The sequence below is a fragment of the Telopea speciosissima genome, chromosome 4, assembly GCF_018873765.1.
Source record: "Telopea speciosissima isolate NSW1024214 ecotype Mountain lineage chromosome 4, Tspe_v1, whole genome shotgun sequence".
NCBI classification, from domain to species: domain Eukaryota; kingdom Viridiplantae; phylum Streptophyta; class Magnoliopsida; order Proteales; family Proteaceae; genus Telopea; species Telopea speciosissima.
In genome coordinates, this window is record NC_057919.1 from 64,697,272 (window position 1) to 64,769,360 (window position 72,089).

At 39.9% G+C, this 72,089-nt stretch overlaps 1 protein-coding gene, 1 long non-coding RNA gene and 1 other non-coding gene across 3 annotated transcripts; 1 reads left to right on the top strand and 2 right to left on the bottom strand.

Moving 5' to 3' along the window:
• Positions 1 to 14,752: 14,752 nt before the first annotated feature.
• LOC122659544 lies at positions 14,753 to 15,720 on the bottom strand. The gene is made up of 2 exons (XM_043854647.1): positions 15,067 to 15,720; positions 14,753 to 14,899 (listed from the first exon to the last, which is right to left on the bottom strand). Exons 1-2 carry the CDS (start codon positions 15,718 to 15,720, stop codon positions 14,753 to 14,755), a joined length of 801 nt encoding a protein of 266 aa, XP_043710582.1.
• A 1,438-nt stretch (positions 15,721 to 17,158) lies between these two features.
• LOC122659884 lies at positions 17,159 to 31,413 on the top strand. The gene is made up of 3 exons (XR_006332573.1): positions 17,159 to 17,236; positions 22,294 to 22,296; positions 31,402 to 31,413. It is a non-coding gene; the product is annotated as an uncharacterized LOC122659884 (long non-coding RNA).
• An 11,315-nt stretch (positions 31,414 to 42,728) lies between these two features.
• On the bottom strand, positions 42,729 to 42,835 carry LOC122660650. The gene has a single exon (XR_006332756.1). It is a non-coding gene; the product is annotated as a small nucleolar RNA R71 (small nucleolar RNA).
• Positions 42,836 to 72,089: the final 29,254 nt, after the last annotated feature.

Here is a 72,089-nt window from a genome sequence, read left to right on the forward strand (position 1 = left end):
TGCAATATACAATTCCACGTAATCCGAGGGTTCCGGTGCCAGTACTTCCTAGCACCGTAACCCAACACAAATCCATATCATCCTAATCAATCATCATCATCATCGAATAAGAATAAATGCAAATATACAATCATGCTTGAATGATAATGTCACAATATAATTCATAAATGCATGAATAAGCAATAGTAAACAAGCTCAAACAATCACCCAAACCCACTCACCAATTACTTCAAATAGAATTTGTATAAGCGCAACGATTCCCGCTCAAAATCACTCCATTGCACATATGTTGGCGCCTATAGAAGTGAATAACAGTGTGAGAGAGTGTAGGGGAGGCCTCATAGAGAAACCCCATAGTTTACATAAGTTATAAGCCTTAAAAACTACGTCGGAGGCAACGTCGGACTCAGCAGAGATCTACCTCCGACCTTGAGTCCGACCTTCACTACAGGCTCTGGCCACATCGGAGGCAACGTGGGACTCAGCAGGCTTGCCTCCGACCTTGAGTCCGACCTTCCTGCAGGCTCAGGCCACATCGGAGGCAAACATCGGACTCACGCAGTCTTGCCTTCGACCTTGAGTCCGACCTTCCCTGCAGGCTCAGGCCACATTGGAGGCAACATCGGACTCACGCAGACTCTGCCTTCGATGCAACCCAGGTGTGATTTCAAGGTCTTTAAAAGCCCAGGGTTGTCCCATTTGGTTCTCTAAGCCTCAAGGGACTAGGGAGGGGGTGTCTTGAAGTCTATTTGGGTGTTAGAAACACCCAACATCCAAAGACTTAAGGAGGGTTTAAAGGATCAAAAGCTCAAAAATCCAGATTTGGGGTTTCCTTTGGTGGTTGGAACCTTAGGTCAAGAGACCTAGTTGGAGATCTCAAGGGATGTAAAGAAAATAAGACAGCATCCTACAAGGGAAACTACACATGGCTTGAGCTAACCCTTTGGGTTTCCAAAAAAAGAAATCCCCATCTTGGGGCTGCAACCAAAGAACCACCCAAGCTCAAACGAGCAAGGGGGAAAGAGTGAAAAAGGGGGGAAAAGGGGCACTTGGCTTACCTGGTCGCGAGATACACAAGATGTGCCCTCTTTAAAGCTCCAAACCCAAGCACCGTTTCCTTCTTCTTCTTCCCCTCCTTCTCCTTCTTCTCCTCCTTGCTGCCTCCTCTCTTCAAAGCTCTCCTCTCCTTTCACGATTAGGTTAGGAAAGAAAAAGAGAATAAGGAATAGTACTACCCATCTCTCTCATATAGAAAAATCACCTTTATTGACCTATTTGGATAAGGCCTCATAAGTGTAACCTAGGGTCTATTTGGGTAGGGTCAAACATGGCAGGGCACCAATAGTACCTTAGCCACAGGGTCTCACCCACAAGGGTCCTTGTCAGCAGCATTGGATGCAGGGTCGGAGGCAGCCAGTAACCTTGCCTCCGATGCGAGTAGGAAGGTGGTTCCCACCATAAGAGGTCAGGGCCTTTGGACCACACTTCGAGGGCTTTGAGAGGGCAGTAAGCACACAACAAATTTGGTCAACTACTTACCCCTGACATGTCAAGGTGCAACCTCCGTGATCCCGACTAGTTTCCACCGGCAAACTCGTACTATGGTCAATAATTTTATAGCTGGGTTTGACCACCAGTGAGAACAACTCACCGACATATGTGGCAATGATAACTACACGTCACGGGGAAGAATTAATAATTAATTATACTCCCGGGGTGCGGGTATAACAGAAAGCCTTTCTGAACTCTCTAGCAGGCTCAACTCTAAGGTGGTTAACTCAATTAGGCCAAACTTAGACCCATACGTGGTCCTCTGTGGTAAACGCTTTCACAAAACAGTATTCTTACAATACTGAGATGGACATCATCAGAAGAGAACTAGAAAGCTTGAGGCAAGAGTCGAATGAAGAATTCTCAAACTTTATCATGAGGTTCCAAGAGAAGGCCGCAAAATTGTGGAATCTCCCTAGAGAAGAATAGGTAGAGATTTTACTTGAAAATTTGTATGGGGAGTATCATGACAAGTTGTACTACTAGCACATCAAGACTTTGGATGCTCTCATGACCATCGGGAAGAAGGTCGAGGACAAGATCTTCAAGGAAAGACAGGCACAAGGCGTGACTAAGGAGGCGACTGGGTCTTATTCAGGAAAGAAGGCTTCGAAGGCAAAAGGAGTAATTGCGATAGGAACTAGTCGGCAATCCACTGAAGTACAGATGGTGGCTTCCACAGCTTCGCCACTAGTAATCCAAGTTGAGCAGAGCCTCCCAAAAGAACCTTTAATTTTGGAGGAATGACACCAACAATACTGTTCACAAAGTTAAAGAGGGAAGGAATGATCAACACTGTCCCACCTAGACATGTGGATATGGCAAATTTACCAACATGGTACAAACCCAACTTATATCGCCATTATCATGATCAAAAGGGGAATCAGACGGACAAATGTATACATCTCAAGCATGTTATTCAGGACATGATTGATGCTGGGAAAATTGAACTCCAAACTAAGCAACAACCGAATGTAACTGTGAATCCTTTGCCCGCTCATGGAGTCAATATGTTGCAAGAAGATTTGGACTAGGAAGATCCCACTCTTTTAATTAGACCTATTAGGGGAAAAAGGAAGCTGATGGATGCGCGTGTTAAATAAATCGGCCCGATTCTCCTTTTTTATCACCCAAGGTCTCCAGTCAACAGGCAAGCAGAGTCGCTTCTCCCATTGAAGAAAATGCCACAACCCCTATTGAAGGGATCTTATTCCCCTGAATCATCAACGGGGTCAATAAACATGATGGGAGAAGAAGAATCTTCACTGGACCCCACAACATTGATCCAACCCAAGAGAGGGAAAGAAGATGAACGATCTCAGGATGAAGAATGGTTCTTTTCAAAAAGTAAAAGGTCTCAGAAGAGAAGGGCCAAGAGGATGTGTTTGAGTTTAAAATAATACCGCAAGCATACGGGTCAATCGTAGCTACGGGTTAAACACGAGGAGGTCAACCTTGAATAAATTTCTACTTTTTTAATTAACGCGAAGTGTACAACTTACCAAATATGGAAACAACCTATATATGGAAACTACCAATTATGGAAACTAGCAAATATAGAAGCAACTAAATTACCAAAGATAACAAATTAAAAATAGAAACTAGGGCAACTGCTAAGGAAATGGATGAATTAAAAGCAAGAAAGTCACTTGGGAATGGGTTCCACCATGAGAATTAGGGCAGATCAATGACTAGCATATTAGGGCAAAGCATGCATACGACCTAGGTCTATAAGATATGCGGCACGGCTCATATATGGCTAACATATCCTATGAAAATAGTGCTCCTACAACATACAATGTAAACAAAAAAATACTTGAACATAATGGTGTCACAATGGATACGGCTAACGAACATGTATATAGTTCCCCTTGGAATGACAGACAAGCTGTGGGCGGTCATCCATTGTAAGTCCAATATTGATCATGTTCATTAATCACATAAACAATGCTAGCCATCAATTCTTCCTTCTCTCATATTTTCACCCACTCCCAAGAGGAGAGATTTAGCTAGCCATGAAAGCAATGAAGAGGGAAAGAAGGATTGATGGAGAAAAAGACATAGAAATTATTAAAACTAAAATTTATAAGAAGAAGAACTTAGCTGATTCGAATAACTCCAATGAAGATGATTCCGTCACTTGAATCCCATCACTGGATACTTGAACAAACCTTACATGGCTTCCTCTTCTAAATCTCTAAGTCTTGTCATCAACTTAGGAACTTAGACTAAAAAGCTTGAAACTAAACTAGAATTATTACAGCCATATTGAAGACATAAAATTAAAGCATGAATCGAAAGCATTACAACCATGGAATTGAAAGCATGAAATCAAACTAGAACTTAGAAAGCCAAAAACTAGAAGAGGAGAAGAAGAAATTTCACTAATTAATTGAACTAAAAACTGAATTAAAACTAAACTAAAACTAACTTAAAAACTGAACTAGAACTAACTTGTTACAGCCCAATGGGCAAGGGGTGTTTATAGGGGGAAGGGAGAAGAGAGAAGAGGGAAGTGGTAGGAGAAATATTTCCTATGAAAAAGAGAATATTCTCTTCTCCTTCCTCCTTTGCAATGCCTTGAATCCCAAGAAAAAAGAAAAAAAATAAAAAGAGGGAGAGAAAAGAATCCTAGATACATAAACCTTCTATTTATTAAAAATTGACATTCTAATTCTAACTTGTGCTTTCTTTTCTTTGTAGGTGTCTTCTCCAAGCAATGAGATCAAGACATCTTTGACTTCTCAACCTTCCATAGATGAGAGAATATCTTTCAAAAGAAATTTATCCCAAGTAGAATTTCAAAAGTACCATTGAAAAGTTGGAGGAGAGAGAGAGCAAGGGTGACGGCTAAGATTCCACTCACAATTAACGAAATGTCAAATCTGTCCTTCAAAAAAATGTGGAGCATGGGATGCTTATATGGGCCTCACTGTTGTATTCCTTATGAAAAATCACCCAAAATAGACCCAAATTTCGTCCAATTTGGAGTTTGGGAGCCCAAGATATCTCAAGTTGAAGTTGGACTGCTCCAGAGCCTTCCAAATGGAATCTTTCGGCTGACAAAAAGATAACTTCTGATAATTTTGCTAAGGCCCCTAAAATCCGAACTTTCACTTTACTTTATCCCCGGCCGACTATCAATAATCACAAATAAACCCCTGTCCACGGAAACAGCCGTAACTTCTTCATTTCAACTCGAAAACAAGTGCCGTTTGAACCGTTACGAAGCTGACTCGACGGGCTACGCATCCATACTATTAATACCTCAAAATTATGCTAAGGGACCTACTGTAATCACATTCAAATTTGATTGATTGGCGTGATTCTTTCAGTGCTCAATCCAAACTAGATTTTCTCGACTCCTGGGCGCTTCCGACTATTCTTAGCATCTTTTGCTCCATTTTCACAAGAATTCACCTAAAACCTGAAAAGCACAAGAAAGCACCAAAGTAATTTTGTCCAATGTGGTAAAATGTATGCTTTATGTCCTAAGATTTCACACATAAATGTGTTCATCAGATTCCCCCACACTGGAACGTTACTTGTCCTCAAGTAAAATAAAAGAAAAACTAATCTAGAATGCAAAAAATCCTAACTCACTTTCGTAGGAATCACGGTTGTACTTAGCATGTGCAACAAGCCTTTGAACCCCTAGGTTACCCCTAGTGGACGAGTTTTGTCTCGTGAGTGTTTACAGTGAATATACACACAAAATTCAATTTGTAAATTCATACTATAGCCAAGATAAAGAATGCAGCCCCAAGATAATTTACTTTGAGATTTTTTAGATATTCCCCCACACTTGAACTTTATTATCCCACTCTGAGTTAGAAAATTGTCATACATCTAACTTAGGGAGGTTTGGGGTAAGGTGAGTCACACTGTTTTTCCTTAAGATTAGATCAAATAGGTCATCTAGGCTACAAAAGATTTCAGCTCGGAACCTTGGTAGAGCCTTTAAACACATGCACAATTTCAATTTCACTTTGATTTTACTTGCCATATTTTTTCAAGTATTGAACTCAAATGTCCCTCCACTACAATTGGCTTGAATGACATGCAGGGCTTGCACCAGACACCCAAGTTACTAAGTAGTGTTGGAATAGATTCTCAGTGCATATAGCATTTGATTGCCACATTGTGGCTTTAGACATTGATGCAGTATGAGTTCAAACTTCTTCTTTTTTTTCAGAACACATTACTCCAATCTGTGTAATGTCTTGACTTCTTAAGCTTTCTAGGTAGCTCTTGTAGCGAGCTTTAGGCCAATTACTCTCAGACCAGACGGCTTTAAGGAATTAGGTGTAAAACACCCTCGGGCTTACTTACTCAAACCAAATAGGCTACAAGCCAAGACTGGATCAAAGAGTAAATAATTCTTTTTTCCTGGCAATCAGCTATATCATGCAAGTGTATCATGGTTCAACCTTAGCACCTAACCAAAACTCGTGTAAACAGGATAACTAACAAAATCAGCTCTCTCAGTAGACAGTGTACTTTCAAAGAATTTAAAATCCCTTTGATCGGTATATTCCAATTCCCTCCTCAGTGCAGAATTTTTTATTACTTCAAAGTATAGGGTATTTTGGATGCTCTCAAATCTTTCAGAAAAGAAAACTAAAGAGGCTACACACTCGTTCTTGAACCAAAGTACAGATTACAAATCGATGAAATCCCCCCATACTTAAATGATGCAGTGTCCTCAATGCATGAAAAATAAAAACAAAGATAAAGAAGAGGGGGCATACCGGATATGATCATGGTGGCTCAAAATAAGGAGGTGCATGGAAATCCATGACCTCATAAGAATGTGGTGAAGAAAGTGGCATGAGAGAGGAATTAAGAGATGTGCTAGAGATTATAGAGTTTGTACCCTTACCTGGATCATATATTATAGTGCCTCCATTGTGTTGTTGGGATAACAGCTCTTGTTTCTTTTTAGGCGGTTCCACTGGTGGTAACTTGGGAAGAGAAATAGACAGATTACCATCTGGCTCAACAGGTGGTGGCTTGGTCCACAATTTAGAAGGCTCTCCCCCATACTTGGATTGAAGCAAGTCCTCTAGACATTGATTGATACCTATGTTAAGAGCAGTTGCAACCAAATCAAGTGGTTCAAAAATTAGATGCACGTCATCATCTAAGCATGGTTGTTTTCCCAATCTAAAGACATTAAAATCATGAGATGCATTCCCAAAGAAAAGCCTCATCAGACCATTCCTACAATTGATCAGAGCATTGCTAGTAGCTAACAAAGGTCTACCAAGGATAATTGGGATTTGGCCTTTGATATTGGTCACAGGTTGGGTATCTAGGACTATGAAATCCACGGAAAAAAAAAATTCCCCAACCTTTAATAACACATCCTCAATTACTCCCTTGGGAGTCTTGACTGATCTATCTTCCAATTGTAATGTGACAAATGTTGGCTTAAGGTCTCCTAACCCTAATTGTTGGTACACTGAATATGACGATAAATTGATACTAGCTCCTAGATCAAGAAGGGCATGATCAATTCTAGTGTCACCAATCATACATGAGATAGTTGGGCAACCAGGGTCCTTATACTTAGCCACTATCTGTTATGACAGAATTGAGCTCACATTGGCAGTCAGGAAGGCTTTCTTAGGTACATTGACTTTCCTTTTCTGAGTACACAAGTCCTTGAGGACTTTTGCATAGGTAGGTACCTGAGAAATAACATCTAAAAGAGGGATGTTAACTTGCACATTTTTTAAGACATTTAAAATTTTTTCAGTTATTGCATCCTTCTTATTGCTTTTAAGCCTATTGGAAAATGAAGCCTTAGGGACATAAGGCTTCTCAGGTGGCTCTCATGTTTCTCCTCATTAACCACTATAGGTTCATCAGACGAACCTTGGACAGGGGGCTGGTCATTTACAACTATGGGAGGGTCATGTGGGGCACTTACAATGGGTGGTAGATGAGAAACATTCATAACATCAACAGGAGGCTCAGAAGTTAAAGGAGTTGATTGAATTGGAACCTCTTGTTGGTACTCACGTCCACTCCTCAGAGTATATATGACATTACATTGACTAGAGGGTTCCGAGTGGTGTGGATTCTGATGGATAGAGTTCAGCTGAGTGTGAGGTGGATGAGGTATAGAGGTCCTAGGGTTCAGATCTGGTTGACTCGGCATCTTACCTTTTTCCCTTTCATGGAGAGTATTGGCCAGTTGAGAGATTTGTCTCTCTATGTTATGTTGGCTGGTCATGAATGTGCTCATGAGGAGCTCCATACTCTTCTCAAGGGAATTTATCCTGGTAGACTCATCACTATTTTTCAGAAATTCAGGTGGTTACTGATTCATCATTGGGGTTGGTGGTGTGGATTGAAGATTATTGGGAGGGGGAACAAATCTAGGGTTAGTCTGCTGGGGAGCAAATTGACCTTGGATTGGAGGCTGGAATGTAGATGGACCAACTTGATTGAGGCCTTAGTTCCATGAGAAGTTAGGGTGATTTCTCCACCCAGGGTTATAGGTTTCACTATAAGGATTGTTCATTACTTGCACACTCTCATAGCTTCCATGCCCACTAGACCTATTAGGGCACTCATCCATCACATGTGATGAGGTTTGGTATCCACTACACAAAGGGGTGGTCTAACAAACTTGATTTATCGGGGAAGGTCCCTTGGTCAGCATGGCTTCCAGTCTTCTAATAAGACTATCCAACTGAGCCTCTTTGGCTACAGTTCCCTCTACCAAAAATCCCTTACCAGAGTTTTCATTTTCTTGAGGGATTCCCACTCTTTGGTCTTGTCCGCTAAGTCAAACAAAGACTCCCAAGCTTGATTTTCATCGGTGAATGATGTGAATCTAGTTGGGCACATGGATTCCACCAACTGCTTGGTTTGATAATCTATACCCTCATAGATGATTTGACATAGATGCCAAGTATCTAGCCCATGGTGAGGATACTCTTGAAGAAGGTTGTTGAATCTCTCCATGAATTTGGAGAAGGATTCGTTTGGTTTGTATCTGACCTGCGGAATGTCATTTCTAATCCTATTGGTCTTATGCAAGGGAAAGAACTTCTTTAAGAAGACAACTGTAAATTAATCCCATGTAGTTATTGAGTCTCTAGGCAAACCATAGAACCACTTTTTAGCTTGATCCTTAAGTGCAAAGGGAATGAATATCAACTTAACTGCATCATCAGTCAATTGTTGCATCTTAATGAGCACACATACCTCCTCAAACTCCCTAAGAAACAAATATGCATCTTCATTAGCTACCCCATGAAAGTGGGGTAACATACTAATGAAATTAGATTTAAGCTCATAATTGTTTCCTTGGGCGGCGGGTAAGCGAATGCATGAGGGTTGTGCAGCCCGTGCGGGATAAAAGTGGTCCCTAAGGGTCATAGGTTGCCTCTCTCCTTCCTCACCCATGGTTGGAATCTCAACTCGTTCTATCCGGTTCTTAGAATTCCTCACCTAAACAAGCATACAAAAGCCACAATCTGAAATTAGGGCATTCCTCAAAACTCCTTTTTTTTTTTTTGATTTTTTTTTTTTTGAAACACTACGAATCAATTAAAATTGGAAACTGAACAAGTGTCACCTCCCCGGCAACGACGCCAAAACTTATTTGAGTTTAAAATAATACTGCAAGCATACAGGTCAATCGTAGCTACGGGTCGAACATGAGGAGGTCAACCTTGAATAAATTTCTACTTTTAATTAACGCGAAGTGTACAACTTACCAAATATGGAAACAACCTATATATGAAAACTACCAATTATGGAAACTAGCTAATATAGAAGCAACTAAATTACCAAAGATAACAAATTAAAAATAGAAACTAGGGCAACTGCTAAGGGAATGGATGAATTAAAAGCAAGAAAGTCACTTGGGAATGGGTTCCACCATGAGAATTAGGGCAGATCAATGACTAGCATATTAGGGCAAAGCATGCATAAGGCCTAGGTCTATAAGATATGCGGCACGGCTCATATATGGCTAACATATCCTATGAAAATAGTGCTCCTACAACATACAATGTAAACAAAAAAATACTTGAACATAATGGTGTCACAATGGATACGGCTAACGAACATGTATATAATTCCCCTTGGAATGACATACAAGCTGTGGGCGGTCATCCATTGTAAGTCCAATATTGATCATGTTCATTAATCACATAAACAATGCTAGCCATCAATTCTTCTTCCTCTCATGTTTTCACCCACTCCCAAGAGGAGAGATTTAGCTAGCCATGAAAGCAATGAAGAGGGAAAGAAGGATTGATGGAGAAAAAAACATAGAAATTACTAAAACTAAAATTTATAAGAAGAAGAACTTAGCTGATTCGAATAATTCCAATGAAGATGATTCCGTCACTTGAATCCCATCACTGGATACTTGAACAAACCTTGCATGGCTTCCTCTTCTAAATCTCCAAGTCTTGTCATCAACTTAGGAACTTAGACTAGAAAGCTTGAAACTAAACTAGAATTATTACAGCCATATTGAAGACATAAAATTAAAGCATGAATCAAAAGCATTACAATCATGGAATTGAAAACATGAAATCAAACTAGAACTTAGAAAGCCAAAAACTAGAAGAAGAGAAGAAGAAATTTCACTAATTAATTGAACTAAAAATTGAATTAAAACTAAACTAAAACTAACTTAAAAACTGAACTAGAACTAATTTGTTACAACCTAAAGGGCAAGGGGTATTTAGAGGGGGGAGGAAGAAGAGAGAAGAGGGAAGTGGTAGGAGAAATATTCCCTAAGAAAAGAGAATATTTTCTTCTCCTTCCTCCTTTACAATGCCTTGAATCCCAAGAAAAAAGAAAAAAAATAGAAAGAGGGAGAGAAAAGAATCCTAGATACATAAACCTTCTATTTATTAAAAAATGACTTTCTAATTTTAACTTGTGCTTCCTTTTCTTTGTAGGTGTCTTCTCCAAGCAATGAGATTAAGACATCTTTGACTTCTCAACCTTCTATAGATGAGAGAATATCTTTCAAAAGAAATCTATCCCAGGTAGAATTTCAAAAGTGCCCTTGAAAAGTTGGAGGAGAGAGAGAGCAAGGGTAACGACTAGGATTCCACTCACAATTAATGAAATTTCAAATCTGTCCTTCAAAAAAAATGGAGCATGGGATGCTTATATGGGCCTCACTGTTGTATTCCTTACGAAAAATCACCCAAAATAGACCCAAATTTCGTCCAATTTGGAGATCGGGAGCCCCAGATATCTCAAGTTGAAGTTGGACTGCTCCAGAGCCTTCCAAATGGAATCTTTCGGCTGACAAAAAGATAACTTCTGATAATTTTTCTAAGGCCCCTAGAATCCGAACTTCCGCTTTACTTTGTCCCCGGCCGACTATCAATAATTACAAATAAACCCTATCCATGGAAACGGCCGTAACTTCTTCATTTCAACTCGAAATCAAGTGCCGTTTGAACCGTTGCGAAGCTGACTCAACGGGCTACGCATCCATACTATTAACACCTCAAAATAATGCTAAGGGACCCACTGTATTCACATTCAAATTTGATTCATTGGCGTGATTCTTTTAGTGCTCAATCCAAACTTGATTTTCTCGACTCCTGGGCGCTTCCGGCTATTCTTAGCATCTTTTGCTCCATTTTCACAAGAATTCACCTAAAACCTAAAAAACATAAGAAAGCACCAAAGTAATTCTGTCCAATGTGGTAAAATATATGCTTTATGCCCTAAGATTTCACACATAAATGTGGTCATTAGGATGCAAGTCTGCATTCATTGTGCCAGGATAAATTGCAATGGTAACATTCGAGAAGGCGGACAACCATGCGATCACGGCAGGGGAATGGCATCTAACAAGCGACTTCAGAAGATGGACTTCCTGGAAAATGGTCTGGATGGTCTCGAGCCGGGGGCACCTCTGCTAAAGTATGGATTCATAGCTTACGAAACTGTCGTTTAGTTCCAGAACAGGAATCTTCTAACAGCAAGGAAGAAAAGGTGGAAGCCGTGAAGAATGTGACACCCAAGCTACTTAAAGCCGCGTCAGTACTTGCCAGTGGGAAATCTTTGTCTAAAGAAGTATCCCTCGTTCAAATTGGAGGAGACACGGATGATAGTACGAAAGACGAAGAAGAAACTGATTGCACTAAAGTGTATGATGAGTGGATGAATTATGCTGAAAAAGAGGTTTACCTAAGACCTTTTAAAGATGAGTTCTCCATAGAAGCAACGGGATGAATAAACAGCATCGGGTCCAATGATGACAATACTGATCCAACAGATCTCATCTAACCGATTCCTTTAGGAAGTGATGATGAAAGCAAAGATGATGAAGAAATAGGGTCCTTAGAAGATCCTAGAGGAAATTGATCTGTATTCGGAACGGATTTCGATCGATGGAGCATGAACATTTGCTATCAAATAGTAGATATAATGGATGTTGCCACCAATACTTAAGGTTGCATTAGGTTGCATATGTCCATCGATGCATGTATCGACTCAGGATGACATTCTTGTGACAACATGTCTGATGAATTATAATTTTAACAGAAAAACTATTTGATTACCCTGAGTTTGTCATTTAGAAGCATCCTGTAATATTGTTTTGTTACCCTGATTCTGTCAGGTTGATTCACCCTCAATCATACTGAAAAACTGTTTGGTTACCCTGACTCTGTCAGGTGGATTCATCCTGATTCTATTTGAAAAACTGTTTGGTTTCCATGTTTCTTTCAGTTGCCATGTTACATTTTATAAATAAATTAATACAAATTAAATTATTGGTTTCATAAATATTCAAACTATAATAAATTGAAAATTTTAATAACAAAATTATATTAATTATTTTACTATTATAAGAAAGTTACGTTGTTGTGTCAACCATATCTTTGCAATTGAAAATTGTATTAAAATAAATGGTAAAAAAAAATTAAATAAGGAAATTGATAATACCCTCTATATCATCTTCCTAATATAAGTAGTTTTCAAGGCATTTATGGTTTAAACAGACACTTCTTTCTCTATCACCCAAGTGGCAGAGGCCTTGATCTTGATGGATGGTAATGTTAAAGAAAAAAAAAATTATGATAATTGGGTGAGTGGCCCACACAATACACAAAGCCTGAGTAGCAGAAGTTGCTTGTACAAACTGCCCCTGGAATCAATCCGGATAGATACCCTTCTCCCACAATTCGTATTGACCATTATTAACTTTATTGGATGCACTACAGAGACAAGTGAGACGGAGAGAAAAAACAGAGGAAGTAACAGAGAGAAAGGGCCATGGGATCATTGGATTATAAATGTGAAAACTACTTGACATTAGTGACGGATACGTAAAGTGTAGAAGTAGAACAATATGCAAAAATCAAAAGCTTTATTTTTTGTGTAATATATTAAGGGGGAAGAAAACTCACAAGTGCCCGTGAAGGAAGGAAAAGAGCTCTCTTGTTGGTTTAATGTGGTTTGACTGGTTTTGAGTTGAGTTTAATTTTTGAGGAAAAATAAATAAGTTATTAAAGAAAAGAATTCATCAAAGGCATAAAACTAAAGAATCAGGCAGGAAGCTTCTATTTTCGCCCAGGCAGGATTCTCGGAGTCAACTCCAACCTTAGAAGTAGGATCTTAAATCTCATCTGAATCCAATGATATGAAAATCCATAACAAACAAGTTATAAATCCATAACAACAAACATCTCCCAAAAGTATATCAAACCATCAAAAGACCATGGAGTTATAAATCCAAACAACAAACCAGAATTTAGAAGGATATCAAACCATCAAAAGACCATCAAGTTATACAAACCCAAATAAGTTCATAGGCAGTTCTTTGCACAAATAAGTTTCAAATGGACCCCCCCCCCCAATCATCAATCAGCCGTGATGTCCTCGCTTTCATTCATATAATGTTCAAGGACCATGGGCCTATCTTCAACACTAGACTTCAAAAAGATCTTGGCAATGTTTTTCCTCTCCAATAAGAATTCCTTCGCATTCAATTTTGTGGTAAAAATCAAGTCTTGGAACACCTTCAATTGCATCAAATAAAGTATTTGTGAAAACATTTTCAGATTGTTTATCGGCTATCTTACTGATGGAATTAGCTATAATCTTTGGAGGACTTGAAATTATTTGTGCACCTCCTTTCCTTTTCTTCTGTCTACTACTTGTCGCACCAGAAGAAGGTCTTCCACAATCACGATTGTTACTACCACCGGGAGTGGAACGTTCAATTGGAGATTCTGTTATGTCAACTTCACCAATAGTCTCAATGTTTTGAAACTCATCAACTGGCACATAATTGGCTTCATCATCATCATTGACTACATCAGTTGGGTGTCTTGATTGCATCAAGACCCGTTGCTATTTCATTTTCCAACCAATTTGTAGTTTCCAAGTGGAGGGGAAGCACTCGATGCTCTTTCCAAAATCTTTGTTCCTTTTACTGTCAATTGAACTCAAACAGGTTAGATTTAATTCATATACATAATGAAATCAACACATAGTTGTTAAAATATTACCTTAAATTCATTCCAAATATGTCGGGGTCCATCGAATCTCATTTCCATTCCATTCCATTCCAGTCCATCCCACTTAATTTTTGGAGGTCACCCAACGATTTCAGCCATGCCTTCCATATCCTGAAATGGTTACGACATTGTTCCCATTCATATATCAGTTGATATCTCGCTCCTTAATGTCCTTTGAGATTGATTGCCACTGCTCCTTTCGCAGTCCATTGTCTCCACACCTCCCACTTCGCTTTTGTGTCAAAAGACGCTCCAACAGGAAATGAGACACTTCACTGGACCAGGTGGCAGCCTTCGGCTGGGAATTAGCTTGTGTATCCATAATTTCTACTTGATATCCATTAGATTAACACAAATTTAATTCAAATTTAAATGATGCAATCATAGATAGTCATAAATAGTCAAACAAAATAACATGGTTAACATAATTTCAAAGGACAATGATGCAATCATAGCTAGTCACACAAAAAAACATGGGTAACATAGCCAGTAAACTGCCAACTATCCAAACAGATGGATAGCACAAATTCATATTACATAACTCAAAAAAAAAATCAGTGTACCATAACAATTTCAAACATAGATAAAATACATTACTCTTCATCAGACATATCATCATCATCATCATCATCAATAGAATCATCGGACAAATCATCAACTCTTGCCAAATAATCATCTCACATGTTGTCAGCTTGCTGCTCTCGGAACTGGTTACAATCAACATTACCCATACTCTCATCATCAATGTCAGAATCATTATCTTCCACATCTGCTTCGCATCTCTGATTGGGTTGGGCACTTGAACTGGGTCCTGCAGCTGCACCCTCTTACACAAAAAAAGTCTTTTCTCAAAACTATTTTGTGTAAGAATATGATTGTGTAAAATAGCACATGCTAGCACAATGTTGGCTTGCGTATCAAAAGGGTATTCTGCGTGAGTTTTCAATATCTTGAATCTTGACTTCAAGTGAGAAAACGACCGTTCAATTACATTGCACAGACTAGAATGTCGCAAGTTAAACAACTCTTTTTTATCAGTTGGCCTCAAATTGGAATTGTTCCACTCTTTCAGATGATACCTAACATTGCGATATGGTCGCAAGAACCCACTCTGGTTGGCAAATCCAACATCGACAAGATAAAATTTACCTCGGGGTACCACTAGTTTTCCTCCTCCTTCCCTATGAATGGCATCATCTAAGATTGGAGCATCTGATGCCGATCCTTCCCAGCTAGAAAGTATGTATGTAAACTTCATGTCAAAATCGCAAGCAGCTAAGATATTATGAGATATATCACCCTTCCTATCACGAAATCTCCGATGTTTGTCAGCCGTAACCCATGCTGGGATATGCGAACCATCGATATCTCCAATGCAATCCTTGAAGTATGGGTAGAACCTTTTGCGGTCTTTTGAGATACACTGAGGCGTTGTGGTACTTGGGGGCTTCAATAATACTGGATACAGTTTTATTATTGCATCCAATACTATGTTAAAATACCGACTTATGGTCTCACCACAGTGGCCATGTCTAAGAACCATAACTCGGTTCTTAACATTATGGGCTATCGTGTGTAGAAATATCACCCGTTGCTCCTCAACTTGCACTGTTTTGCCATCATACTGAAGCCCCCTCTCTCGCATCAAACGACTTAAGCTAAAGAAGGCTCTCTTGCTTAGTCTCAACATATCTCGACATGGCTTCTTGGTACCACCTATAATTAATTGTCTCAACAGTGCCACAGAGGGTTTCACTACGGTAAGGCCCTTTACCAAGGAACAATTTTTTATACCGCTCCACTGCTATGACAACAGCTATAGCTGCTAAGATAATTGTCATCTCGAGACTCTCATCACCCTCATCATGGTCAATATTTATACGTCTATCTACATTTAAAAAAAGAGGAATTATGATTTCATCAAAACATACTAATGCTAAAGGGATTTTGTCTCTAACCATTTAAAATATTTAATCTTTCTATCAAGAAAACGGAAAGCTATCAATCAAGAACAAGATAACACTAACCCATTATTAAAACTGTTTTAAAAGTCCAAGAAGTTACCTAAACAATAACTAGAAAAAAAAATTGGAAAATCACTGATAATGGCTGAAAAATATGAGCATATTGTAAAAGAGTTTGGGTCAAGGCATGCATGACAGAAAACTTATCCTTTTTATCCTTCCTGGAACTGAATAAAATTCAATCATGTCATTTATATCAAAGCAACCAAAAATACAGATCATGTCAGTTTTTTATATTGCATTAGCTTATGTTACTATCCAAATAAGCAACAATGTCTTTTGTAATTTCGTCTCAAGAAAGCAGCACATAATGTCTCTACAAATTTCTAGAAAAAAAAAAGAAGAAACAACTGACTAAACTGACTAACACAGAAGAATGTACGCATTACAACTTCTAGGGACAGAACATATCAAAACCTAAGCAACAAAACCCTAGCAAAAATCTATCAAAATTCCACCAAAAAGAATAATTTCTATCATAAATCCAGATTACTTTCCTATAAATGAAAAAAAGAGAAAATTACAGTGTCACCCCCTGAGGTATATATAAAATACAGAATAATCGCCTATGTTTCTTAAATATACAATCAGACCCCTGAGTGGACGGTAAATGCCCCGATGTTAAATAATACATTTTAAATACCTATTTTGCCTTTCAATTAAAATAACTCTATTCTAATTTTTTGATTTTCTAACATAAAAAAGCAGGACCCACCACTATTTCTTCTTCTTCTTCTTTCTTCTTCTTCTTCAACCACCACCGCTGCAACCTTCGTCCCACTCCACCAGATTCTCTTTCTCCTTCAATCCCTTCCACTTGAATTGGCACCATGTGAAAGCACCACTTTTGTGGTGCGAGAACCCCATCGTCGCACGCCTTGACTCCCGTGTCCTTGTCGCCGGTGGCACCTGCGACTTCATTGATGACCCACTCGCCGTTGAAATGTACGACATCGACTCCGGGAGATGGGACACGTGTTTGTCCATGCCGTCGTAGTTCAAGGACTCCGCCACCAGCACTTGGATCTCCACTATTGCCACCGACCGCAACCTCTACCTGCTGGAGAAGCGTTCCAGTCTGATCTGCTCCTTCGATGCTGAAACCAAGACATGGGGAGAGACCTTTAATCTGAACCTGTAGATCTCGAATCCCAGTAAGATTAATCCACCTGTGGCTGTGACTCACTCCACCATCGGATTCGTCGATGACCGGCTGGTTCTGGTGGGGCTAACGGGGGAACCTGAGGACTTGCACGGACTGGGGCTCTGGGAAGTGGATCATGACACGAACGAGTGTAGGGCAATCGGGGAATGCCGCCGGAGATGGTGGAGAAGATGAGGAACGGAAACTCGCCACTCTCGACCATGTGTGCGTCGACGGAAGGTGGTTCCATCTACATCTGCGATCCTCGAAATCCAGAGCAAATATTCTTCTGCGAATTGAAGGAAGGGATCTGCCAATGGGGATATGGAGTGAATCCCATGGCAAATGAAGGGAACTGGATGCAGAGATTCATGTTCACATGTTCCAGAGTCGGAATGGATGATCTTCACAAGGCTGTGGCGACTGGAAGCCGTACATTCACGGTGGAATCCGACTGACGGACATGGCCTTTCAAGTTTCCATTCTTTCACTGGTCCCCTGTATTAACGTTTAATTTGAATAATGGGTTATCACTTTCACAGAGACTTTGAGTCTTCTGCTACCAATAGTAGAGATCATCAGGGAGGGTGGGGTGTGGTGTTATTATGTTGCAGGGGGGTAGGGCGGGTGGGACTGGGTTGCAGCAAGTGGTGGGGCCAGTGGGGTTGGAGAAGAGAAGAAGAAGAAGAAGAAGGAGGAGGGATGGTGGGTCCCATTAAGTTTGTCTCAAGGGTAAAATTAGTAAAAAGAAAAAAAATTGAGAATTAGGGGTATATTAGTCATTTTAAATTATGAATTACCAACACAGTACCACTTAACGGAAATGATATAATAGACTGGGGTTGTTGTAACAACTAATCAAACCTCAGAGGTTGTGGCTGTATAATTTAAAAACACAGGTGATCGTTCTATATTTCATACAAACCTCAGGGATGACAGTGTAATTTTCTCTAAATAATTGAAGAGACACATAAAATCCACTGGTAGCGGAACGAAACCCATTCAAAGGATAGAACAAAGCAGGACTGACACTGTACATAGCTAGCTATCACAAATTCGCAATACAAGTCTAATGCACAAACTAATTAATACCTATATGGAAGAAACACGAACCCAGATTGGGATATTCAGAGCTAATGCAGCACAATGGAAGACTAAGGAGATTCTAGGGTTTTCAGTGGGAAACCCTAGCATAGGGTAAACATTCTGAGAACGAGAAAGAGAGAGAGAGAGAGAGTGTGTGTGTGTGTGTGAGAGAGAGAGAGAGATAGAGATTCAGTGTACCAATCAAAGTAGCAATCGCCAAAGGTTGTTGTTGGAGAGGAATCGATTGAAGTTCCAAAGAAGGTGATGAATCGTAATCGATTCGAAGGGACTGATAGAAGATTCGTTGAATAGAATCATTGGAGAACGTTGTCAGCAGATCTTGGAGTGAATCTTGGCAACAGATCTTGGAATGGAGCCCTTTTCTCGCAGAGACGACTTCCTCCTTCGTTCGACCTTCTCAACGTGAGATTCTGTTATCTGAATATTTTGGCTTTAGCATTGAAACACCCTATTTATATTATGGACTCAGAATCTAGCTTCTATCGTGGATTAACCTTGAGAGGTGGACCCAGGAGAGGATCCACATTTAGTGCAAATGTTGGAATCTTGCTTCTGCCAAGGATCGATGCATTTAGCAATCAAACGGTATAAAAAAATGAAAATCACGATTCCACGGAATTACTTTTTGTGGAAGCACGCAACCAAACACGACCTAAGAAATTCTTTACAAAGCCACTTCCCAATTTCCAGATCTGATATGCATCAATTTTGTGGCACAGTGCAAGCAGCTGGTAATGCTTGATGAAGATGATGATTTACTTCTCTGGACACTTCATGAATTGAGAAACATGATTTGGTTTGCCAATGCCTTGGAACGAGACTTGTTTCGAGTTCCCCCTCAAGATCTTATGCTCTATTCAGACACTCATGCCTATTCAGGACCCCCAAGAAGGATGGAAGAATGGGAAACATGGATCAACAACATCAACAAGGGAGATCCTTACTTTGACCTAACGGACAACATCTGACCCATGGATGTTGATGATGAAGGTTCGAGTGAAGGAGACTCATGTGAAGAAGATGAGAGTGGGGAAGAATTTGAACCAAGGGACTCCGATGAAGGAGAAGAACAAGGCGAAGGAGATTCCACAGAAGAAGAAGAGTCTATTGAAGAAGAACAGAGTGAAGGTGATGAAGAATCAGAAGAGAACTATCAACCAATAACCCCTCTTGACAAATACAAGAATATCTGCGGGCAGACACCTTGGGATCTGCCGTTTCAAGTAAACAAGATCCACAGAAACATTGATAAGATCCAAGCGATGCTCATGAAGGTTGTAGCCTCAGATGACAAATATCAAGAGGAACTTCAACAACTGGAACCAGTCAGAGAACAATGAGTTCTGCCTCAGGCTATATGTCACCTGGAGAATTCTATAAATTGACACTTGCTTTGGCCCAGATTTATGCGGAACTCCTCCTTCTTCCCCTGACTGTGGTAGTGAAGAATACCATGAATGGGCATAAGCACATGATGATTTATCCTCAACAATGTTAATGGAGAAAGCCAGTTCAATGATCCCACAGGAAACATCCATCCGGTCATTTCTAGTTCTAAGGAAAGGTCGGAATCCAACTCCAAAAGCTCTGGTTCCCAAGAAGGTGAAGAGGACTATCACTTTTACAAGTCTTTAGCAGAAGCAAGAGAAATGTATCAAGCGGCCATGGAAATCTTTCAAAGGCTACATCAGTTGATCCATGAGAATTCTAGGGACCCTGAACAATTTCACCTGATGAACAGATCACCAAAAAACAAGTCTTTAGCAAAGATCTTAAACCAAGTTCAGAAATCCATCATAATCATGGAAGCCAAAATCAAGAAGAAAGTTGCAAGACAAGAGTCAAAGAAGAGGAGTCCCACTGTAGGAACCATCATCATCACAGACATTGATGTAGAAGAAGACAACCTTTGCCCAGTTGAATTAATCATCAAAAGAGAGAAATCTGAGGTGATGGAAACCAAAAGTGGTTAGAACTTCAAGAACAAAGGTCTGACTATGGAGAAGCATCAATTCGTTCAGCCAAAGCCAAGCAATGAACCTGAGAATCAAGTGTTGAATCAATTGAAGAAGGCACAAGCTAACATTTCAATTTGGGGGTTAGTGTTGGCTTCGCCAACCCACCGAGAAGCGGTCTTGAAAGCTCTTGCCAAAGTACAAGTACTCATCGAAATGGGACCATAAGAATTATCTCATAAAGTAGGAGCCACCTATACAATCCAGTCATTGCTCTTCTCAGATGAAGATCTACTACCTGGAGGAAAAGGTCATAACAGAGCCCTCTACATCACCGTGGAATGCAACAAGAATGAAGTTCCTCAAGTATTGATTGATAATGGCTCAACACTTAATGTCATGCCATTGAAGGCTATGAAATGCATCGATTTGCCTCTTAACAAGATGAGGCCCATAAATCAAACCATCAGAGAATATGATAATACCCGAAGGGTGGTAATTGGGATCCTCACCATGGATGTCAAGGTTGGACCAGCCTGGTTCACCGTTGATTTTTAAGTCATTGATATCCAAGCATCCTTCAACATGCTACTCAGAAGGCCATGGCTGCATTCCACAGGTGTTTTAGCGTCCAGCCTCCATCAAAAAGTGAAGTTCATACATAAGCAAAAAGTGATTACCATTTTTGGGGATCCAAAAATGGTACACACACTTGCGAACATAGAAGTGGAAGGTTCATCCTCACCAGAAGTGCAGTTGGGAGGGTTTGAAATCGGAAACATCTATGCAACCTCTTTTGAAGAAAAAGAGCCCACTCTGGCAAAATTCCCGACCATGTGGAGAAAGGCTTCAATAAAAATGATGAAGGGAATGAAATACTTTCCAGGTTTGGGATTAGGAAAGAACCAACAAAGGGTACCATAATTCCCAGAGATACAAGCCAATGCCAACCGCCATGGTTTAGGGTTTGTCCCAACAAAGAGAAGAGCCCCTTAATAGGAAGGAACAACATCAAGAACCATAAAGTAGAAGGGTCTCCTTATCTCAAAACATTGAATGGATATTTCATGAAGGAAGGAGAAGATTTCTCATACTGCAGGAATGTCGAGCCTTGGTTTGATTAGGAGCAGAAAAATTTCCAACCTAGATTTGAGATATTCTTGAAAAATGAAGTAGATTGGGTGACCATGGAGTTGGAACAAGCCAAGATGAGTAAAGAATAGAGGAAGATCAAGAAATGAATGGGCTGTTCGACATAACAATGATTACCGGGGAAGAGGAAGGACAAACACCTCAACTGTTGATACAACCTCTTCAAGGATCCGTAGGAAACTGGACAAGGGTTGTGAAAGATTTCCACATCATAGAGTCTAAAGTTGTAGCCAGCTCTGATGTAGCCTGTTCAAGTCCATTTCTAAGTCTACTAGTACTTTCCAAAAGGAAGTTAGTAACTTCCAGTCTGTCGAGTCAGTTTGTACTCCTTCTATTATCATGAATGAAATTGCCAATTCCGAGTATGCTCCATCTTCTTCTTCTTCTCCTTCTTATTCTTCTGACAATGATGACGCCATAGAACATCACCATTTGTTAGAAAAATTGGAACAAAGAAGAGCTCAGCCTATCCGAGAGGACACTTATTTTATAAATCTGGGAACTGACCAATGTCCTCAATTGATCAAAATTGGTTCTTCTCTCAATAAAGGTGAAATATGCCAATTGACCTCTCTCCTAAAGGAATTCGAGGGAGTCTTCTCCTGGTATTATGAGGATATGTCTGGTATTGATCCCAAAATTATGCAACACAGATTACCTACATACCCAGATGCCCACCCTGTCAAGCAGAAGCCCAGGCGAATGCGACTAGAGTGGAGCGAGAAGATCAACGAGGAAGTCATTAAACAATGGAATGCCGGATTCCTACAAGTGACTCAATACACTCAATAGCTATCCAATATTGTTCCAGTTCCTAAAAAATATGGTAAGGTCAGGACGTGGGTGGATTTCCGCAACCTGAATAAGGTCAGCCCCAAAGATGATGTAGACACCTCATTTTGTCTTTCCCCCGGAGGTTTCTTGTAACGATGATGAGCACCCTCCAAGGCTTAGAGCTGATGGATCTGTGAATGTAGCGTCAGTGTGCACTGCCCGAATCCATTTACCAATCACCATTCCCCTTATCGAAGCCCGAACTATAGCCTCCAAGCCCTCCAAGAACCCCTGGAAAGGCTAGCCCTGACCCAAACCCCTTAGAACCAGCCTAGCCCAGCTCAAAACCTGGCCCAAACCATCCATTTCCTTCCCATCGATACTGGAACCTGGATCGATACTCAAAGGCCCCGAGTCGACACTGAACCCACCTTCCATCAACATTGAGCCATATCCTTATTATCGAACAGTGCATTTCTACTGTCTAACCCACTTCGACATTCAATTGAAGGTACTCAACAGCCGATCCATTTCCCTCGATGTTGAGTCCTATTCATCGACAGCCACTCGATGTCAAGTGTACCCCACTTCGATGTCGAATCAGGCACTTTCAATGTCGAATAACAACAAATCCGAGAAGTCCAAACCTTCCATATTTTGCTCCAATTACAATACCTTTCACATTCTAGCTTATTTTTGGCACTTTGTATCTCAATCTTGGCTCCCAATCTTGGCTCCCTTAGGCCCCAAGAAGCACCCCCATAGGTAACTAAACACATGCCTCTCCCCCATTGGTCCTTACCTTGACTTTACACCCACCGTCGATGCAAAGACACCTCCGTCGGATGACCCGAATTAACTCCTCCATACCTACACGAATTTGGGAGTGCACACACCCCTCTACACCTATGAATACACCCCCTCTCACGTTGAGGAGGGTTACATAGTCCTTAGATGCTAGTTACATGGACTTCAGATGAGCTTTGCCAAATTATACACAAGACTTCTTTGGTGCTTGCTTGCCCTAATTCAGCTCCCCATCCTCTTGACTTGAGTCCTTAGCCTTTGGCCCTCACTTGGCTTTAGCCTATTGCCTCCCCATTTCTTGAACACCATCACCCTACTTGAAGACACCAATCCAAAAATCACGGCTTGACAACAAAGTGCTTGAGTACAAGAGACAAGAGAAGCTTTACAAGCGGTGATACTTGCTCCCCGTACAAATCTCCTGAGTTACGAAAGGGAAATTTCCACATCTTTGTTTTAGTCTCCTCTTATTAGGTAGGCCTCCCTCTTTTCCTTTTACTTGTATTTACATGGTTTTCACTTTACTTCGTTTTGCATCTTCGAAAGTGAGTGATCCCATCTCTCTAAATGGTGATCACTCTCACCCATCTTTTTTTTTCTCACAATGTATTCTTCTCGCTTGCATGCATCCTTACATGATCCCCATCCCCATAGTATAAATCTCATGCTTTCTCAAGCATCTTCTCCCATGTACCCATACATTTCTTTCTTGCTTCATTCACGATCTTCATGCTTCCATGTATACATCTTCATGATTCCTTGTGGTTCTTTACCCATGTGTTTTGTATTGTATTATGTCTTTATTTTGAGTTCTAATCTCTCTTCTATTGTATTTCTTGCATCTCCATGTTTAACCTAGAGTCCAACATGCTTAGGTCCATAGGTTTTGAATCCTTTACTTTACATTCCAGTATACTAACCTTTGTTCTGCAGCCGAACCTCCAGGTATGTGCATCTTACTCTCCTTTGTACTTTACTTCTTTACATTTCTCTCGTTTTACTTTATTCTCAAAAGCATGTTATCATTCCATTATGCCTAGCAATAGAGAAACCGGCAAGCCCGGGCAGACAAGGGTGTCTAATATGTTCCTTGGATCGTAACTTGACCCGTACCCAGACCAACATACCATCTGTCCCCAGAAGGGCATTATATGAGAGTCATTACATTACATTTTCGGGTCCTATACCCTCCTCTAGGTGGCGACTCCAATACATTACATTTTTCACCTCTCTCTCCTTCCCCCTAAAAGAGGGATAAGGTGGAGGACACGTGGCGATCCCCCACCATTGTCTTTTGTCCTCACAGTGGCGACTCCACTGGGGACTATTCTTTTACTTGTGTAAAATAGGTCAAACTTTTGATGTGTTTGGCATATATGTTGTACTGTAATAACATGTTTTTTCTTTACTGTATGCTTTTGGATGCTAACTTCTATGCACTAACTTCGCATCATATTTGCATTCACTATCACACACCATTGGTCATCTACTGCAAAGTTCAACCCTATTATTTACACCTCGTAGCGTAACCCTGGGCCCGGTGTGTAGACACGCGGATTACCCTTAGTGAAACTACAACTCTTAGCACCGTACCATTTGGTATATCAAAGAGGCTTGCACTGTCGAACCATTTAATCATGTTACTCATAGGAGTGGTGAGAGGTATGTAGGAGCACCTTGCTAAGGGAACCCTTTTTCAGTCCTATTATCAATTAACCAGTATGCATCATGTAGGGATTTAGAACCCAATGTTTAGGTCACGACACACTAACTGTAATATTGTTTGAGAATCGAACTGGCACTTTGTTGACCTTGCTCTTAACTGGCCTGAGCAATCAAGATCTTGTCTTGGGCTTACTTCGCCATACGATGACCCTTGAACATTTGGACCAACTTAGAACTTGATCAACTTAGCGCCTACACTTACTAACCCTTATTTAGGATTGGTGTGCTTGTTATAAACTTGTTTGCGCATCATGTTGCATAGCATATCCTCCCTAGGGTGACATACTAGGAGTACGAGGTTCACCATAGGACTAGTCCTTTCCTCACCTATCTGTTGGTCTAATCGTGACCCTACTTTTATTAGGAATCATTACTTCGGGGCGACAAGATACTTGTTCTACTACTAGTTGGACTAGGATCGGAGGGAGATTAGTTCGTACTTCAAGTTCACCTGAATCACCAATGGCCGACATGGAGGCTCTTCGCACTGACCTAGATGAGCTGAAGGCCCAGATGCAACAACTGATAGCTACAATGACCAAGTTTACACCGAATCCGGCTACATCGGTTCCACAAGACAGTACTGACCAGAATCGACCATGACTTTTTAGAGGATCTTCTTTGAACTCTGACTTAGCTCGGGAGGACGAGGTCATTACTTCTAGACCTCAACCATCCGTTGAGACAATCGAGACCCGACTCTTGAGACAAAAGGTTGAGAAGTTAGAACATGCCATGAAGAACGTGAAAGTGGTTGAGGATTAAATGATCGATTCTGAGGGACTTTATTTCTTCCCTGAAGCAAGTTTATTCGAGGGTTTTAAGCGGAAATCCAAGAAATTTGATGGAACTGGAGACCCATGAACCCACCTCAAGGTATACATCGGCCAGATGAGAATCCAAAACTTTTTTGAACAGTAAATGGGCCAAGCATTCTAGATGTCTTTGACCGGGCCCGCTTTGAGATGGCTTATGTCCCTAGATTCCTCCTAAACCCATACTTGGGATGACTTAGTGAAGGCTTTCAAGAATCAATACTCTTACAATACTGAAATGGAATTGACCCATCAAGATTTGGAAACTACTAAGCAAGAAACTAATGAGGGATTCACCCAATACTTGATGAGGTTCAGGTCCAAGGCTGCACTGATGTGGGATTGGACCATAGAGAAGGAACAGGTTAAGATGATCATCAAGAATCTCCAGATGTCTTATAAGACTCATCTATTTGCTCAACCCTTGACCACATTCGAGGCTTTGTTTAAAGCGGGTCAGCGAGTTGAAGATGCCTTGAATCCCCCCTACTTGATCCAAGGGAATCCCAAACAAGGCATAACTTTGAACAATCAGTGAACTAGAGTAGGTAAAAAGACATTTCCAAATAAGAACACCGAGGTAAATGTGGTAGCATCGACCATAGAGACCCCACTTATGATTGATAACAATGCCCCAAGGACAGGGGCAAACAAACAAAGAAGACTTTACGGATGTAGGCATGCCATTGACCCTAGTCCTCAAGAAGTTGATCCAAAAAGGACTCCTAACCAAGATCCAGCCGACTAACTTGTCAAACCCATTACCCAAATGGTACAAACCCAATCTCTTTTGTGAGTACCATAAACAAAATGGGCATTCGACTAGTGAGTGTTACCAACTGAAGCATGCAGTCCAAGATCTGCTTGATGAAGGGAAGTTTGTGGTTCAATCAAACCAACCCAATGTTCAAAACAACCCTCTTCCATCACACGATGGGAATTCTAAGTCCATTAACAATCTTGAAGAGGAGGACCGACCCATTAATTTGCAAGCTTTGATCACACCGGTTGAAAACCAACCTGATCCTCCTGCTACAGAATGGATTGAAGAATTGGTCCAAGCTCTGACTGCCCTTATTCTAGCGGAAGCTCTGCGTGATGCTGTCCTCATGATAAACATAGGGATTGACAGTGATGAGGATTCTCAAGATTTTGATGAAGAACATTCAATCAAGAGGAAGAAATTCCTGACGAGTCAATACCCAAGAGGTGCCTAAATGAAGAAGATCAAGAAGGCTATTATGTTGATGTTACTACTGACAAGCACTTTTATGACCCACCTCGTGATCCACCCTCTGGCCTGATTGAAGTTAATCTATCACGTGATCATACCCAAGAAAGGGACAGGCTTGCTACAACCGTCCAACAATTGAGACATACAATCAAGAATTGGCAACTTTGGATGGGCGATATATAGTTGCCGATTCCATACTAAACTCTGTGAAATGAGGGGCCCTACCTAAATAAAAAGGTTCCCCATTAAAGGAGGTATTCCCCATTTAGTTAAAGTACCAAACAAAGAACCACCACTGAGACATTCAGTGTTTGTGCACGTTGTTCCTAAGTTTTTTTTACCGGACTTCCAGATAAAAGAAAGGTAGAAAGGTGTCAGGTTCACTTCGTGAGTCTCTGCTATTTGAATATGGAATGAAACGGCAATAGCACCTATATGAACTACTGGGAAGATCATAGCGGAGAAGTCGAGACCTAACAAAAGAGCACTTGGGCATGACCATCAGGAACAAGATGAGAATCTATACAACATCTTAGAAAGGACTTACCACATCATAAAGGAAGCCGACTTGTCCCATGTTGCAAGAGGCCTACACCTGTTCGGACATCATAGTCGAAGCGTATTGGCAATATGAGCGGGTTGAAGACATAAGATCCCTACCAGGAATAGCTCGAGAGCTTAAGAATCTGGCCCAATTCATTCGAGGACACACTAGGGACATGGACAATCAATGGCAGGGCATGCAAACATTCCTTAGAGAACGATGAGATCAAAATGAAGAGTTGGTTCAAGAGAATTGGAACATCATTGTGGCTCAAAAAGAACGAATGGAAGAGCTCCACGATGTGAATCGAAGAATGGATTAACGGAATTAGAGACTATGGAACAGACACACTGACCTTTGGAATAGTGTTCGAGATCAAATTAAAGCCATCAATGAGCTAATCCAAGGGTCCAACGAGTATATCCATCAACCCATGCTTGGCGAACTTGACATGAGTTACAGAAGACAAACCAGCGTGCTCTTTTCTTGCCATGAAGATGAGATCTTTGATCATCTCAAGGAATTAGATGAAGAAACCCGAACAATCGCCATGGTATGGGCACTATGCGATAAGCTTCAAGATCTCACCCCGACTATCGATGAACTCAAGATCAACATGATCATCATAAGTGATGGGAAATCAAATGAGTCAGATCAAGGTGTTGACCATCTTCTAGCCTAGTTCGATTCCAAGCTTTGTTTCCCATCTGATGAAGAATGTAACAATGCCAACACAAGAAGTGGAAAGAATTTTAGACCGAAGAATTTCATACCAGCCCGGTTCAATATAGACAACCCAGCTGAGTTGGCAAGAAATCGGAACCAGAACCATGCTACCATTGAACCAAAAAATGGGGTTCTGAAGCAACTTAAGAAAACTCAAGCCAACATCTCAATCTGGGGATTGTTAACCGGTTCCCGAACCCATAGAGAGGCAGTGCTAAAAGTATTGGTTAGTGTACATGTGCCAATTAAAATTGAACCAGCCCAGCTAGCCAACATTATAGGGGCTCTTTATGCAGTCAAGACTGTCATGTTCTCTGACAAGGATCTCCCACCCAAAGGAACACGCCATACAAATGCACTCTACGTTACTGTTGATTGCAATGGAAGTCATATCCCTCAAGTCCTACTGGACAATGGCTCAACCCTGAATGTCTGCCCACTACAAACTATTCAACACATAAGGATCGACCCATTAAAGTTACAACCCTCTACACAAGGAGTGAGAGCCTACCACAATACTTGAAGGAATGTCATTGGGAATCTAAAAACTGAGATTATCATGGGACCAAATAAGTTCCAAGTCGAGTTCCAAGTCATTGACATCCCTTCATCTTTCAACATGCTCCTTGGAAGGCCACGGCTTCATGCAACCGGGGTAGTACCGTCCTCTCTCCATCAGAAGCTCAAGTTCATAGTCAACGACAAGGTCATCACCATCTTGGCCGATCCTGAAGTAATAAGCATGCTTGCCAATGTAGAGGCTAGCAAAGAATCAAACTCTCAGCTAGCCGGTTTTTAATTCGACATTGTGTGGGCCACATACCCGACACAACCCCTAAGGGAGAAACTTCCCCTTACCCACTCATGAGCACATTTATGTGTGAAATTATTCCATTTAATTCTACATTTTTATCTGCTTAGAATGGAGCTATCTTGGGTATTTTCTGTCTTTTTCAAGTTACAGGGGTATTTTATGCGATTCAGGACTATCAGGCATCATATCTTCTAATTTACATGTAAAGTGGATCAGTTTCTTTTCATGGTTGCGAAGAGGGCTGAATTCTGAGCAAGATGGATGCGTTGCATTAAATGTATGCATTGGTTTCAGAGTCCATTCATGTGATTATTCTTTTTGGGCCAGAAAAGAATAATGGGCCAGAAAATGAGTTGAAATGCAAGCCCGAGCCTAGAACCAGGGAAGATTGACTGGCATAATACAAGTGGGCCCCTCGTTCATTGTTGGATGAATTTCCTCCCCTATTTTCTCTCTCCTCTATTTAATTTTTTTATTTTATTTCCTCTCTTATTTTCTCTCCTCCATAGGTTTTATATATTTTATTTCTTTTTCTTCTTTCTCCCAATCACCTTCTTTTTATTATTATTACTATTTAATTTTTTTATTATTTTATTCAAACCCCACACGATTTCTACTTTCCTAAATCTATTCTATCTTTTTATTATTTTTTTTCTAATCCATCTCCCACTTAACCCCTATCTCCTCATGTTACGTATCTCATTCGGTACCCTTTTACTCTCCCATTCCCATTCGGTACCCTTTATCTTTAGTTTAGTGTGATTTTTAAATTCCACCTAATCTCTCACTCACCTTTCTACCTCTCCTAAATATGCTGCCACCTCACCTTCCCTCATCTAAATACCTAACTCCCATATCCCTAATCCCCCTCTACGTGTCTAACCTCTCTTCCATCTCCCTTACAAACACTATCCCTATTTCCCAAATCCCTCACTACTTCTATGTCTCTCCCTATCCTCTATCTTTCACGTTCTTTTCTTGGTTTTTATTATTTTATTTTATTAAATTCTATTTAAAAACAATAGATATATAAAACAGCCACGGATTATCCCATTCCGATTGTATTCTCATAGCAGCAGCCCCTTCTTCTCTTCTTCTTCTCTCTAGTTTTCGACTTTCTTCTTTTGTTATTTTCTTTGTTTTGGATTTTGGTTCGGCAAGGGGAGGAGGATCACCATTCCAGCTTCATCGCCATGGATCAATGTCACCATTGCTGTCCTTTGTCACCTTCCACCATGATTGACTAAGTTCCCTCTATCTTTAGGTTTGTATGCTTGATTGCTTGATGTTGAGACCCCATTCCTATTTGGATGATTTTAATTGATGTATTTAGTTGAAAATTTCTGTTTCTTTGATTCATTATTTTTCATTCAAGCAATAGTATTTTGTTCGTATGTGGTTGTACCGATGATGCATTGTAGTTGAACGAACTAAGTGAGCCAAGCCTTATAAGCTAAGGATGAAAGCACTCGTCAAGATAGTCCATACCTAGGAGGAACCCTACATTCTATGGTATTATTAGGCCTGTGGTTATAATAAACCAAAGCATGCAACTGAATTGAATAGCAACCCATTGGGGATTCGAACCCTAAAGATAGTCTTCTCCCATATTTGCTTATCGTTGTTAGCTTAGATTCGTTTCTTTTGTTCTTAGTTTAAAATCAGATTTATTGCATTTTAATTTTCATTACTTTCATCTCATCATCTTAGTAATTTAGCCTTCTAGTTCCCTGTAGATCGACCCCTTACTTGCTACTTGCTAGATTAGTTTAGGGTTTTATTTTTGATCGGTTAACGACACGATCACCCACCTGAACAGTCACAACATAGCTGTCCCGAACATGCTTAAGAAAATGGGATATTTTCGGGTATGGCTCTGGGAAAATCTCACCAAGGAATGTCAGAACTCATACTACCCTCGCACAACAAAGAACATTATGGTCTAGGTTACAACCCGACCAAAGAGGATCTCTTCGAACGGGTCCAGAAAGAGAAGCATAAAAGAAGTTAAGCTTATATGAAGAAGCTCTACAAAGATGACCCCGAAAAGTATAAGAGGGTAAAGAAGTCAAAGAGCCCAAAAGCTGAGGTAAATACCATTACATCTTACCCTATAACTCTTAATAGATATTTCATCAAAGAAGGGGATACCCTCCCTTATTGTGGATTTAATGAACCATGGTACAATGAAATTTCTCAGCAACTAATGCTAGGTCTTGAAATCTTCTTCACAAATCAAGCAAACTAGTTAGAGATCCTTTAAGAAGATCGTATGGACCCCAACAAAGACTCGCAAGATGAAGCAGTTTCTTTCCACCTCGAAGACCTATTCGAAAGAGTGATCATAGCGCTAGACGGCCCTGAAGATTGGAATCCAAACCCGCAAGCAATGATCTACCTAGCTAAAGGAGTAATACCCAATTGAACCCAATTTTCACAATACCGCTTCTACGAAGGCGTCGACAGTTCTAATCCTAGTCCTAATTTACATTTCAGCTCTTCTAGTTCCAGTTCTGAGTCTGAGTCCGAGTCCAGTTCTTCCTCTAGTTCTTCTGAGTCAATATCTGAGTCCGACGTAGACGTTGAGTTTGATTTCAATGAATTACTTTCTTCCCATTACATTGTGCCTCTGCTTGCTTATATTGATGAGGACAAAATGTTCAATGATCCTCCATCTGATCTCTTAAAAATAATTCTAAATGAGGAACAAAAAGCTCAACCAATTTCTGAGAGCTTTAAAATTATCAATTTAGGATCATCAAAATTGCCAAGAGAAATAAAAATCAGCTCAACTTTGAATGAACAAGAGGTTCAATCTCTGATTGAATTTTTAAAAGAATTCATGGAAGTACTTGCATGGTCATACGATGACATGCTTGGAATTGACACTAACATTGTCACACACCGTCTACCTTTATACCCTGGGATGAAACCAGTAAAGCAAAAACTCAGACAAATGAGACCGGAATGGATCTTAAAAATCAAAGAGGAAGTCACCAAACAACTCGAAGCAAGATTCTTAGAAGTGACGGAATACCCTGAATGGTTGGCCAACATTGTGCCAGTACCCAAGAAGGACGGACGAGTCCGAACGTATGTAGACTTTAGGGACCTGAATAAAGCAAGTCCAAAGGACGACTTTCCTCTACCACATATTGACATACTCATAGATAATACAGCCAAGTACGCCCTTCTATCTTTCATGGACGGTTTCTCAGGGTACAACCAAATCAAGATGGCACCCGAAGATATGCAGAAGATATCCTTCATAACTCAATGGGGAACATACTGTTACAAAGTAATGTGGTTTGGACTTAAGAATGCCGGGGAAACCTATCAAAGGGCGGCAACCACCATCTTACATGATCTAATGCACAAAGAGGTCGAGGTCTATGTTGACAATATGATCGTCAAGTCAAAAGAATGTGAAGGACATGTTGAAGCCTTAAGAAAATTCTTCGGAAGAATTAAGACATACAAACTAAGGCTAAACCCCCAGAAGTGTGTATTTGGAACCACGACCAAAAAACTCTTAGGCTTCAGGCTTTATAGTCAGCCACAGGGGCATTGAGGTCGACCCCACCAAAATCAAGGCAATTATGGACATGTCACCACCTAAAACCGAAAAAGAAATAAGAGGATTTCTTAGAAGAATACAATACATCAGTTGGTTCATTTCTCGGTTAACCATGGTGTGCGAACCAATCTTCAAACTACTCAAGAAGAATGAGCCAAAGGAAGGGAATGAACAATGTCAGGCATCATTCGACATAATAAAAGAATACTTGGCCAACCCACTAGTACTGGCACCCCCAATATCCGATAAACCCCTACTGTTGTATCTGTCTGTAATAGACACGACCATGGGAGCAATGTTGGCGCAACATCAAGAAGATGGCAAAACAGAAAAGGCCATATACTATCTAAGCAAAAAGTTTGTGGACTACGAGACTAGATATGCATCACTTGAGAAGGTCTGCACAAGTCTGATTTGGGCCATAAGATGGGTAAGACATTACATAATAGCCCACCAAGTATTTTTAATCTCGAGGATGGATCCAATCAAATACCTATTCAAAAAACCCGCCTTGACAGGAAGATTAGCATGATGGTTGCTCTTATTATCAGAGTTTGATGTCAAATATGTGACACAAAAATCAATTAAAGGACGAGCAATCGTTGATCACTTATAAACACATCCAACCCTTGAAATCAGATCTTTGGAAGATATATTTTCTGATGAGGATATTGCACAACTAGAACCAGAAGATGCCGATACAGTCTAGCAATTACGATTCGATGGAGCAGCCAATCATAAGGGTTGTGGAGCCGGCATACTACCAATCACTCCTGACGAAACCCATATGCCTTGGGCACTTAAGCTAAACTTTGAGTGTACCAACAACATGGTTGAGTACGAAGCTTGCGCCATAGGACTTGAGGCCGCTTTATCAATAGGGCTCAAGAGACTAGAAGTCTATGGGGATTATTCTTTGGTTATTTTCCAAATGCAAGGAAAATAGAAAACAAAGGATGAGAAAATAACTCCCTACCAAGCACATGTGGAAACACTATCTAGGGAATTCGACGAGATCACTTTCTCCTACCTGCCAAGAGATAACAATCAGTTTGTCGATGCACTAGCTACATTGGCATCCATGGTTGAGATGGAATCCAAAACAAAAGTACATCCATTCACAATCAACCTCCGACATCAACCAGCGCACATTAATTATATCCATACACTGAATCACTGATAGTTGATGGAAGACCATGGTATGTAAAGCATTTCTTGATGGAAGACCATGGTATGAAATCAACCTTCTCTGATGGTTGATTTCATCAGAGAAGGATGATACCCTAAGGATGCTACAACCAAAGAAAAGCATTTCTTGAGGAGATACGCTACACAATTTGTTCTGCTAGAAGATATTCTATACAAGAGATCATACGACGGAGTACAGCTACTGTGCATTGACGAAGAACAATCAAAACTAGTCATGGATCAAATCCACCAAGACATATGTGGGCTTCACATAAATGTAAGGATGATGGCCAAAAAGATCCTCAGACTAGGGTATTATTAGAATAACATGGAAGCAGACTGTGTGCAATACATGAGAAAGTGTCACAAATGTCAGATATTCGGCAACCTCATACATATACCACCATCAGAGTTGCACACTCTAAGTTCTCCCTGGCCATTCGCCACTTGGGGCATCGATGTCATCTGCCAAGTAGTCCCTAAATCTACCAATGATCATGAGTACATTTTGGTAGCCATTGACTACTTTACCAAGTAGGTGGAAGCCCAATCTTATACCAAGCTAACGGCAGCCAAGGTGGCTAAATTCATAAATAAAAACATCATATGCCGATATGGAGTCCCTCACGAGCTCATATCAGATCAAGGGTCATACTTCAGAGGAGAAGTGAAGAAGCTATGTGACAAGATGAACATTCAAAGACACATATCATTGCCTTACAGACCTCAAACCAATGGTGCAGTAGAAGCCACCAACAAGAACATCAAGAAAATAATACAGAAAATGGCCGACAAGCACAATGATTAGGCTGACAAGTTGCCCTATGCACTTTGGGTATACAGAACATCCATCTGAACTTCGACTGGGGCAACACCTTACTCACTAGTTTATGGAATGGAAGCGGTCCTTCCAGTCGAATTAGAGATACCTCTCTTCGGGTTATGATGGATAGCGAAATTCCAGAAGCAGAATGGATCAAGACTAGATTCCAGGAGCTAAACCTCATTGATGAGAAAAGGATGTGTGCCATTCACAACATAAAGAAGTACCAACAAAGGATGATACAAACATTCAACAAGAAGGTTGTACCACACCAACTATTTGTTGGTGATCTAGTACTTAAGGAACAACAAGCCCCCATACACGATCCACGAGGCAAGTTTAGACCCAATTAGAGCGGCCCTTACGTGATCAAAGAGATTCTACCTAGCCAAGCAGTACGAGTAATGGATCTAGATGGGATCGAACTCCCTTATCTGACAAACATGGATCAGCTCAAAAAGTACTACATCTAAATTTTCCTACAATGGAACTACGTTCGACCTAATCCTTTGAAAACTTAAGGGTACGTAGGCATCTTGATGAAATAACATCAGGACCGGTCACATTAATAAAGAACAAAAAAATATAATCATTCAATCAAGTTCAAAGTTCAATAACAAATTCAATCTTAAACAAAAAATAAAAAACATAATGCAAAATTTAAAGATTAAAAAAAGAGTAACTAGTCTTGACAATCAAAACATCCTAATAGCTCAAGTCTTCCACCTTCTTTTGCAACTTCGCAATCCTTGCTTTCAAAACCAGCTGGGTCATCCGGAATTTTAATTTCTTTCTGTGCTCTGGAGCGTTGTAGCGCATCGTGCGGCGTAGCAGTGCCCATGTGTGCACAGCGGGCCCCACTGTGTGCACATGGCTGCAGCTGCACCGCACGATGCGCACAACAACGCTCCAGTTATAGCAGCAGATAAAGGTTCGGGTCATCCGTGTTTTCACCATCATCTTCTTCTACTTCTCTGAAATGCTTGGAACTTGAAGAGCTTGAAGTTTCCTTTCACTCCCATGTCAACCTCCTCCTTACAGTCTTCTCTTTCTTCTTTCTTGAGTCTTCAGCCAGTCTTCATACTCTTTAGTCATGCAAAAGGTACCTAAGGTTGTATCCAATGGCTTCACCTTATTTTACGTGCCAAAAGGTAATTAAGGTGGCATCTAATGGTTTCACCTCGTTTTGCATGCTAAAAGGTGTCTAAGTTGGTAATTAATGATTTTACCTCGATATATATACCAAAATGTGTCTAAGGTGATATCTAATGGCTTTGCCTCATTTTACATATCAAAAGGTGTCTAAGGTAGTATCTAATGGCTTCACTTCGTTTTTCGTGTCAAAAGGTGCCTAATACAGTATCTAATGGTTTCACCTCGTTTTGCATGTCAAAAGGTGTCTAAGGTGATATCTAATGGCTTCGCCTCGTTTTGCATGCCAAAAGGTACTTAAGGTGGTATCTAATGGTTTTGCTTTATTTTACGTGTCAAAAGGTAGCATTTAATGGTTTTACCTCAATTTGTATGCCAAAAGGTGCCTAAGGTGGTATCTAATGGTTTCACCTCATTTTGCGTGCCAAAAGGTGCCTAAGGTGGTAACTAATGGCTTTACCTCAATTTATGTGCCAAAAGGTACCTAAGGTGGTATATAATGGTTTCATCTCGATTTGCATGCCAAAAGGTGCCTAAGATGGTATCTAATGGCTTTGTCTCATTTTGCTTGTCAAAGAGGGCCTAAGATGGTATATAATTGTTTTGCCTCGGTTTTTGTGCCTAGGGTCTACTAGTCATACAAAATAATAATAAAATAATAATGAAGAAAAAGAAGAAAAGCATACCGGCTTGGCCTGTCCCCAGGCCGCATAGCAGATGTGGCGACTGGTATCAATAAAAACCCTAGAAAAAATTACCTTTTTGCCCTGATTTTAGTTGAGCAGCGCCACATCACCCTCACGTGTTTGATTTCGATCGAGCGGTGTCACATCACCCTCCCGAGTTTGATTTCGGCCGAGTGGTGCCACATCACCCTCACGTGTTTGATTTTGATCGAGCAGTGCAACATCGCCCTCCCATGTTTGATTTTGGTCGAGTGGTGCCACACACCCTCACGTGTTTGATTTCTGATGAGCACATTTATGTGTGAAATCTTAGGGCATAGAGCATGCATTTTACCACATTGAACAGAGTTAGTCGGGTACTTTTCTGTATTTTTCAGGTTTTAGGTTATTTTATGCTACTCTAGGCTATCGGAGACTGTATCTCCTAATCTACAAGTAAAGTCACCATATTTCTTTCCATGGCTGTAAAGAGGACTGAATTTTGAGCAAGATGGACGTGTTGCATTAAAAGTACACATCCGTTTTGACGTCCGTACATGCGATTATTCTTTTCGAGCCAGAAAAGAATAATGGGTCAGAAATGAGTTGGAATGCAAGCCCAAGCTAGTCTGCGTTTTTCCAAGGGTGTTTTTGACATCAAAGAAGGTGATTTTGATCAGGGGTTGAGATTTCATCAAGCACAAGACCCCTTCTGCATTTTTTACGGCTTGAAGAGAGAGAATGGCTGCCAACTACACATGGGGGGCCCACCTTCCACGTTTTTCTTAAGCACCACATGCTCCATGTTTTTTGAAGGACAGAATGGGAATTTAATTAATTCTTGAAGAAAGGAATCCCAATCATCCCACACTCTCTCTCCACCAAATTTTTAAGGGCATTATGGGAATTTAATTAGTGATGGATATCTTGTGAGGAATATTCTCTCATCCTTGGAAAGTTGAAAAGTCAAAGATGGAGACAGCCTTGTTCACATTACTTGGAGAAGACACCTGCAAGAAAAAGGAAACACAAGAGTCAAATTGGAAAGCTTTCTTTTGAGAAAATAAAAGGCGTATCGAAACTAGGATTTATATATTTTCTACTTTCTAGTTTTTTTGTTTTTTTCTTGGGATTCAAGCTTTGATGTAGAAAGGAAGAAGAAATGAAAGAATCCTAGATTGAGTAAGCAACACCTCCAACGATTTTTTGAGGAGGGGCCAACTCAAACATGGAGGTTATTCCCTCCTCTTCTCTCTTCCTTCTCCTCTCCCTATATATACATAAGGGGGTTGGGGTTGTAAAAAGTGTTCATTGCTAATGAGAATTCTAGTCTTCTTATTTTTGGCTTCTAGTTTTCTAGCTTTATTTTTTTTAATTTTATTTCAATGTGTAGACACTGAATTTTGGCACCTTGGAAGTGTGACTCAGCAATGATGATCAAAGCTCGACTGACTTGCGTGGTGACCAAATGGTAGAAAATTACCAATTTACCCTTACCCCACTTTTTGTAACCAAACTGTCCCAAGTAGAGCCCAAATCCCTAGGATAGCCTTATTTAACCATTTTAAGCCCACATGTGAAATTTCACTCCAATCTCACACCTTTTGTCAAAATGACCGTTTTGCCCTTGGCATGGTTCTTGGTATCTGGACCACCCGATTTAGTCCAAAACACTTTGGATGACCTCATTTGGTCATATTAAGCCTTCACGTAAAGTTTCGGCCAAATCGGGTAACTTTTGTGAAAATGGTCGTTTTGCCCCTGGCACGTTTCTTAGTATCTGGACCACCTGATTTAGTCTGAAACACTTTGGATGACCTCATTTGGTCATATTAAGCTTTCATGTAAAGTTTCGGCCAAATCGGATAACTTTTATGAAAATGACCGTTTTGCCCCTAGTATGGTTCTTGGTACCCGAGCCACCCAATGTGACCTGAAATCATTTGGATGACCTTATTTGGTCATATTATGCTTGCACATAAAATTTCGTGTAATTCCGGTATCAATTGGACCTTGATCGGTGTGAAACACCATTTAAGTGTCTTCCTCGATATCTGTGCCACTTTTAGGAAAAATTCTGTCATATCTGCCACACGGATGGAAAGTACGTGTTGAGACCTTCGCGGCGATATATGGCGCGTCAAAATCGGCCATTCGGTTTTAAAGATATTAGCATTTGAATGTGGACCTTTAAAATGGAATCTTTAAAAGGTTTATATAAAAAAATAAATTAAACAAAGTGGGGCAAACTGAGTTGACCCGAACCGGGTCAACCCAGTCTCACCCGGCCCAGCTGGACTGTCGTCTATCGGCAGGGGACAAACCCCCACCATTTAGGCTGAGCCACAAATGGCCCCATGCCCACTTGCCTGACCCAAGATAAGGCTGCACAGGCCCAAGCTGCCCAGCAGGCCTAGGCACACGCAAGCCCAGCCAGCCCATCACTCACCTTATCCTCAGCCATTAAGGCCCCAAGGGTCTTTGAGACCTTTCCTCGAACAGATTTTCCCCTATAAATAGCAGGCCATTTGGAGGGTTTGAAGAGAGAGAAAATTCATGAAAAAATTATCATTGTGAATCGAATCATTATCACCTACAATTCTGACACCCTCCAATTCCCTACAATCCCTCACATGGGAGTGAAATGACCACTTACCCACTGCCTTGGGAAGTGTGTCCTGGCAGTGGGTAAGTGGTCATTTCAGCTCCCATGTGAGGGATTGTAGGGGAATTGGAGGGTGTCAGAATTGTAGGAGAAAAAAATTCTTGTGAATCTCGTTCTCCCCTCTGTCTATCCATGCCAGAAACATTCCCAGATCATGCTCACATAGACATAAAATTCCTCAAATACCCTTTATTCACCACTCTTGCCATTCGGGACAACTACACTTGGAGTGACTTTCGGTGCTTTCCAGGGATAATTTCGGCCATCCAAGGATATTTAAACTGAGCCCAGACACTTCCACGCTTCAAGGGTAGTTTTTATATCTTTTTATTTATTTTTTATGTATTTCTTTTGATTTTCTTTAGTTAAATTCAAAAATAACACAAGAGTGATAAAATTCTGAAATTTTCAGGGATGATGTTTACCACTATGTTTGATATTTATTAATTTTCTCAAGTTCCAAATCACGGTTTTTGTGACATTTTTGCCCCTGTGAAGGATTTCGGATTATGTAAAATCTGAACATGTGGGTGGGTATTTGGACCAAATTATTATGACCATGTTAAAGATCATGTTTTGATTAATGGGAATGGGCTCTGGTTTGACCCAATTCGGATCTGTGATGGGGATTTTGTATTTTTCTTTGTTTTCCCTTCTTTTTAGCATTTCAGAAAATATTAAAAATAGTACAAATGCATAAAAATTCACAAAAAAATTATGGGATACGTATCTCATCAGGATTGATTTTATGGGATCATTAGTAATTGACATGAATGTTTGATCATTTTCATATGTGTTCCCTACCCTGCTTAGGGACATAGATGTCATTTTTCTATTTGTTGTGAAAATTCAAGAAAATCAAAAAAACATAAAAAAATATATGTATTTCTACGCATTAAATTCTGTTTTAAGTTGTTTTAGAATGTTTTCATATGCATACATGCCCACCATAAATCATAACCATGCACAAAAAGTCATTCTTGCCCTCAGGGGCATTTTGGTAATTTACCAAATGCCAACTCATTGTGCCATCCAGTAGTCTTGCTCGACATGTTTAGTAATTTCAGGATGTTTAATGACATATCAAATGCCTGAAATGACTTAAAAGTTCTTGTTCTAGCTTTTTTTTACCATTTTGCCCTTAGGGGTATTTTGGTCATTTTGCGATCAAATCATGTTTAGGGTCCTGGAAAGGTTTCTATCACTTTATTTACATGTTTTAACTTTCATAAACACATCTTGAGCATAATTTTTCTTTTTTCATGAGTCTTTCATGCATTTTGCCTTCTAGGGGCATTTTCATAATTTTGATCATTTTGATCCTTAAGCTATTTTGTTTTTCAAACTTATCCATGATATTATCATTGCCCTAGGATCTTAATAAATTTGCACAATTGAACATATTTTTGACCATAGAATTAGATTTTCTAACTTAGATAAAATAAATCAACTAGATTAATTAGGGTGCATAATGTACATAATCACCTAACTTAGGGGTAGTAGTTAGGATTAAAACATTAATTTTAATTAGCCTAATTAGATCCATAAATTTCAACAAAGATAATCAAAACACAAAAGAAAAAGTAGTTTAATTAGGTGCATAATACGTATAACACAACAGTATACAATAGAGTTTGGTCGAGGAAGACCGGTCGTCGACTGGGCAGTTGCTGGGTGCCTAACACCTTCCCAGCCCGTAACTTGACACTTACCCAGAGATTTGGAGCAAACCATCCATTGAGTCATTGGAGTTAATTTAGCACCCTTCTCTGAAGGACGGGCACCATTTGTGGGTCCTAGACCCTGATCTAGGTGGCGACTTCCTACACCATCAACTACAATCCCCGCGCCGCTCCCACACTCGGGTGCACCATGCCAAAAAGAGGTCGCGGATTGATCTTCGTCCATTGCGCCTACACAATGGTTGTAAACTTTTTTTATGCAAGTTTAATTCAAGGAGTGTTCTACAATTGTGGTTGTAATCTCTTCAATCTCTAGTTTCTAGTTTTTATTTTAAGTTTTCTAGTTCTAGGTTTCAAAATTCCTATGAGAGGACTTAGAGATTTGGAAGAGGAAAGCATGCAAGTTAATTCAAGCAAAGTAGGCTTCATCAACAACTTTCATCCAATGCTCATTCAACACATTCAATTGCTTGTTTGGTAGAAGGGAGTATCGATCCTAATTTTTTCTTTCTTATATTTTTATTCTCTCTATTTCTTCCATTCTCTTTATTTTATTCTCACTCTCATCCTCTCTATTTCTTCCATTCTATTGGGATTTTATTCTTTGTCTACTCTCACCCTCATATCTAATGTTAGATTTTTAGTTTAATAATTTTTATTTTATTTTTCAGATTTGGTAGATGCGAATTCAAGTGTGGTAGATGAAGCTAATCAAGTTCAGTACGGTTCAAGCAATCTTCGGGTTTTATTTCTTTGATCTCTTGGATTTATTTTCTTTGTTTGTGTGTGGATGTGGTGATTTTAATCCGTTAATCTCGTAATCTGTGTTAGTTTTTGATAGGTTAGATGATGAATGGTTAGGAGGTCAATTTGGTAGATGCAGGTGTAGGACCGTTAATTTAGTTTAATCATTAATTTAGTTCAATCATCTTAATCTGGTTCACTTTCGCATTACTTTAAATGAGTAAGATAGAGTAGCTTATCTCCTTGTGTTCGAGCCATAGCTACAATTGACCCGTACGCTTGTGGTATTATTTCTTGACAAACAAATTTTTGGCGCCGTTGCCGAGGATGTTCACTTTGTTTTTCTTCTTTTTAAGTAAATCGAAGTGTTTTATTTTCTTTTTTCTTTTCTTTAAAAAAAAAAAGAAGAGAGAAAACCTCATCTTATTTCTTTTCTGTTTCAAAGAATGTGAGCTCAATCCAAAAAATTTCATATGCCCAAACCCAGCCAATTTTGGTCTACCTCATGGGATTTCATCACCTATGACGTTGCCCCTTGATTCATTTGGGTGGTTTGGATTGGCATGTGACCTATTTTTGGAAGTGACCAACTTTGATAACTGGAAAGCAACATAGTGAGTGCCTTTGTTTGGAAACAAAAATGTATAGTAGTCTTCCACTCTACATCAGAATCCACTTGGAGTCGCACGTAGGTGGCTAGTGAAGACTACACGGATTTCCTTGTTGTCAACCTATGTGGCAATCTTACAGCTTTGGAATCATTGTTTCAACCTTTAAGGGGTAGATGCACCAACCATCTTGAGCTCCCTCGTGTTTTTAGTTCTTTCTAGTCTTTTTATTTTTCTTTTATAATTAAAAAAAATGAGACTTCTAAATCGGTTTAGGTGGCAAGTGTTGACTCGTGACTCAACCAACCGTCTTGTTAGAACACCACCTTCACCTCCATCAACTTTGACCATGGTTGACCAACCTCAGCCTAGGACTCTTAAGGATAGGTTCTACCCTATTAGGACTGCACAGCCTTCCTGTATCAGTCTACCAGTTGCTACAGGAAATAATTATGAACTCAAGACCAACTTCATTATTATGTTGCCCCCATTTCCATGGGATGGCCAATGAAGATGCCTATCTCTTCCTTAGGGAATTTAAGGAGGTTTGGGTTCTGATTAAAGTCCAAAATTTGTCTGATGATGCAGTTAGACTTCGGTTTATAACCTTTGCTCTAAAAGACCATGCCAAGAAGTGGCTCTATGGACTGCCGACTAATTCTATTACTACATGGGATCAGTTTACAATTGTCTTCTTGAGAAAGTTTTTCCCTCTTCACAAAACCAATAAACTCAAGAGTGACATTCTTCAATTTAGGCAGAAATCACATGAGTCCTTCTCTAGATTCATAGAAAAGTTCAAGGATATCCTGTTAAAATACCCTCACCATGGTATTGACTTGTGGCAAATTTGCCAAATCATTAATGAAAGCATTGACTTTCAGACCAAGCAACATTTAGAGTCTATGTGTCCTACCGGATTTACATCTTTTACTGATGGGAATGAGGCTTGGACCTTTTTGACTAACTTGGCTGATAAGACTAAGGAATGGGAATCCACCCAAGAGGCTGAAAGGACCCCTAAGGGTTACCTCATTGAGGGTGTACTAGCCAAAGAAGCCAAACTTGAAAGCCTCATCAAAAGGTTATAATCCATAGTTCCTAAGGAGCCTGTCCCAGTTAATCAAGTCAACCATGTCTCCATGTGCAGTTGGTGTCATAGACTTGGTCATCTTATGGAGGAATGCCCCAACACCTTTGCGGGTAATTCCAACACTAAGAATGTAAATGCTCTTTACCAGAACATTCCATATAGCAACACTTACAATCCAGGATGGAGAAATCACTCTAATTTCTCCTAGAATCAAGGGAACCCAGTAGGCCCATCTAACTTTCACCGTCAAGACCAGCTTAGTCCCCAAAGGCCTAATTTTGCACCACCAAACCCAAGTCTGTCTCCTCATTCCCTCCCCCTTATCCTCATTTAGAACCTCCAATGAGTTCTGCTAGGCCACCTCTCCTTGCACCTTATCAGCAACCCCCTAGACTTACCAATACTTGAGAGGCAGCAAGAATAATTGAGCTGGAGAAAAACATGGCCCTTCTCATGATAAGCCATAATACTATAGAGAAGCAACTCACCCAACTTGTTACAATCTTGCATGAGAGGGAAAAAGGGAAATTGCCTAATCAACCTGAGCCGAATCCTAGACATCAGGCTCTAATTCAGCAAGGAACCCAAGCTCCTCAGCTCAATGTTGCACAAGGTCAACAACATCAAGGACCCTCCAGCTAGATTAATGCCATATATGCTTTACGAAGTGGCCGTGAGTATCAACAGGTTAGTACCCCTCAATCTTTACCATCTGACATTCCTGTTGACTCTCCCCCTACTGATGAGGCTGTTGTAGTGTCTTCTGTTCCAGGTTCGTCTGATGAACCTGAAGAAATTCAAGATGATTTGGTTGAGGAAACCAAAGATGATTCTTTTGAGACAGTGAAAGGGACCACCCCGGAAAGAGTGTATACCCCACCTGCCCAATTCCCAAATAGGTTGGTTAGCAAAAGATCTCCTTCTGTGGAGAAAATACTTGATGTTTTTAAACAGATTCAGGTGAACATCCCTTTTTTGGATGCTATAGCTCAGGTCCCGGCTTATGCAAAGGTCCTCAAAGACTTATGTACCCAGAAGCGGACCACCAATGTGCCCAAAAAGGCATTCTTGGCTGCTCATATTAGTTCTCTCATCGCACAGCCAGTAGCAGCCAAGCATAAGGACCCAGGGAGCCCCACCATATATTGTACTATAGGCAACACCACTATTGATCATGCTTTATTGGACCTTGGTGCAAGTGTGAACCTACTACCTTTTCATGTCTACCAACAATTGGGATTGGGAGAGCTGAAACCCACTAGAATCACCCTTCAACTTGCAGATAGATCGGTAAAAACTCCTAAGGGAATGGTTGAGGATGTCCTACTTAAAGTTGGGGATTCCCTATGGATTTCATTGTCCTAGATACCCAACCTGTTGTAAACTACAAGGACCAAATCCCTATCATCTTGGGTAGAACATTCCTTGCTACCTGTAATGCTTTAATCAATTGTAGGAATGGTCTCATAAAATTATCTTTTGGCAACACTTCTATGGACTTTAATGTGTTTAGGTTGGGCAAGTAGCCCGATGTCGATGAGGAGGTGCATATGCTTAAGGGATTCCTCGATGATGTTGAGACTTTCTTTGAGATTGATTTTGATTCAGGATTTCAGGAATATATGAAGGAATTAGAAGGTGTTGATGATACCATCTTATTTGAGGTCTGGAGCATTCAACCACCATTGGAGCCCCTTGGACCCCTATCCACCTCCATTCCTAAACCCTCTATTATTGAGCCCCCACATTAGAGTTGAAAGCGTTGCCCTCCAATTTAAAGTATACCTTCCTAGGACATGATCAAACTCTTCCTGTCATTATTGCTTCTGATCTGGTTTCTAGTCAAGAAGAAGAGTTGATTAAGCTTCTATAAGAACATAAGGAAGCCATAGGTTGGTCCCTATTAGGCATCAAAGGTATTAGGCCCTCCATTGTTTAGAATCATATCCATCTAATGGAGAGTTTCAATCCTTCTAGGGAACCTCAAAGAAGGGCTAATCCTGTGATGAAAGATGCAATTAAGAAGGAGATCCTAAAGTGCTTGGATCATGACATAATTTATCCCATTTCTGATAGCCAATGTGTGAGTCCTATGCAGGTTGTGCCTAAGAAAGGAGGAGTCACTGTAGTGGAAAATGCAAATAATGAACTGATTCCGACCCGTATCCAAACGGGATGGAGAGTTTGCATTGACTATAGGAAGCTGAATGCGGCAACATGGAAGGACCACTTCTCCTTGTCTTTCGTTGATCAAATGTTAGAGAGACCAGCTGGCCATAAATATTATTGTTTTCTTGATGGATATGCTGGCTATAACCAAATCCCAATTGCTTTGGAGGATCAACATAAGACCACATTTATATGCCATTATGGAACTTTTGCTTACCAGCGTATGCCTTTTGGGCTTTGCAACGCCCCTGCTACATTCCAAAGGTGCATGATGAGTATCTTTTCTGATATGGTAGAACACTTCTTAGAGGTATTTATGGATGATTCTTCTATTCAAGGCTCTACTTTTTTTGATTGCATGCACCATCTATCCTTGGTCCTTAAGAGATGTATAGAAAAGAACTTAGTCTTGAACTGGGAGAAGTGTCACTTCACAGTGAAATAGGACATAGTTCTTAGTCACATTGTTTCTAAAGATGGGATTAACGTTGATAGATCTAAGGTGGACCTTATTGTCAATTTACCACCACCCAAGAGCGTGAAGGATATTAGATCTTTTGTGGGTCATGCTGGCTTCTATAGAAGATTCATCAAAGACTTTAGTCAGATAGCTAGACCTATAACTACCTTATTGGCAAAGGACCGCCCCTTTGATATCTCCCCTGAGTGACATAAGAGCTTTGAGCAATTAAAAAGAGAGTTGACCTCAGCACCCATTATTCAAGCTCCGACATGGATAGTGCCATTCGAGGTTATGTGTGATGCCTCTGATTTTGCTATAGGAGCCGTCCTAGGGCAGAGAATCAATAAAATGCCCCATGTCATTTATTATGCAAGTAGGACTCTAGATGATGCATAGCTTAATTATACCACTACTAAAAAAGAATTTTTAGTTGTTGTATTTGCATTAGAGAAGTTCAGACCCTACTTGATAGGCTCACATGTGATTATGTACATTGACCATACAGCTATCAAATATCTTGTGCAGAAGAAAGATGCCAAGGCTCGCCTCATTAGGTGGTTCCTCTTGTTGTAAGAATTTAATCTTGAAATTAGGGATAAGAAGGGTAGTGAAAATTTGGTTACAGACCATCTATCCCGGCTGCCAAATTCTTTGACTAATGATTCTCCAGTCAATGAAAACTTTTCTTATGAGTATCTGATGGCAGTGTCTATTGAAACTTGGTTCGTGACATTGTTAATTATCTGGTTACAGGTGTGACACCTGCACATTGATCCACCCAAGATAAGAATCGTTTCTTTTCTAAAGTTGAATATTTTTTTTGGGATGATCCTTATCCTTTTAAGATCTGTCCGGATCAAGTCATCCGAAGGTGTGTTCCTGATCATAAGCAACACTGTATCTTATCTTTTTGCCATGATCAGGCTTGTGGTGGCTATTTTGGGCCCCATAAGACAGCGGCCAAGGTTTTACAGTGCGGATTCTATTGGCCTAATCTTTTTAAGGACGCCTTTAATTATTGTAAGACGTGTTCTTCATGCCAATCCTTAGGGCGTCTCTCGAGGAGAAATATGATGCCCCTCAATCTAATTCTAGTGGTTGAGGTGTTTGATATATGGGGTATAGATTTCATAGAGCCTTTCCCTAATTCTTTTGGTAACCTGTACATTTTACTTACTGTGGACTATGTATCCAAATGGATTGAACCAATTGCTTGTAGGACCAATGACCACAAGATGGTTATAAAATTCCTAAAGGAGAACATTTTCTCCCATTTTGGTACTTCCCACGCTATCATTAGTGATCGGGGCAAGCAATTTTGCAATCGTCCCTTTGTGGTCCTAATGAGAAAATATGGTGTCATCCACAAGTTGGTCACGCCCTACCATCCTCAAACCAGTGGCCAGGTTGAGGTTTCAAATCGGTAAATAAAGCAAATCATTGAGAAAACCATCAACCTGAACCGTAAGGATTGGTATAATCATTTGGTAGATGCCTTGTGGGCCTATAGGACCGCCTTTAAGATCGATCTTGGTCCATCTCCATACCGTCTGGTGTTTGGAAAGGTGTGTCACTTACCTATTGAACTAGAGCACAAAGCCTTTTGGGCTATTAAAAAGCTTAACTTTGATCTACCTACTACGGGAGTCCATAGGAAACTCTAACTATTTGAGTTGAAAGAGCTGAGAAATGATTCTTATGAGAATGCCTGGATTTACATGGCGAGAACTAAGGCCTTCCACGACAAGCACATTTTGAGAAAATCTTTTGAGGTAGGTCAGAAAGTGTTGTTGTACAACTCTCGTTTGCATATCTTTCCAGGTAAGTTTTGCTCTAAATGGGATGGCCCTTATATTGTTCAAACTGATTATCCTCATGGGGCTGTTGACGTTGCCAATCCAAGTACAGGCGCTACTTTTAAAGTGAATGGCCAATGTTTAAAGCAATATATTGAGATGCCTGTTCCAGTTGTGGAAAAGGTCATGGATCTCCATGAGGCTCTTTACCTTGATGATTGATCTCCTAGTATGTCTGCCCTCCCTTGTCCTTATTCTTTATTTTCTACATGCATTGAGGACACTGCATAAATTAAGTGTGGGGAGGTGTGTGAACTTATTTGGTGAATTTTGATTGTGGTGGTAGTTTTGTGCATACGTTTCTTTGATTGCGAAGCAAGAGAAAGAGGGAATTAGGTGCCCTAGCATGCAAAATAATATAAAAATCCCTTTTCGAGGATGGTAATCAGTACATATCTGGCGATGGGGACTGAGTTGGAAAAGATGAGAACCATTTCATTTGAGGGCTAGATTCCTCTGTGTGTTTTATGGACCCTTTGATCTTTTGGCTAGAAGTTGAGACCAATTTATTTGTGGCAAGTCATGAAAGTGAATGAAAAAAAAAAAAAAAAAAAAAGGAAAGTGGAATTCCTTAGAACTAGACAGGGCACTGGTGCCTTAGGAAGTGAGGTCACTTGTTCGAAATTCCTTGGAAGGAAACTTCTAAAAAAACTCTAGCATCAATGTCTCAATGTCTTTATAGATATATGCAAAAAGCGAAGCTACCAAGTACTTGGGTGTCTGGTGTATGCTCCACTATGTCATTTAGGGAACAATAGTGGAGTAGAAATAGAGTTCACTATTTGAAGAGAAAGAAAAGCTATTGTCTTAAATTCCTAAAAAGAAAGTATGGTAAAAAATGCTCAAAGCCTAAGTCTTTGGTTCCATCGATGCTATGAGTGGTTTGCCTGAAGGTGAGTAGTGTTTAGAAGATATGAGGAGATCCCTTAATCTTGATGCATGCTTGTTGCTTGAATTGATGTGGGGTAATAAAATTCGAGTGTGGGGGAATCTTTGGCTCCTTGATCTTTAGTTGAGCATTTTTAGATATTGTGTGCACTACCCTACTTATGCCATAATTATAATTTGCAACATTTTTGGACTTATTGAATTTTGGGTGTACATTCACTGCAAACAACCACGAGACAAAACTCGTCCACTAGGGGTAATCTAGGGGTTTAAAGGCTTGTTGCACGTGCTAAGTGCAAAAGTGATTCCTACGAAAGTGAGTTAGGATTTTTGCATTTTAGGATAGCTTTTGTTTTGTTTACTTGAGGACAAGCAAAGTTCAAGTGTGGGGGAATCTAATGAGCACATTTATGTGTGAAATCTTAGGGCATAAAGCATGCATTTTACCACATTGAACAGAGTTACTCGGGTACTTTTCTAAATATTTCAAGTTTTAGGTTATTTTATGCTACTCTGGGCTATCGGGGGTTGTATCTCTTAATCTACACATAAAGTCACCATATTTCTTTCCATGGCTGTAAAGAGAACTGAATTTTGAGCAAGATGGACGTGTTGCATTAAAAGTACACATCCGTTTTGATGCACGTACATGCAATTATTCTTTTCGGGCCAGAAAAGAATAATGGGTCAGAAATGAGCTGGAATGCAAGGCCAAGCCAGTCTGCATTTTTCCAAGTGTGTTTTTGACATCAAAGAAGGTGATTCTGATCAAGGGTTGAAATTTCATCAAGCACAAGACCCCTTTTGCGGTTTTTTATTGCTTGAAGAGAGAGAATGGTTGCCAACTACACATGGGGACCCACCTTCCATGTTTTTCTTAAGCACCACATGCTCCACGTTTTTTTTGAAGGACATGATGGGAATTTAATTAATTCTTGAAGAAAGGAATCCCAGTCATCACACACTCTCTCTCTCCACCAAATTTTTAAGGGCATTATGGGAATTTAACTAGTGATGGTTATCTTGTGAGGAATATTCTCTCATCCTTGGAAAGTTGAAAAGTCAAAGATGGAGATAGCCTTGTTCACATTACTTGGAGAAAACACATGCAAGAAAAAGGAAACACAAGAGTCAAATTGGAAAGCTTTCTTTTGAGAAAATAGAAGGTGTATTGAACTAGGATTTGTATATTTTCTACTTTCTATGTTTTGTTTTTTCTTGGGATTCAAGCTTTGATGTAAAAGGGAAAAAAGATGAGAAAATCCTAGATTGAGTGAGCAACACCTCCAACGATTTTTAGAGGAGGGGCCCACTAAAAAATGTGGAGGTTATTCCCTCCTCTTTTCTCTTCCTTCTCCTCTCCCTATATATACATAAGGGGGTTGGGGCTGTAAAAAGTGTTCATTGTTAATGAGAATTCTAGTCTTCTTCTTATTTTTGGCTTCTAGTTTTCTAGCTTTATTTTTCTAAATTTTATTTCAATGGTTGTAATCTTTTTTTATGCAAGTTTAATTCAAGGAGTGTTCTTCAATTGTGGTTATAATCTCTTCAATCTCTAGTTTCTAGTTTTTATTTTAAGTTTTCTAGTTCTAGATTTCTAATTCTTGTGAGAGGACTTAGAGATTTGGAAGAGGGAGGCATGCAAGTTAATTCAAGCAAAGTAGGCTTCATCGACAACTTTCATCCAATGCTCATTCAACACATTCAATTGCTTGTTTGGTAGAAGGGAGTATCGATCCTGATTTTTTCTTTCTTTTATTTTTATTCTTTCTATTTCTTCCATTCTCTTTATTTTATTCTCACTCTCATCCTCTCTATTTCTTCCATTCTATTGGGATTTTATTTTTTTTCTACTCTCACCCTCATATCTTATGTTAGATTCTTAGTTTGATAATTTTTATTTTATTTTTCAGATTTGGTAGATACGAATTCAAGTGTGGTAGAGGAAGCTAATCAAGTTCAGTCCGGTTCAAGCAATCTTCGGGTTTTATTTCTTTGATCTCTTGGATTTATTTTCTTTGTTTGTGTGTGGATGTGGTGATTTTAATCTATCAATCTCATAATCCGCATTAGTCTTTGATAGGTTAGATGATGAATGGTTAGGACATCAATTCGGTAGATGCATGTGTAGGACCGTTAATTTAGTTTAATCATTAATTTAGTTCAATCATCTTAATCTACTTCACTTTCGCATAACTTTAAATGAGTAAAATAGAGTGGTTTATCTCCTTGTATTCGACCCGTAGCTACGATTGACCCGTCTGCTTGTGGTATTATTTCTTGACAAACACTTTTAGTCTAGCGATACCACATCACCCTCCCGTGTGTGATTTCGGTTGAGTGGTGTCACATCACCCTCATGTGTTTGATTTCGGTTGAGCAGTGCCACATCACCCTCACATGTTTGATTTCGATCGAGTGGTGCGACATCATCCTCACATGTTTGATTTCGGTCGAGCAGTGCCACATCACCCTCACATGTTTTATTTCAAGAACATTACCCCCAATTTTTTAACAAATTTCCTTTGAGGTTTATCGAAAGATGTTACTGTGATTAACAGCTCATGATTTCACATTGTAACTTTGCCGCTCATGAGCAAGGCATCAGTAGTACATGGTCTTGATGACAAAATCAGTTATTCTTTTGTCTTCGACCTTCGGCTGGTGCACAAGCCTTGGCCAAAGAGAGGCAAACTATAGACATTAAAATTTTGCGACCACCCTTAGCGATGATGACAATGGGACACGGATGGAGGGAATCATACTTAATATCCTTGAAACCCCGCACACAAAACCCTTAAAAGCCCATGAAAAATGCCAAAAAAAAAAACCATAAAAAAGCCATAACCGAAGTGCTGGGGGAGCAGAACAAGCGCAGCGCCACAGAACAACTTCCATGGTGTCGCGGTTTTCTACGTGGCGCTGTGGAAAAGGACACCCTATAGACCAACGTCAGTAGGGTGACATCTTCCATAGCACCACGTCTATGGGGTTCCCCCTATAAATAGGAGGGTCCCTCTTCCCCCAACAGATAGAAAAATAGAGAGAGGGAGAGGGTCCCAGCCTTATTTTTAACCCCCCCCCTTTTGCCCCTTTTTGAAGCCCTTTGAGCGATTACGAGTGAAGATTCTCTTAAGTCATGGGTAGATCCTTCGATTACCCCGATTGAGGGAGGATCACTCTTGTCCTAAGCCAAGCCATTACTTCGTCTGCATACGGATAACAAAAGTCTTCTTTTACAAGCTGTTATTCCATTCGTGTACGGATAACAAAAGGCCCTTTTCACAGCCATCACTCTGTCCAAAGAGTCAGTGATGATTCATCCATCTGTCTCCACCTGAGCCCAGGGACTATCGACCTTTAGGAGCATCATCATTTCTACATAGAGGTATAATCATTGCATTTTACATCGGCATAATGTAGTCTTTTTGGGTTTACCGTGTTAGTCTATATAGTGTACATATTAACATAATGAGTGTTATGTAATTATTTTGTGAATATGCCATGAGGAGAGAACATTCGATATTTAGCATCTACGATAAGATGACTGGTTTCGCCGGGCAAGGTGGGGTGCTAATACCTTCCCATACTTGTAACCTGACCCCTTACCCATTCTCTAACTAGACCATATGGAATCTCATAGCCTGTTTCCATTCCTCCCGGATAGGGCTACACCCATTGGGTCCTATGCCCTAATCCTAGGTGGTGACTCCATTTTTATGAAGCATGATCCCAATCCTCCATTATCGAATGATATACCATAATCAATTATAGACCATCTGTCGCCATAAGGCCAAGAAAACCCTAACCCTAACGGGGTTATCTCTCCCATGAGCATTATCCCCCGGTAGGCCATCAAAAAATAGGACCACTTACTTACAGTGAGTTTTGACCATTTTTCAAGTACTTATCGAATTATCATGGTCTAGTATCAAGGTGCATGGTTTTGCATCCCGTTTCAATCATCTTCAGTCATTCTCCGAGTTATGTCTATTTGACCATTTCAATCATCTCAGTATTGTATGAGTATTAGTTCTTAAAGGCTTCACCATGTCATCCCAAGTACGTGTTTGGGAAGAGTATAAGGACATAAGCCATCTCAAAGCAGGCCCGGTTAGTGTTATTTGGAATCCTTGGCCCATCTGTTGGTTCGTGAAATTTATGATCTTTATCTGGCCCATGTAAAACCTAAGATGTGCATTGGGGTCACCGATCCCATCAAATTTTTTGGATTTCCACCTAAACCCTTTAAGTAATTGAGCTTCTAGAAAGAAACAAAGACCTTCAGAATCTATCATCTGATCCTCAACTCCTTTGACATTCTCATTTAACTCGACCGATGGTTGTGGTCCAAAAGCGATGACCTCCTCTTCATAGACTGGATTGGGGTTATGTGATGAACCTCCATGCAAACGTGTGTGTGGCTCTGGTCCATACTAGCTTGGGGTGCAATTGGTGCAACAATGTTTGGGATTAACTTAGCCACTAACCCAACAGAGAGTTGCATTTGAGCCTTGAACTCTTCCACATTAATAGGGTGATTTTCCGAGTTACTCATTATCGACTCGGGTGAACTCGAAACACGAACTAGTCTTCTCCCAATCCTTGACCAACTAGTGGTTAAACCGGAATCCGGCCATCTCGAATTAATGGTTCCTAATTGAATAGGGTCATGATTAAACCAAGCGAGATTTAGGAAAGACCTAAACCTAGAGTAAGCTTCATACCCCGTATACGTCGTCCCTTAAGAAGGATGACATGCATATGATGCACAAACAATTTCACAGCAAGCACGCCATACAATTTCTAAGTTAGCCCCTATATCAGGGACCGCATAAGGGCAAAGCAGGCCCAAGATAGGATAAAGAGTTATCAGACCAAGTAAGAACAAAATCAACAATGTATCGGTTCGGTTTTCATACAATGTTACAATTAATGTGTCGTCACCTATGTGTTGGGCTCTAAATCCTTAAATGATGCATGTTGGTTAAGGAAAATAGGATATAAAAGGGTTCCCTTAGCAAGGTGCACCTATATACCTCTCACCACTCCTACGAGTAAGATGATCAGCAGTACGACGGCACAAACCTCTTTAACATACCCAAAGGTATTGTGCTAAGAGTTGTGGTTTCACCAAAGGTAAGCCACATGTCTACACACCAGACCCAGGGTTACGCCACAAGGTGTAATATGGGGGTAAACCATACAAGGGTAAGGCGGGCTATGTCCCCTCCCCTTTGTTTTTCTATGATTATTTTGTTTTCTGAATAAAGCTTTAGGGTTTCCCCGAGTCCTAGATAATATTCGGAGTAAATAAAAAAAAAGTTGGCATTACCAATGGTGTGTGAAGTATGCAAGACATAATGCAAAGTTAGCATCTAAAAGCATACAATAAAAGAAAAAGCATGTTATAACAGTATAATATAGATATGCCAAGCACATCAGAAGTCTGACCTATACTAAATAAGTAATTCATCCCCAATGGAGTCGCCACTATAAGGACAATGATATGGTGGGAGGATCGTCACATGTCCTCCACCTCATCCCTCTTTGGGGGGAAGAGAGAAGTGAATGAATTGTGTTATAGGAATCGCCACCTAGAGGAGGATCTAGGGCCCATAATGTAAAAATGACTCTCTTACAATGTCCTTTTGGGACTGGTCGGTCCAGTGGTTTGGGTACGGGTCATATTATGGACCGGGGAAGGTATTAGGTACCCTAGTCTACCCGATCAAGCCGGTCTTCCTATTACTTGGCTAGGTAGGGGTATAACATGCTTTTGGGTAGGAAATAATATACAAAGTGAAAAGTAACGGCTATGTAAGAAAATGGATAATGAAACATACCTGAAAACTGAGTTGCATGATAAGGGCTAGTATACATGAAAGTAAAGGCACAAAGATTAACATATAAGGAGCATCCAGAACAAGTTATGAACATGGAGAATGAGGAAACATAATGTGGATTAATGTGAATTTCTATGATGGAATGAAACAAAAAATACAGGAATGTAAGGAGGAGGATGGCATATTCTACATACATATGCATAAGAAACAAAATATGGAGGCATGAAGAAACGTGAAAGCATGATAAGGGGCATGAATTGTAGATGAATGAATGCATGAGAATAGAAGATAAAAGATAGGACATGATGTGTTGGCAATAAAAGACATGGATCATAGCACATGGAATATAGCATAAAAATAAGAGACAAAGAAAGAAGATCATGCATGCAAGTCTTAATATAAAAATGAGTGAAAATAATACAATAAGAAGAAATGGAAGGCAGGAGAAAACAATTGATCGTGTTGTTAACCGGTCAAAAATAAAATCCTAAATTAATCTAGCAAGTAGCAAGTATACGGGGAACTGAAAGGCTAAATTAAAATACAACAAATCTGATTTTAAACTATGAATGAAAGAAACGAATCTAAGCTAACAACGATATGCAAATAAGGGAGAAGATTATCTTTAGGGTTCGAATCCCCAATGGATTGTTATTCAATTCGGTTGCATGCTTTGATTTATTATAACCACAGGCCTAATAACACCACAGAATGTAGGGTTCCTCCTAAGTATGGACTATCTTGATGAGTACTATCATCCTTCACTTGTAGGGCTTGACACGCTTAGTTTATTCAGCTATAATCCATCATCGGTACAACCACATAAGAACAAAATGCCATTGCTTGAATGAAAAATGATGAATAACAGAACAAAATTTTCCAACTAAATATATCTATTAAAATTATCCAAATAGGGATGGGGTCTCAACATCAAGCAATTAAGAATGCAAACCACAAATTTAAATTGCAAACACCATTAGTTCATCTACACCTAAAGATAGAAAGAACTTAGCCGATCATGGTGCTAAGAAACAGAGGGCAGCAATGGTGATCTTCCATGGAGATGAAATTGTTGGTTCGTGATGTTGAAGACAAAGCTGTTGAAACGGTGATGGCAAGGCTGCTCTCCACTTGGGCTCCTAAGATAAAACGTGAAGAAGAAGAAAGGGATTGAGAAGAGAAGAAGTATCGTGGAAGATGGAAGGGGCTGCCATATAAATTGTGGATGGAAGGGAGAGATTGTGTGAGATTTGAAAGTTGGAGAGATATTAGAGAGAAGAGAGAGAAAAGTGGACTGGAATTAGGAAAGATATTGTGTGAGAATTGAAAGTTGGAGAGATATTACAGAGAAGAGAGAGAAAAGTGGAATGGAATTAGGAAAGATGGGGGAGCCGTGGGTGGTATATGGAGGGAATTAGAGGAAAGAGGGGAGAGAGAGAGTTTAGGAGAGATTATGTTTCCCTTTTTTATTTATCTTTAAGAGAGGGATTTTTTTAAAAGAGATGGGATTTAGGAAGGATGGGAAACCCTAGTGGGATGAGAGAGGAAAGAGAGATTTTAGGAATCAGAGAAGAAATAGGAGAGAGAAAAGAGAAATGAGAGAAGTAGGAGAGATGGGAACCGTGAGGGATTAGAAAGAGATATTAGGGAGATAAATTTGATCAAAATTCTCTTTTTGAAAATATGTCTCTGGCCCCGGATGGACCCAATCTGAGAATTAAAGTTGCTCCAATTAATATTTTGGACAATATGAGCCCAATATCGGATATCTTTTGAAAATTTCCCAATTTTCTAATATTATGATTATGCCCTTGGGTCTTCAGTGAAATTTCTTCCCATCTCACACTTGATCACATGTGAGTCGATCCATGGGTAGACTGGTGCCTAGATTGCATCAAATACTTCCATTCAGCATCTTCTATGCACATGACCCTGTAATTAAGGGTGTCAATTTGGGACCGGAACCGGGAACCGTCCCAATACCATCCCGCTAAAATCCAGTACCGGACCGTCCCATTAGTAAATGGGATGGTACTGGTATCTGATTTTGGTACCGAATGATAAATGGGATGGGACGGTTCTAGGACGGGATTCCCAATGGTACTAGTACTGAAATACCAATTAGGTACCGGATGATATCAAAACTACTAGTACCGTATAAAAAGAAAGAGTATATAAGATCTTTTTTTTTGCAAAAAAAAGAAAGGGATAAATACGCATACCCCCCTAAGTGGACCGAAAAGGACAGATGCACCCCTAATTTTCTAATAATTCCGTGTGGACCCCTCGAAATCCCAACATGCACCCCTAATTCACTAGATAATGCCATTTTGGTCTAAACCGTTAAATGCAAACGGAAATCACTAACTGAGCCCAAGTGAAAAGTTGATTTTACCCTTTAATGAAATAAAGAAAATAAAACTTAAAAAATGAATTTGTAATAATTATTAAATTCCCAAAATACCCTCCCTTATTTCCTAGCCTCTCTCATCTTTCCCTTTCACTCATCTCTCTCATCTTTCCCTTTCACGATCGAAACCTAACTGGAGTGTTCCCTAGTCTCTGCAACTCGCCAATACTCGATCGATGTTCCTCGTTAGGGTTTTGGTTTCATCTTCCACGTTGTTGCTGCTCGACTGAGACGAAGAACTCTCCCCCAGTCGTCTTCTCTCCGATCTGTAAGACATTCGGTGGAGCAACCCTGATCTCGGCGGCGCTGCTACTCGCCGGAGTGTTCCCAGGTAAGCATCTTTCTCTCCGCTTCATCGTCTTACTCGTTCCCAACAACTGCTTCAAATCTGATTTTTTTCTATTTGAATTATAATAAATCTGGATTTTATTTTCTGTATTTCCCATTTTTCAAATATAGTTTTACATTACGCAGGTAAGGGAAAAAAAAAAACAGATTTGAACCAGTTAGTTGAAGAACTAACCTGAAATTGAAATAATCTAGATGAATAGCAAAACCACAAGGTATAGAAAGTTCAAAAACCTGACCTGAAATCGATAGAGAAGATAGGGGAAGAAAGAAAATAGATAACCAATCAGAAATCTACCTGATTGCAGGCTTGGAGTCCCACCAGAGCCTACCTGGAATCCCCCACGGGGTTCGCTACTGAATCTCTCAGCAGTCTAAGGTCTGGAATCCACATAACTAGTAGTAGAAAGCTGTTTTTATTCATAAAAAATTATGGGGAGAGTTGTAACCGTTGCACATTATTTATATAACTAGGTAGAGTCAGACAGACGCCACAAAGGAGAGCCTAGAGTTTTCCGTGACAGGACAAGAAATAAGAAAGTAAAACAGACTGGGAAATCCTCCAATCAATAACTGTGTTTGCAGGTTTCGTAATGCAACTAGGAAACTGAAAACATAAAGAAAACAACTTGAAACAGGACTAGACTTATAGTAACCTAATCCAGCTAACTAAAACCACTTAATAATAATAAAATAAAGGAAATATGAGCCCCTAAACAACCACACAATTCCGGTTTCAGAGAGAACCAGAAATCAAAAGCCGCAGGACCAGAAAAACTAAGAAACAAAACTGGGCCAGACTGAACCGCATTCTGGCCTATTCTGCCTTCTCCTTTGATACTAGAGCTAGAATCTGGATTCCAGCATCACTATAATTCTGCCTTAGGTATATGAGTTTCCTCTTTCTCTTTATTTTTCTTCTTTTCTTTTCTTTTTTGGCTTTGTCAAAAAATTTGTCCAATACTCACAGATTTCTCATAATATGGTGAATTATTTGAATTTTACATGAGTCCAAACTTCATCATGGATGTAGTGCTGATATACATGTTTATATGCAAGAGTTGCACCTCAGATCCCTAAGGCACGCACATTGCCTAAGCTATTAACAGGAGCACCCATTTCCTCGCAGCCAATTGTTATCTTATATCCCATAATTGATTTGTAGCTTTCTTAAATTAAGAAATACTTAATGTTTTTTATTTTTATTTTTTTTAGGGGGGGGGGGAGGCAGGGAGATATCACTGTCTGCAACACTTAGAATTGAGGGAGGAAACAACTCTCTCTTATAGATCCTCCCTTTACAATTAGTTTAATTCTGATAATCATGTGCTACTTTGTGGCATTTTTATTTTACAACCCTACTTGATTTTCATAGTTTTGGTCTTGTTTGAATAGGTATGGATAGCTTTAATTGGTTCTATCCACCAATAGGCACAGGGTGATTCTAAGGCCATCCTATATTTACCTCCATTTGAAATTGATGGATGTTCATAATCCCCCAAAAGTATGTATTAGAATATATTGTACTTTGAAACTGATGAGACATGTACTGTTGTGATTATATTGGTCCTTTTGTTGTGCTGTTTTCCACAGAATGGAAGTATGCACAATATGGTATCAATATGCAACTAACCGCCATTCTAAAATCATAGATGTGGAAAGGTTTGGGTATTTGAACATGATAAGTGACATCTATAATATAGTGCTGTCATTTATACCTAAAGGAAGGAATGTGAGATTCAATGTCAAATATAAGACACCTGATAGTATTATAGATGAGGAAGTGATGAGTGATGCTAATGTACTGAGAATGTTTACCATTATGAAGGACTCGGATTGCATAGACTTGGTCATATATAACCTGGACGAAGGTGAACCCACTGACAATGTGACCATCAATGGCCATTCACTGACAGTGTTGGGTGGTGATACTGCCGTTACAAGACCAAGTGCATCATAGCCCTTTGTGGATCCATTATTGGCAGCCTTAAATGGCAGTACAGTGATGGGGAGTAACAGCCAAAGCAGCCAAAATGTGAAACCTACTACTACTAAGATGAGTCCTAGCAGTAATGTGAGAATGCAGCCTACTTTGAGGAGTCATCATACTCATGCAAATCAATCTACTTTGAGGAGTCAGGCTAATATGAGGAGTCCTAGCAAAACTGTGAGGAGTAGCTATGATCAAAGTGTTGTTCTTGAATGGAGTACAGGAACTCCTGTTGGAGTAATATTCTACAATAAGACTAAGGCAATGATGAATGCCACTGGTAAGTCATTTAGTGATGTGGGCACTTCTAGTAGAGTAGTGGGCAGTGGAGAGTTTGATTTTGTTAGGTCTTCTTAATGGGGATCTCCTCGAGAGATCGAGGATCGCTTGGTAGAAGAGAGATTTAGGGGGTGCGAGTCATTATCGCATGTGATGAAGAATGGAAGGGGGTGTTATTTTATGTGTGATGGGGCGTGTGAGATGGATAATGGCGTGAGAGAGGGAGAAAGAGAGAGAGTAACGTGGAGGGGGAGAGGTTAATGGATGGAGAGAGATAATGGAGGTGGTAACGTGGAGGGAGAGAGAGATGGAGGAATTAATGTGGGAGAGAGGGATTAATGGATGGAGAGAGAGAGAGGGTTATATGGGGTAACGTGGCTGGTGGATGAGAGGGAAAAGGAAGTGGTGTGGTGGAAGCGTGAGGGTGGCTCGGTGGTGGTGAGGCCGCGGCTCTTCTAGGCTGTGGTGGTGGTGGCTCTCTTCAAGGAGCGGATGGGAGTGGTGCTCTTCTAGGCGCGGGCTGCTCTTCAAGGCTGCCGATGGGTGATCTCTTCAAGGATCGATGGAGGTAGGTGCTTCTCAATATTTTCTCATAAAATTCTCTATCAATTCCATTCAATGGTTGGGGATTTATAGCCCAAAAATTGATTACAAATATTGGTAAGAGTAGAAAATAAAATCTAGAAATAATAGGAAACCTTCCTAAACTACTAAAACTTGCAACCCAAGTTGCATATCTCAAGGGATCCTAAGCACATAAGGAAACCAGTAAATAGGAAAGCCAATAATCCTACATACATATAGAAACTAATAAATAGGAAGGTAAATATTCTAAAATCTAAAAGATATGCTAGGTCTCAATAACTTGTGCTCCAGGACATGATGTGGCGCCTAGGTGATGTGGCGAAGGCGTTGGGACTATTGGCGCACCCGTGTGGAACGCCTAAGCTCTTTGGGATGGTTGCAATCGTGGTCCACCCGATCAGCCATAATCGATACTGCATCATTCCCTCTCGGTTGAAGAAAAGTTCATCCTCGAACTCATGTTGCAATCAATGGTGTTTGTCGTCCACCCGGATCAAATGAAAACAATTCAAAATGAACCTTGGTCTTGTTGATCGTACAAAGATACTTGCACATCTCAGGTACGAATGAAATTAGAACACAAATGTGAAAGAAAACTCGTCCTCGAGTTTTAGGAATCATTTTGGCACCTTCTGCAATCAAATCGGACACTAGAAGAAAAAGATCCCATTTTCTCACTTCAAATTTGTCGAACAAAACTTCCTCTGAAGATGAAACCAAACTTGGTCTATTTCCATTGTTGACGACTTAAAGAAATTGGCATTCAAATGGCAATGTCATCACCTTAAAAAATGGGTCAACATACACACTAATAGTGTTAATGTATCAGATCACTTGACTGTGCATTTCTAGGTAATATGAGTTGAGCGTGGCTACCTCGTCGTGATACGGGTAGAAATCTTATTGTGCTTTCGAAACAAAATCTGGTTCAAGAATTTTGAAACCACCGTGTTCATCGATGTACTCATCCTGGTACTCATAAAAAATTGGGGGTTTACTGAAATCAACCTGAACAATGATTCGTTCGTCTGCAACATCATCCATTGTCATATGAACTTCACTTGTATTGATGTCCTCCACGGAACTTGTACAACCTACACGGCGTGGTGCCATGAGAACAATCTTCTCTTCATTCCGGCTCTGATACGAAATAATGGGGATCTCCTCAAGAGAGATCGAGGATCGCTTGGTAGAAGAGAGATTCAGGGGGTGCGAGTCGTTATCGCATGTGATGAAGAATGGAAGGGGGTGTTATTTTATGTGTGATGGGGTGTGTGAGATGGATAATGGCATGAGAGAGAGAGAGAGTAACGTGGAGGGGGAGAGGTTAATGGATGGAGAGAGATAATGGAGGTGGTAATGTGGAGGGAGAGAGAGATGGAGGAATTAATGTGGGAGAGAGGGATTAATGGATGGAGAGAGAGAGGGTTACATGGGGTAACGTGGCTGGTGGATGAGAGGGAAAAGGAAGTGGTGTGGTGGAAGCGTGAGGGTGGCTTGGTGGTGGTGAGGCCGCGGCTCTTCTAGGCTGTGGTGGTGGTGGCTCTCTTCAAGGAGCGGATGGGGATGGCGCTCTTCTAGGCGCGGGCTACTCTTCAAGGCTGCCGATGGGTGATCTCTTCAAGGATCGGTGGAGCTAGGTGCTTCTCAATATTTTCTCATAAAATTCTCTATCAATTCCATTCAATGGTTGGGGATTTATAGCCCAAGAATTGATTACAAATATTGGTAAGAGTAGAAAATAAAATCTAGAAATAATAGGAAACCTTCCTAAACTACTAAAACTTGCAACCCAAGTTGCATATCTCAAGGGATCCTAAGCACATAAGGAAACCAGTAAATAGGAAAGCCAATAATCCTACATACATATAGGAACTAATAAATAGGAAGGTAAATATTCTAAAACCTAAAAGATATGCTAGGTCCCAATAACTTGTGCTCCAGGACATGATGTGGCGCCTAGGTGATGTGGCGAAGGCGTTGGGACGGTTGGCGCACCCGTGTGGAACGCCTAAGCTCTTTGGGATGGTTGCGATTGTGGTCCACCCGATCAGCCATAACCGATACTGCATCACTTCTACTCAAAGTAATACACATATAGAGGATACAATTACAACTCCAATACCAACTCCAACTGCAACACATATGCATCATGATGATACAATCAATGAAGAAAATTCAGATAGTGAGTCATCTGATAGTGATTTTGAGGGTGAAGAATCAGATGAACTCAGTGAGAGTTCAAGCAGTATGGAAAGTAGTGAAAATGAAGAAAATATAGTGGAAGATGAGGAGGTCAGAAAAATTAATACAGAAGATGAAGAATCAGAATGTAGATCAGATGTAGAGGGAGATCCTATTAAAGGGGGTGTTGACCAAAAGAAGATCAATTTATGTGTTGGTCAATCATTTAGATCAGTCAAGCATTTGAGGGAAGTGTTAAGGGATTATGAAATCCAAGAGGGGTTTCATACTTTGAAATAGAAAAATGAGAGGAGAAGCTTGACAGGGATATGTGAACAAAGGGGGTGTCCATGGAGGATCCATGCTTTAGTAATTTCATATGGGATCACTATTGTAATCAAGTCTCTTGGTCCATACCACATTTGCAAGGGTGGTCCAAGTAAGAAGAGCATAAATTCTGTGTGGATAGCAAAAAAACTTGGACCTAAACTTAGAGCAGATCCAGGTTTGAGTAATGAGTCTATGTTTCAGATGCTTGATGAGCAGTATGGAGTGCATGCCCACCCAAAACAGCTTTACAGGGCAAGATCACTTGCTAGGGAAGAAAATGAAGGAACCCATGGCAATTCTTATCAGAAGTTATGTAAATATAGGGATATGGTGGTAGAAAGTAATCCTGGGACTTCATTTGGGATTCAATTTGAGAATGGGAATATCTATGGACGTATGGATGCTTATGAAGATGTAATAGCGCAGCCACAATTCAAGAGGGTGTTTGCATGTTTTGATGCATGTAAGGATGGATTTTTAAAGGGCTGCAGGCCATTCATAGGCTTGGATGGTTGCCATCTCAAAGGTCCATATGGTGGAGTTTTATTATCTATCGTTTCAATTGATGGAAATAATAGCATATTTCCCCTTGCCTATGGTGTTGTTGAATCTGAAGGAAAAGATAGTTGGCTATTCTTCTTATATGAATTGCGAGAGTGTATTCAGACAAACTTAGCCACTGCTACAACTGGAGGATACCCATTCACTTTTATGACAGACTAACAGAAGGTATTATAGTTGTTTACTTGGCTTTGATTCTTTTTTATTATTTATATGTTGTATACTCTAAGGTATTATAGCTGATTCGAACTATATGTTTGTATACTCTTATTTAGGGACTTATCGAAGCAATGGGTATAATATTTCCAGAGGCCAACCACAGGCATTGTGCTCGTCATTTATACAATAATTTCAAGTCAAAATGGGGTGGTGGAATTAGATTGAGGTCTTACTTTTGGGCTGCCAGCAAAAGTTACACCAAGTTACAGTTTGACATGGCAATGAATGGGTTGAAAACTGCACATAAAGTAGCACATGACTGGCTGATGAAGAATCCACCATCAAGTTGAGCGAGGCATGCATTTGATTATAGGGCCAAGTGTGACCAAATAACCAACAACATATCAGAGTCATTCAATCAGTGGATTGGACCACTGAGAGCCAAACCTATTGTGACATTAATGGACCAAATCAGGTATAAGCTGATGAAAAGATTGCAGTTAAGGTATGTGAATGCTTGCAAAGAACAAGGACAAGGAAGTAAACTCACTCCTAGAGGTAAGAAGAAGTTGAGTTGGATGCATTACAGGAAAATGTCAGATTTTGTAGAGTGACAAGTTCAGGTGGAAATAAATTTGAAGTCTTGGATGGTAGTGGTATGAGACATGTAGTGAATCTTATAGATTGTACCTATGATTGTGGTGTATGGAAAGCTTCTGGGTTGCCTTATAGACATGCAGGAGCATGTATACGTGATAATAGGGGAGAATTGGAGGACTACTGTGACCCATATTTCTATTTATCCACATATATCATGGCTAATGAGAAGATGATTCAACCATGTCTTGATATCAATAGTTTGGAGAATATTCCATTGCTGCCACCTAAGTTGAGGAGAAAATCTGGGAGACCGAAAAAAGATAGGAGGAGGGAACCTGATGAGCCAGCCAAACAGTACTGGAGATCCAAATCAAATATTTGTCCTAAATGTAAAGGGGTTGGCCATAACATCAGGACTTGCAAAGGTGGTCCAGTTAAGGACAAAGCATCTTCACATAGGGTTGGTATGAAGGTAAGATAGTGTGATTTAATTTGCTTCCAATATGTTTATATATTTTCAACTTTTTCCATATTTGATGTTTTCTTCATACATTTGTAGCGAAAGCAAAGGAATGACACAGATGATGATATCACCTCCTCCCAATGGGTAACTAGATCATCACAGAATTCATGTACAACTCAAATTGATTTACAACAGCAAGATCATGTGATTGAAAAATTGGCAAGAAAGGCTGCCAAAGAAAGAGAAAGGAGAGCTGCCAAGAAACTCAAAGCACAAGCACAACCACCCAAGTGAACTAATATTTGGTGAGTTGCAGGCTAACATAAGTGATTTTATAAATTTGCATTCAATTCTTTGCCTTAGGATAGGACTGACTGATATATCTGCTTTATATGTATCAGGTGCTGCACTTGAGTTAAAGGGAGCTTGAAGGAGCAAAAGATGAACATGATGGCTTCTTGGATTGCTGGTTTGCTTCCCTATTTTGAGAGGATGAGAGTTGGTGCTGGTTTTACAGTTGCAGAGGACATGAGTTTCTATGTAGGATAGGACTCACATAGTTCTGTTTTGTAGGATGATGGGTTTTTAATTTTAAAACAATGGTTTTGTATGGCATAAGACAGTTGTATGATGGTTTTACAGTTGCAGAGGACATGATCCACATGAAACAATATGTTTGAAGTGGTTGCACTTAGTCTGATGTTTTATTTTAGTTCCATGATCCAGATGAAACAGTTGATAAATTGTTTTTGTTTTATTATCATATTTTGCTCTCCTTTATGTTTTTAAATTTCAATCTTCAATCTTCAATCTGGAGAGGACAACAGGAAAGAAGACCCCCCACTTGAGCTAAAACGCAAGCCACCTTCTAAAGAAGAGGAGCTTGAGAAGGAACCTGCAGCTCCAAGAAGCTGTTCCAATTGTGTGCCCAATGCCTTAGGCACTAGACAGTCAAGTGGAGATATTGTGACTTCACACTTGTGCAATTACAACCTATTTACCATGGCCTTCAATTTTTTCCTTTTCTGCTTTTTCCTCCATATTCTTTTGTTTTTATGCTCATCATTTCCCTTGAAGAATACTAAATGAGGATAATTTGCTTATTTTGGGTGTTTTTTTATACTGTTTCTTTTGTTTTATATATTTATGTCATCTAGCATGCTATTGGCTAACCATGATACCAACTGAATTTAGAGGGTCCTCTGGAAGTAAGTCAAAGAAGAGAGCTTGTGTTTCTCATGGCAGTGAAATTGGATGCCATTGTACATGGTAATATAGGCTGGCAGAAATGGACTATGTGGCACAATTTTTCCAGATTTTGTTTAAGCTCGGAAAACAAGTGAATTTGATCATCTATGATAGCATATTCAAGGAAAGATCATCTTGAAGAGGCCAGATTGTTAAAGGTAGTGATGCATAAAGTTCATGGATATTAGATATAATAACAGTTGTGGATCCAAGAGCTGGATCCTTTTGACCATATGGATCTTCAAGCATCAAATATTAACTGGACTTGTTTCATTGCTAAGTTGTGGATAAGGAGTTGTACCCTTCATGGCATGCTACAGTACAGGCATAGTTTCAAAAAATGGAACAGGACTAAACCATGCAAACTCTGTTCCCATGAAAACTAGAGCACATTTGGTATCATTTTTGTTTTGCTGGAATGAATCTTCTATATCTGTTCTCAAGGGCCAACTTTTTCTTTGCAAAGTAACTTTTTTTGCTCTGCCATTTATGTTCTCAAGCCTCAGTTTGATCCAGCAGAACAGAGAATGAATTGGTGTTGCCAAATATGTTTCTGCTCTTTCTTTATTCCTGCAAAACAAAGAAAACCAAAACCACTCTTGTAGAGTGTTACTAAACATGCCCCTAGCTGTCGAACTGAAACAGACATCTTTCTGGTTAACTAGTGGTCTGGTTTGTAAAATTATGGTCCCAAACACTTCATGAGAAAGTTGAAGAAGAAAATGAACTCAGATAAAATGACTTGATCAAATGGATATCTAAATAATTTCGTGGTTTCCATGACAGGCCTCTGAATGTAGTGAACAGTTGGTAGTAATAAAAAACCATTATCAGATGAACACTGGAGTGGTCATGTGAATTCAATCTTCATACCTCGGGAAGGTCAATTGAAGACTTGAAAGCAGAGACTGAAAGTAGAGTTTGCTGTTGCAGTACTTCTCAAGCTGAAACTTGAAGAAGTGGATATAAATGATGATTGATGATTGATGATTGACCCCACTTGGAGGGGTCAAGTTTGCAATCACTGCCTTCCCCACTTCATGAAGTGCTGCCATGAATGATGATTGATGATTGATGATGGAAGCACAGCAAAGACGATGTTAACCAAATGGGTGCCATTAGAGTTTACATTAGAAGTGGGAAAACATATGATGCTCATGACCCCACCCTTACTGTACACGTGGTGCACTCATCAAATGCTATTGGTATTGGTTCTCCAAAAATCCTCTTTTCCTTTTTGTTTCCTGTTTTTTGGGCTGGAAACTTGGAATTGGATATAAAGCATTTCTTGGATATTTGATCGCGCGTTGGGATCACAGATAAAAGTATAATTTTTATCAAGCATTGTAAAGTGCATAAAACCATCACCGGATCATTATCAAGCATTGTAAAGTGCACAAAAGGACTATTACATTTACTACAATGGACAAATATCTTCAAATTCCAAAACAACAAAAATTAAGTCGCTCAGAACAACTTGACAAGTAAAATCCTCAGAGAAACACAAAACACAAACCCTTGAAGAAACATATGAAAAATAGTTATATTTCAATAAAAACATGTATCCCAATAGAATTTTTGTTCAATTGCAAGTACATTTTTCACTCTACTTTGTGCATATCCTTCTCTCCTTCTCTGCTTCTTCTTCTTCTTCTTCTCTGCTCCTTCAACTGATGAGCTTGGTGCATTGCCATCTACAAAATTAACAAAAGAAATGACTTATGAGATAGTAATTAAACTTGAAAATAAAATGTTGCAAACATAAGTAATACCTCCATCTTTGTGGGATAGTAATCACCAGTCATCATCGTCAGACAAACTACTCCACCTTCCTCCAAGATGTTCGAACTGTGATAAGAGGAAGCCACCATAATAGTTTTCTTTGATGATATGGTCCAGCCGTGGATTTTGAAGAGTGTTTTGTAAATCCCATGCATCAAGGGTGGAATAGAGTAAGCATGCCGGGACTGAAACTGGGCTAATATTATTCAGCTGGCACATGTGGAGCATCTGGTTCATCCATTCCTCGGAATGGTCTTTTCGATCTTTGATCAGGTGATGATTTAAAATAGATAACACTTCAAAGGAGGGGGTATATTGGACAGTGCGGTAAAAGTTAGGGTAGAGGAGGAGAGAAGGGGGCCTATAGAACACAAGATTAATGAACGAATCTGGATGACAGTCGAAGTGGGGAGTAAGGAATGTTAGCCAATATGTCGGAGATCCAAAGTAAGAGAGAAAAGTGCCAAAATGTTGCTGGTTTGGTTGGATAAGGCCTTCAGTGAGGCGGGCAAGGTAGTTGTAAGTATCACTAATATGAAATCCAATGCTGATCCTAAAGACTGCTAGAAGATGCCAAAATGAGCAAACATATTTCTTTTCAAAGATAAAATGCTTATCAATGATAAAGGGGGTAAGGAATGGGAAGTCTGGGTGGCAATAGAGGAAGTCATATTGGATTCCATTTTCTTGGATAACTGAACCAAGGGGTTGATGGAAGGTAGTGAGACTATGATTTACAGTATTGTTGATACCAGCCGGTACGAAGCGGTGGAGAGTGCAACATGAAGTTGGAGAACCAGAGGATGATGGTCCTAATGGGGTGAAGGGAAAAGCCAATGGAAAGTGCAATATATATGTAGATTAAGGTAGTAGTGACAACACTAAAGGTGTTCTGGAAAACAGGGAAAATTAGCTGCTTGAAGTACACCCATTTTTCCCATGTTTCTTTGATAATTCCCTCTATGGAGTGTGGGTATTGGTTGGTTCTTCTCAACTTGAAGTACTATTAAGTTGTGTTCTGGAAAACAGGGGAAATTAGCTGCTTCAATCAGGGCTTTCCTAATATGTTTCAGTTTTGTCTTCTCAACTTCAAGTATTGTTTCTTTAAAATAGGTGAATGCTAAACTACGAGAATGAAACCAAACCCCTAACGAAGGAACATTGATCAACACTGGCTGAGTTCATATTTGATGTAACACATCTCTACTAACCAGATTTTACAGAAATAAATTCATCCAGCAGATACATAATCAAGTAAAAAAATTGATGCATCGACAGAGAGAAGAATTTACAAGGAAACAAAGAAGAAGATAAAATTAGAGAATACGTTAGAGAACAAGCACTTCAACAGAGGTTCAAATCATGAAAATTTTGGACTAATTAACATATCAAAGCAATGCAATAAGACAATATGAAGAACAAACATTGGCTGAATAAGCCGTATCTGTGTAAGATCTAGCAGATAACCATACTAGTAGATAAACATTCAAATATTATAGCAACAGAGATAAATGAAAGAAAGAAAGAAACAGAAACAATGAGGAATGGGAATAAGCCAATACGTACCTCTCTATTTCTCTGAGAAACAATGTTCGCGAAGGTTAAAATCTGAAACCGCAGGGATTCCAGGTAGGCTCTGGTGGGACTCCAAGCCTGCAATCAGGTAGATTTCTGATTGGTTATCTATTTTCTTTCTTCCCCTATCTTCTCTATCGATTTCAGGTCAGGTTTTTGAACTTTCTATACCCTACGGTTTTGCTATTCATCTAGATTATTTCAATTTCAGGTTAGTTCTTCAACTAACTGCTTCAAATCCGTTTTTTTTTTCCCTTACCTGCGTAATGTAAAACTGTATTTGAAAAATCAAAACAGTACCAAGAACAAGATTGAAATACAAAAAATAAAATCCAGATTTATTATAATTCAAATAGAACAAAATCAGATTTGAAGCAGTTGTTGGGAACGAGTAAGACGACGAAGCGGAGAGAAAGATGCTTACCTGGGTACACTCCGGCGAGTAGCAGCGCCATCGAGATCAGGGTTGCTCCACCAAATGTCTTACAGATCGGAGAGAAGACGACTGGGGGAGAGTTCTTCGTCTTAGTCGAGCAGCAACAACGTGGAAGATGAAACCAAAACCCTAACGAGGAACATCGATCGAGTATTGGCGAGTTGCAAAGACTAGGGAACACTCGAGTTAGGTTTCGATCGTGAAAGGGAAAGATGAGAGATACGCTAGGAAATAAGGGAGGGTATTTTGGGAATTTAATAATTATTACAAATTCATTTTTTAAGTTTTATTTTCTTTATTTCATTAAAGGGTAAAATCAACTTTTCACATGGGCTCAGTTAGTGATTTCCGTTTGCATTAAACGGTTTGGACCAAAATGGCATTATCTAGTGAATTAGGGGTGCATGCTGGGATTTTGAGGGGTCCACGCGGCATTATTAGATAATTAGGGGTGCATCTGTCCTTTTCGGTCCACTTAGGGGGGTATGCATATTTATCCCAAAAAGAAACGGTATAAGAATTACGACTCATTAGGGTTTCACTAATTGCCTTTTGAATACGAACAGGAACAACAGGTCAACAGTCGTAGCTTGAAGTCTCTCTTCACAGAACCTGCTACAGTGCTACTCCCTCATCCCTCATCCCTCCTCCCTCCTCCCTCGACCAACTACATCTACCAGGTTCTTCCTTTTTGCACTTCGTACCATACTACCATGTGACATGTGTGATAAATAGAGTTTTGTTTGGGAAAATCAAAGAGGAAACACAATAGGATTCTTCCATTTTGTAGGACTTCTCTAGATTTTAAAAAAAATGAGAAGCTTATTACATGTGATCTTAGGGCGTTTAAAGAAGTAAAACTATGATTTCATAATTTAAGTTGCTTTACAAAAAGTAGTAGACAACTTAGATTTCATGATAGTGAAAAAATTCCACAACACTAATAAACCCGCCTTGTTAGAAACAATTAAATTTCTTCTCCCTTTTTCTACAGTGCCTAGCGCCGTTTAAGAACCAGTACCGTCCTGTCCCGCTAGTAATTGGGACTGGGATCTAGGTTTGGTCCCGTTAACTAAATGGAACGGTACTAGGATTGGCACTTTTGGTACCGGTACCGGTATCGATACCGTCCCATCCCTAATACCTGAAACCGTCCAATTGACACCCTTACCTATAATACCCTTTTTACATTTTTACCCCTGAGACCAAATTCGGTGGAACTAGGTGGGGACCACCCCTTGAACTCGAAAATACAAGAGGTCTTCATTGGGCCGGGCTTGTGTGGCATTGAACTCCTCCAACTTGGTTTTCTCAATTTAGGCTCTAAAAGTGCACTTGTCGTCCAATATTTCTAATATGCCAAAAATACCCCTGTACCCTAAAAATACAAAAAAGTGCCCGAATAGCTCCATTCTAAGCAGATAAAAATGCAGAATTGCATGGGATAATTTCACACATAAATGTGCTCATCAACAACAACATGGGTGTATGGGATCACCATCTAGAAAGATGGGATCACACACCTTTCTGTTCAGATGTGAAGTAAAAGCGAAAAAAGAGGCGATAAAACCGGTAAATCAATGTAAACTAAGTAAAAACTCACCTAATTAAAGAAGCTTGAAGTGAAAGAAGTGGAGGTTTCCCTTTTGTGAGTTAAGGGAGGTACTTGAAGATAGTATTGCCACTATTCTTGTTCTCCCTTGGACAGCACTTCATTGTCAGACTCAAAATTCACCAAGTGATGTGCTTCTAAGCTATGAATTAACGACCATAAGTCCACGGCTCATGTAGAGACTAAGAGAATTGTCCGAGGAACCTCCTCAACATGAGAGGGGGTGTATTTATAGTAGTAGAGCAGTGTGTACACTCCCAAATTCGTGCTTGGGTCATAGGTTTGATCTGGATTGTTTTGGTGAAGCATTAGAATGATTGTCTTTGTATCGAAGATGGGAGTTTGGTCAAAGTTATGGCCAATGGGGTATGGACAAGTGGTTTGTTGCCAAAGGAGGAGTTGCTTAGGGTTTAAAAGAGCCAAAATTCACACCCAAGTTGCCAAATATGAGCTTGGGCGTGAATGGAAGTGAAATAAAATCTAAACATGGCAAGATTTGGTGTCTCGAATTTGTATAGAATCAACATTGAACAGGGGTCGAGTCGACATCGAAGAGGGGGTAGGTTGACATCGAGCTGCTAATGATGAATAGCTTTCAACATTGATGAAGGTATTTTTGGATGTCAGTATGAATGGTCTTGAGTGTCGATGGAGGATAGATATCACGCCCCCATCCAAATAAAGGATAAAGTACAAGAAAAGAGGTGATTAGGACGACAAGTGTCATCCCAAATCTACCAGGATCACAGATACAGTGTCCCAAACCACAGGCTATGACCAATATTAAAAACATAATAATATCAGAATGTGTAACCAAACGGAATAATTCATTCCAAGATAGATCGAAGTTAGTGGAAGCGTAAATCAATTTAAAAATCAAATACTTACAAGGTGTTTGTTAACTAATGATAATATATACTATAGCTACAATTTCCCGTAACCATCAAGTAAATTCTTCAAGTTATACACGGAGTTTGTACATAACTAAAGATAATTACAAAAGTAAAGATTTAGATCATGCCCCAAGGGCATCGTCCTTGAATGTACATCAACATCCAAGTCCAAGCCACTAGCTCCACCCGATTTGCATCAAAAGGAGCACATCAAAAGATTTCCTGCATATTAACTAAAAGAGGTTGCGCAAGGGGTTTAGGTCCACAAGCTAGTGAGAGAGCAAAGGGGAATGCACATACACACAAACACACAATTTCA

Excerpts from the sequence above, each read along its gene's own strand:
- LOC122659544 (XM_043854647.1), bottom strand. The coding sequence starts at position 15,720 with ATGCGAGAGAGGGGGCTTCAGTATGATGGCAAAACAGTGCAAGTTGAG. Across the intron at positions 14,900-15,066 it reads GACATTCTAGTCTGTGCAAT|GGTGCAGCTGCAGGACCCAG; the intron begins GTAATTGAACGG and ends TTTGTGTAAGAG.